The 68,064-nt window shown below is 46.1% G+C and overlaps 1 protein-coding gene across 1 annotated transcript; it reads left to right on the plus strand.

The window, feature by feature from the left end:
* The first annotated feature begins 2,523 nt into the window (after positions 1-2,523).
* Positions 2,524-54,706, plus strand: LOC140210362 (putative sodium-coupled neutral amino acid transporter 8). Its single transcript, XM_072279246.1, has 10 exons — positions 2,524-2,726; positions 14,517-14,715; positions 22,559-22,715; positions 26,672-26,770; positions 33,341-33,398; positions 37,813-37,927; positions 39,209-39,356; positions 39,931-40,127; positions 42,806-42,857; positions 54,549-54,706. Exons 1-10 carry the CDS (start codon positions 2,535-2,537, stop codon positions 54,652-54,654), a joined length of 1,323 nt encoding a protein of 440 aa, XP_072135347.1. The 5' UTR covers positions 2,524-2,534; the 3' UTR covers positions 54,655-54,706.
* Positions 54,707-68,064: the final 13,358 nt, after the last annotated feature.

The raw sequence follows: 68,064 nt of genomic DNA on the forward strand, positions 1-68,064 counted from the left end.
CCACCCTCCCTCCCTCCCTTGACCCTCTCTCCTTCCCCTCTCTCTCCCTCTCTCCCTCCTTCTCACACTCTCTCCCTCTTTCCCTCCATCTCTCTCATTTTCTGTCTCCCTCCCTCACTCCCCTATCTCTCTTACCCCCTCTCTCCCCTTCCCTCACTCTCTCTCTCTCCCAGCTCTCCCTCTCCCTCCTTCCCTCTCTCTCCCCACTCTCTCCTTCCCTCTCTTCCTCCTTCCCTCAATCTCTCTCTCCCTCTCTCTCTCCCTCACTCCCTCCCTATCTTTCCCTCCCTCTCTCTTTCCCTCTGCCTCTCTTTCCCTCTCCCTCTCACTGTCTATCTCCTTCCCCTCTCTCTCCCTCCTTGCCTCCCTCTTCATCTATCCTCCCTCTCCCTCCCTCTCTCCCTCCCTCTCTCCCTCCCTCCCTCTATCCTTCTCTGTCTTTCTCTCTCTCTCCCTCCCTCCCTTCCTCGCTCTCTCCCTCTCCCTCCCTCTCTCGCTCCCTCCCCCTTTCTCTCTCTCTCTCTCTGTCTTTCTGTCTCTCTGTCTCTCTCTCTCTTGCTACTCCCAGAGAATGGTCCTCACATTCAAATGCTATCTCTCTCTCCCTCTCTCACTACTCATGGAGGATAGTCCTCCCGTTCTAATGCTCTCTCCATCTCTGTCTCTCTCGCTCTCCCCCTTCTCTCTCCCTCCCTCCCTCTCTCCCTCCTTCCATGCCTCTCTCTCTCTCCCTCTTGCTACTCCCAGAGAATGGTCCTCCCACTCTTCCTCCCTCCTCTCTCTCTCTTACCCCCTCTCTCATACTACCTCCCTCTTCTCACTTCCTCTCTTCTCTCCCTCTTTCTCTCTCTCCCTTCCTTACTCCCTCCCTCTCTCTCTCTCTCCATCCCTCTTTCTCTCTCCCTCTCTCACCATCCCTCCCTCCCTCTCTCTCCCCTTCCCTCCGTCCTGCCACCGTCTCTCTCTCTCTCTTTCTCTCCCTCACTCCCTCCCTCTCTCTATCTCCCTCTCTCTCACCACCCTCTCTTCCTCCTTCCCTGCCTCTCTCTCCTTCTCTGTCTCTCTCAGTCTCTCTCCCTCTTGCTACTCCCAGAGAATGATCTTTCATCACTCTCTATCTCTCACCCCTCTCTCCCTCCCTCTCTCTCTCTCTCTTACCCCTCTCTCACACTCTCTCCCTCTCTCTCTCTTCCTCCCTCCCTCCCTCTCTCTCTCTCGCTCGATGCTGCTGGAGTGATGGGTCCTGGGCAAGGTGTAATCGTGCACATTGTGGATCGCAGTCTGCAGTTCACTGTACAATGTGTTTTGCTTTCTGGTGTCTTCTTTCGCTATTTTGATTGGCGCAGCCTGTGCGTAGTGATGCTAGATTGAACTGAATATGCCTGGACTCTTCTGATTTTGTGTTCTATATTCTGTGTTTTTCACGCTTTTTTTCTCTTTTTTGCTGTTGGTACAACTTGTTTGTGTTTTTTACAGGTATAAAGGGGATTGAGATTTCTCTTCGAACGGGCTCCAGGTTTTTCTTTGTTTCATGGATGTCTGTGAGAGGACGAATCACAGGTTGTTTACTTCAAACATACTTTGATAATGAATGTACTTTGAGTCTTTGAATCTTGGACCTTGAATCTTTTGAATCTTAAATGTACTTTGAACGTAGGAATCATTAATCACAATAAGTTAGTGAGCAGGTTCCACAAGACGTGAAGATACTGTGTTCGCCATCATTTCTCTATTATAAAAGTAACAGACCATTGGAAAGAAGACCATTTTAACCACAATTGTTTTGAATCCAGTGTGACTAAGATACATAATTCATGGGGAAAAGTGAAAGATTTCTTCAATGAACACAATACTTCAGTTGATTGCCAAGTAGTTGGAGGCTGTCAGCCTTCTGCAGATTCTAGTCAAAGAACTACATGCTCTGGACTGGGGTTGGCAGAAGTCCAAGTCTGAATGCTTCAGAGAGATGTCCTAATGAACAGTAAGACTGATCAATGAAATCCCATCAACCCAAGTTCCCAAAGGTTGGAATTTCACGGATCAGTGCCTGAATCTTTAATCCAGCAGTTTTTCTCACTGCAGAATTAATTGCACAATGCAACCTCAGAGAGAAAGCTGGCAATAATTATCACAACATCACTTCACGTCCACAGTAGTAAATTTAAACTGACGGAACTGGGTATCAGTAATAATAAGTAATTATGCCCCTTAAATCCGATTACATTTTCAGCTAAAGATCTGAGAAAATTTTCACAGGGATATAAGATGCTTTTGAAATTCTTCAGGTGAATGTGAGATCCCCAGTCTGGGGCCTGCTGACATTACGGGACTTAACACAGATAACTGCACCTCCTGTGGCAAGCTCCGGATGGTGAGAAACAATGTGTGTAGGGGTCAATTGGCAAGGACCCCACCCATTCATAGAATAAAGAGCTTTTTAACAGAGGAGGTCATCAAGAGCTAGGCAGCCCAAAGTTTCATGGCCATCCTGACGAATATCCAGGAATTCCGCAATATAGAGTTAATCAGGACAAATGGGGGAGCTGGCCAGAGAGAGCATCAACCTGTTGAGCAAGGCAGACAGTCTGGACAGACAGAGTCTGCGCCTGTCCTCTTCCGGAGCAGTGTTCATCCTGTTAAAATCAGCCTTGGGTGCTGGGCTCCTCAACTTCCCCTGGGCCTTCAGCAGAGCCGGGGGGTTACACACTGCCCTTACTCTGGAAGTGGTAAGTCTCATTCCACATTATATATTCTGTCGGCATCCACCAAACTGTTTCTTTGGTTTCTGTCGGAGAAAATTCTCAGTTGAGGATGTTATTGCAAGTTGCTGGAGCACTTTCTTTTGCAAGGCTTCTCGTGTACCCATCCAGCTGTTGTTGAGAATTACAATGTGGATCACACACTGGGCAAAACTTCCGGCTGTCCGCTCTCCAAATAGAGCAGCTGGGGGATGGGGTGGTAAATGAAGAATGGTACTGGAGCAGAGCGTCTACAGATCCAATCATTACTCACATTATAGATGCTATACTCTTTTAAAGCGAAATTCCCTTACCCTAGTCTTTATTCTTTATTCTGCATTATTACTGTTCTTCCTTATGCACTGCAGAATAATAACATGCAAGACAATTTTTTCTCTGTATCACTGTGATTGATGGGTTGTCCATCATCTCTGAGTTTACGATGGCGTTAATGAAGCTCAGAGACAACTTATCGACAATAAACAAACCGAAGAAAACAACTAAATACATCATTAATGTCACACTTTTTCTGGTAAACATTCATTGCAAACAATAGCCTGCAACTTCCCTTTGGGAGTTGAGCTTTTGAATACCTGTACGACCCGGCATTTTTGTGCTGTGGACTGAAGTCTGGAAGGTGTAGTGCTGATGCAGCATTACAGTCCGAATCGAGGCGGAGGGGTCAGGCTGGAGACTGGGGATAGGCTAATGCATGGTCATTGCTGGAGAGTGGGGATAGGCTAATGCACGGCCGTTACTGGAGAGTGGGGATAGGCTAATGCATGGCCGTTACTAGAGAGCGGGGGATAGGCTAATGCACGGCTGTTACTGGAGAGTGGGGATAGGCTAATGCACGGCTGTTACTGGAGAGTGGGGATAGGCTAATGCATGGCCGTTACTGGAGAGTGGGGATAGGCTAATGCACGGCCGTTACTAGAGAGCGGGGTATAGGCTAATGCATGGCCGTTACTGGAGAGTGGGGATAGGCTAATGCATGGCCGTTACTGGATAGTGGGGATAGGCTAATGCACGGCCGTTACTGGAGAGTGGGGATAGGCTGATGCATGGCCGTTACTGGAGAGTGGGGATAGGCTAATGCATGGCCGTTACTGGAGAGCGGGGGATAGGCTGATGCATGGCCGTTACTGGAGAGTGGGGTAGGGTAATGCACGGCCGTTACTGGAGACTGGGGATAGGCTAATACATGGCCGTTACTGGAGAGTGGGGATAGGCTAATGCACGACCGTTGCTGGAGAGTGGGGATAGGCTAATGCACGGCTGTTACTGGAGAGTGGGGATAGGCTAATGCATGGCCGTTGCTGGAGAGCGGGGGATAGGCTAATGTATGGCCGTTACTGGAGAGCGGGGGATAGGCTGATGCATGGCCATTACTGGAGAGTGGGGATAGGCCAATGCACGGCCGTTACTGGAGAGTGGGGATAGGCTAATGCATGGCCGTTACTGGAGAGTGGGGATAGGCTAATGCACGGCCGTTACTGGAGAGCGGGGATAGGCTAATGCATGGCCGTTACTGGAGAGCGGGGGATAGGCTAATGCACGGCCGTTACTGGAGAGTGGGAATAGGCTAATGCATGGCTGTTACTGGAGAGTGAGGATAGGCTAATGCACGGCCGTTACTGGAGAGTGGGGATAGGCTAATGCATGACCGTTGCTGGAGAGTGGGGATAGGCTAATGCACGGCTGTTACTGGAGAGTGGGGATAGGCTAATGCATGGCCGTTACTGGAGAGTGGGGATAGGCTAATGCATGGCCGTTACTGGAGAGTGGGGATAGGCTAATGCATGGCCGTTGCTGGAGAGTGGGGATAGGCTAATGCACGGCCGTTACTGGAGAGTGGGGATAGGCTAATGCATGGCCGTTACTGGGGAGCGGGGATAGGCTAATGCACGGCCGTTACTGGAGAGTGGGGATAGGCTAATGCATGGCTGTTACTAGAGAGCGGGGGATAGGCTAATGCACGGCTGTGACTGGAGAGTGGAGATAGGCTAATGCATGGCCGTTACTGGAGACTGGGGATAGGCTAATGCATGGCCGTTACTGGAGAGTGGGGATAGGCTAATGCATGGCCGTTACTGGAGAGCGGGGGATAGGCTAATGCATGGCCGTTACTGGAGAGTGGGGATAGGCTAATGCATGGCCGTTACTAGAGAGCGGGGGATAGGCTAATGCACGGCTGTTACTGGAGAGTGGGGATAGGCTAAAGCACGGCTGTTACTGGAGAGTGGGGATAGGCTAATGCATGGCCATTACTGGAGAGTGGGGATAGGCTAATGCGCGGCTGTTACTGGAGAGTGGGGATAGGCTAATGCATGGCCGTTACTGGAGAGTGGGGATAGGCTAATGCACGGCCGTTACTGGAGAGTGGGGATAGGCTAATGCATGGCCGTTACTGGAGAGTGGGGATAGGCTAATGCACGGCCGTTACTGGAGAGTGGGGATAGGCTAATGCATGGCTGTTGCTGGAGAGTGAGGATAGGCTAATGCATGGCTGTTACTGGAGAGTGGGGATAGGCTAATGCATGGCCGTTACTGGAGAGTGGGGATAGGCTAATGCATGGCAGTTACTGGAGAGTGGGGATAGGCTAATGCATGGCCGTTGCTGGAGAGTGGGGATAGGCTAATGCACGGCCGTTACTGGAGAGTGGGGATAGGCTAATGCACGGCCGTTACTGGAGAGCGGGGGATAGGCTAATGCATGGCCGTTGCTGGAGAGTGGGGATAGGCTAATGCACGGCCGTTACTGGAGAGCGGGGGATAGGCTAATGCATGGCCGTTACTGGAGAGTGGGGATAGGCTAATGCATGGCAGTTACTGGAGAGTGGGGATAGGCTAATGCATGGCCGTTGCTGGAGAGTGGGGATAGGCTAATGCACGGCCGTTACTGGAGAGCGGGGGATAGGCTAATGCATGGCTGTTACTGGAGAGCGGGGGATAGGCTAATGCATGGCCGTTACTGGAGAGCGGGGGATAGGCTAATGCACGGCTGTTACTGGAGAGTGGGGATAGGCTAATGCATGGTCATTACTGGAGAGTGGGGATAGGCTAATGCATGGCCGTTACTGGGGAGCGGGGATAGGCTAATGCACGGCCGTTACTGGAGAGTGGGGATAGGCTAATGCATGGCTGTTACTAGAGAGCGGGGGATAGGCTAATGCACGGCTGTTACTGGAGAGTGGGGATAGGCTAATGCATGGCCGTTACTGGAGACTGGGGATAGGCTAATGCATGGCCGTTACTGGAGAGCGGGGGATAGGCTAATGCATGGCCGTTACTGGAGAGTGGGGATAGGCTAATGCATGGCCGTTACTAGAGAGCGGGGGATAGGCTAATGCACGGCTGTTACTGGAGAGTGGGGATAGGCTAATGCACGGCTGTTACTGGAGAGTGGGGATAGGCTAATGCATGGCCGTTACTGGAGAGTGGGGATAGGCTAATGCACGGCCGTTACTAGAGAGCGGGGTATAGGCTAATGCATGGCCGTTACTGGAGAGTGGGGATAGGCTAATGCATGGCCGTTACTGGATAGTGGGGATAGGCTAATGCACGGCCGTTACTGGAGAGTGGGGATAGGCTGATGCATGGCCGTTACTGGAGAGTGGGGATAGGCTAATGCATGGCCGTTACTGGAGAGCGGGGGATAGGCTGATGCATGGCCGTTACTGGAGAGTGGGGTAGGGTAATGCACGGCCGTTACTGGAGACTGGGGATAGGCTAATACATGGCCGTTACTGGAGAGTGGGGATAGGCTAATGCACGACCGTTGCTGGAGAGTGGGGATAGGCTAATGCACGGCTGTTACTGGAGAGTGGGGATAGGCTAATGCATGGCCGTTGCTGGAGAGTGGGGATAGGCTAATGCATGGCCGTTCCTGGAGAGTGGGGATAGGCTAATGCACGGCCGTTACTGGAGAGTGGGGGATAGGCTAATGCATGGCCGTTGCTGGAGAGCGGGGGATAGGCTAATGCACGGCTGTTACTGGAGAGCGGGGGATAGGCTAATGCATGGCCGTTACTAGAGAGCGGGGGATAGGCTAATGCACGGCTGTTACTGGAGAGTGGGGATAGGCTAAAGCACGGCTGTTACTGGAGAGTGGGGATAGGCTAATGCATGGCCATTACTGGAGAGTGGGGATAGGCTAATGCGCGGCTGTTACTGGAGAGTGGGGATAGGCTAATGCATGGCCGTTACTGGAGAGTGGGGATAGGCTAATGCACGGCCGTTACTGGAGAGTGGGGATAGGCTAATGCATGGCTGTTGCTGGAGAGTGAGGATAGGCTAATGCATGGCTGTTACTGGAGAGTGGGGATAGGCTAATGCATGGCCGTTACTGGAGAGTGGGGATAGGCTAATGCATGGCAGTTACTGGAGAGTGGGGATAGGCTAATGCATGGCCGTTGCTGGAGAGTGGGGATAGGCTAATGCACGGCCGTTACTGGAGAGTGGGGATAGGCTAATGCACGGCCGTTACTGGAGAGCGGGGGATAGGCTAATGCATGGCCGTTGCTGGAGAGTGGGGATAGGCTAATGCACGGCCGTTACTGGAGAGCGGGGGATAGGCTAATGCATGGCCGTTACTGGAGAGTGGGGATAGGCTAATGCACGGCCGTTACTGGAGAGTGGGGATAGGCTAATGCATGGCCGTTACTGGAGAGTGGGGATAGGCTAATGCACGGCAGTTACTGGAGAGTGGGGATAGGCTAATGCATGGCCGTTGCTGGAGAGTGGGGATAGGCTAATGCACGGCCGTTACTGGAGAGCGGGGGATAGGCTAATGCATGGCTGTTACTGGAGAGCGGAGATAGGCTAATGCATGGCCGTTACTGGAGAGCGGGGGATAGGCTAATGCATGGCCGTTACTGGAGAGCGGGGGATAGGCTAATGCACGGCTGTTACTGGAGAGTGGGGATAGGCTAATGCATGGTCATTACTGGAGAGTGGGGATAGGCTAATGCATGGCCGTTACTGGGGAGCGGGGATAGGCTAATGCACGGCCGTTACTGGAGAGTGGGGATAGGCTAATGCATGGCTGTTACTAGAGAGCGGGGGATAGGCTAATGCACGGCTGTTACTGGAGAGTGGGGATAGGCTAATGCATGGCCGTTACTGGAGACTGGGGATAGGCTAATGCATGGCCGTTACTGGAGAGCGGGGGATAGGCTAATGCATGGCCGTTACTGGAGAGTGGGGATAGGCTAATGCATGGCCGTTACTAGAGAGCGGGGGATAGGCTAATGCACGGCTGTTACTGGAGAGTGGGGATAGGCTAATGCACGGCTGTTACTGGAGAGTGGGGATAGGCTAATGCATGGCCGTTACTGGAGAGTGGGGATAGGCTAATGCACGGCCGTTACTAGAGAGCGGGGTATAGGCTAATGCATGGCCGTTACTGGAGAGTGGGGATAGGCTAATGCATGGCCGTTACTGGATAGTGGGGATAGGCTAATGCACGGCCGTTACTGGAGAGTGGGGATAGGCTGATGCATGGCCGTTACTGGAGAGTGGGGATAGGCTAATGCATGGCCGTTACTGGAGAGCGGGGGATAGGCTGATGCATGGCCGTTACTGGAGAGTGGGGTAGGGTAATGCACGGCCGTTACTGGAGACTGGGGATAGGCTAATACATGGCCGTTACTGGAGAGTGGGGATAGGCTAATGCACGACCGTTGCTGGAGAGTGGGGATAGGCTAATGCACGGCTGTTACTGGAGAGTGGGGATAGGCTAATGCATGGCCGTTGCTGGAGAGTGGGGATAGGCTAATGCATGGCCGTTCCTGGAGAGTGGGGATAGGCTAATGCACGGCCGTTACTGGAGAGTGGGGGATAGGCTAATGCATGGCCGTTGCTGGAGAGCGGGGGATAGGCTAATGCACGGCTGTTACTGGAGAGCGGGGGATAGGCTCATGCATGGCCGTTACTGGAGAGCGGGGGATAGGCTGATGCATGGCCATTACTGGAGAGTGGGGATAGGCCAATGCATGGCCGTTACTGGAGAGTGGAGATAGGCTAATGCACGGCCGTTACTGGAGAGTGGGGATAGGCTAATGCATGGCCGTTACTGGAGAGTGGGGATAGGCTAATGCACGGCCGTTACTGGAGAGTGGGGATAGGCTAATGCACGACCGTTGCTGGAGAGTGGGGATAGGCTAATGCATGGCCGTTACTGGAGAGTGGGGATAGCCTAATGCATGGCCGTTACTGGAGAGCGGGGGATAGGCTGATGCATGGCCGTTACTGGAGAGTGGGGATAGGCTAATACATGGCCGTTACTGGAGAGTGGGGATAGGCTAATGCACGATCGTTGCTGGAGAGTGGGGATAGGCTAATGCATGGCCGTTACTGGAGAGCGGGGGATAGGCTGATGCACGGCCGTTACTGGAGAGTGGGGATAGGCTAATGCATGGCCGTTACTGGAGAGCGGGGGATAGGCTGATGCATGGCCGTTACTGGAGAGTGGGGTAGGGTAATGCACGGCCGTTACTGGAGACTGGGGATAGGCTAATACATGGCCGTTACTGGAGAGTGGGGATAGGCTAATGCACGACCGTTGCTGGAGAGTGGGGATAGGCTAATGCACGGCTGTTACTGGAGAGTGGGGATAGGCTAATGCATGGCCGTTGCTGGAGAGTGGGGATAGGCTAATGCATGGCCGTTACTGGAGAGTGGGGATAGGCTAATGCACGGCCGTTACTGGAGAGTGGGGGATAGGCTAATGCATGGCCGTTGCTGGAGAGCGGGGGATAGGCTAATGCACAGCTGTTACTGGAGAGCGGGGGATAGGCTAATGCATGGCCGTTGCTGGAGAGCGGGGGATAGGCTAATGCATGGCTGTTACTGGAGAGTGGGGATAGGCTAATGCATGGCCGTTACTGGAGAGTGGGGATAGGCTAATGCACGGCCGTTACTGGAGAGTGGGGATAGGCTAATGCACGGCCGTTACTGGAGAGTGGGGATAGGCTAATGCATGGCCGTTACTGGAGAGTGGGGATAGGCTAATGCATGGCCGTTACTGGAAACTGGAAATAGGCTAATGCATGGCCGTTACTGGGGAGTGGGGATAGGCTAATGCATGGCTGTTACTGGAGAGTGGGGATAGGCTAATGTACGGCCGTTGCTGGTGCGGACCTTGTGGCACAGAACCAAGGCGAGTCAGAGACTAGTCTGGGCCCGAAAGTAAGGACTTGAGGTTTGATTGACTTATGCACCAGGCAGAATTGAAGGGGTCAGGCATAGAATGAATCAAGGTAGGGTCCCTGGCCAAAGAGCATTTCAAAGTGGCAGGGTACAGTCCGAGAACACGGCGCGAACTGATGTTTGGGTGATTTCAACACTGGGCCAGATTGAAAAGGTCGGGGTGTCGGGGACGAAGTTGAGGAATGGGTCGGTTCAGCTCATCGCTCTGTAACGTTTACTCAGCTCTGTGATCTGCTCATAAATCTGCCGCGGTCATGCCTGGCTTCGTGTCTGTGGATGGACTCACTTTCATAAACTTCAGTTCTGAACACTGTTTGTTTTTTTTTCTCTGCACGGTGGGTGTTTCATGGTCTTCTTTTCTCAATGTGTTCTGTCGGGTTTCTTTGTTGTGTGGCTCTCTTTAAGGAGATAACCCTCAAGGTTGTATAAAGTATAAATACTTCGATAATAAATGTACCTAGAAATTTGAATTTTGAGCTGTTGCACTGGGGCCCCTCTCGGCCTCAGAAGTCCGGCTCCAGTTGTATACGTAGTCATTACAACTGGGGTTTTCCTTGTTTGCAGTAGAAGATCATGATTCCTCTGCCTGGTCACCTCATTCCCTTTCCACAAAGGGTTGCTGAGCCATCTTCCTGGCCATGGAGCCTCATTCGCACAGTGCACCAGAGCAGGCTTTGCATGCTTGGATAAGCATGTCCGGATCTCGCTGGGGGATGAGGCCCACCAACTGCCTCACCTGCTTTAACCAGTCTGTCAGCATCTCAGCACATGTGACAGTAATTCCAGTTTCTCTCAGAACGGGGATGAATGCGGAGTGAAGGTCTATCAGCACTGTTCCAGCCAACACTCCCTGGCAGGATGGCTGCGATTAGTTAGGGGTTTGCAGGTTTACTGAGTGCTTGCAATTTGGTTCTTGCTGCTGAAGGAGGGGTCGCAACAAGAGCTAAGAAGAACATTGGCAAGCACTCATCATCCTTGGCTTAGAATGTTGCTAAGCAAGTGCTGTAAATGTTAGTTATTTGTACAGGGCTGAAGGATCTGTTTCTAGGCTGCATTTTTCTATGAGCGGATTGATTAGATAACGTCAGAAACCCTAACTGGTACGACATTCTGTGCTCATCCCCTGCAGCATCCTGGCCACTGTTGTCTCATGAGGATAGCCAAGGTTTCAACGGGATTCTGGCCAGACTCAACGATAGTCTTTCCTTAACGGAAGTTTATTCATGTATCTACAAAGTTCTTGATTTGTATTTAATGTATTTACATCAAATAAGTACATCCTCAATCTCGTCCGGTGTGCACTGCAGCCCCTGTGGTCTCCACTTCTCCCAGGAGGCCTCCAGCAACCCAGAGGACATTGTCTGCTCCCTTTCCAGGGACAGTCAGGCATGGACATAACTTTGTAGTAACACACACGAAATTCTGGAGGAACTCAACAGGTCAAGCAGCATCCACGTAAAGGAATAAAGAACCAACTTTTCAGGCTGAGACCCTTGACTCAAGACATCGACTCTTGACCTGCTGCCTTGCCTGCTGAGCTTGTGCAGCATTTTTATTTGTGTCTATTTATACAGTGCTACCATGCGGTGTAGGCCATGCCACCCCAGCTACCCTGACAAACGGATTAAAACCTTACCTAATCATGGAAGAATTGACAATAACCAATTAATCTATCTGTTACGTCTTTGGACTGTGGGGAAATCCAGAGGACCCAGAGAAAACTGACAGATTCCGCGAGGAGGGTGGACAGAGACTCCTTAAAGACTGGCACCAGACTTGAATTCCGACTCCGGAACACCCTGGCTGTAATGCTGCGGTGCTAACTGCTACAGTACTGTGTGACTTACTCTGTATTTCCAGCGTCTGCAGAATCTCTTGTCCTTATCTTATTTTCATAAGAGTGGCAGGCAGCTGCTTGCTGGAATCCCTGACCTAGACCTGTGAATGACCCCTTGGCCAAGCCCAGGAGTAGTCTGACGTAGCTTCTCCATACCGGGCACCCCACTATCAGAAGTGTAGATAGAATGGGAGGGGGAGCCTCTTCAAATGCTCAAACACTCTGATGTCGGTGGTACATGGACTTCTGCTGATAGCCATTCTACGAGTCCATGAACCATGACCATCGCTGCAGGAGTTCTGGCATTAATTTTGTTTAATCAACGTGTGGCTGGGCAGTGGGGTATCGGATCTAGCAGGTCATGGCATGAGACTGACCACAGCTCTACACTGCATTGATCAGAATTCTCCCCACACGGCATATCTCAGACCACACTACTCCACTGCCCACGTGCATGTGTGTGTGTGTGACTGTGTGTGTGTGTGTGTGTGTGTGTGTGTGTGTGTGAGAGAGTGTGTGTGTGTGTGTGTGAGAGAGTGTGTGAGAGAGTGTGTGACTGTGTGTGTGTGTGTGTGTGTGTGTGACTGTGTGTGTATGTGTGTGTGACTGTGCATGTGTGTGTGTGTGTGTGTGTGTGTGTGTGCGTGTGTGTGTCTGTGTGTGTGTGTGTGAGAGAGTGTGTGTGTGTGTGTGTGTGAGAGAGTGTGTGTGTGTGTGTGTGTGTGTGACTGTGTGTGTGTGTGTGACTGTGTGCATGTGTGTGTGTGTGAGAGAGTGTGTGTGTGTGTGTGTGTGAGAGAGTGTGTGTGTGTGTGACTGTGTGCGTGTGTTTGTGAATGTGTATGACTGTGTGTGTGTGTGTGTGTGTGTGTGTGTGTGTGTGTGTGTGTGTGTGTGTGTGTGTGACTAAAGGCGATATGGCGATATGACTGATAAGGTCTCAGAGAGGAATTTGAGCAATGTGTGTCACAGATGCAGGATTAACATACAGAACCATTCTGGGATTCCCCGTATACGCCGTTCCCCATTGACACAGCCCCGTCAGCAGCTGCAGGCTCCTATCACAGTGCGCTACTGCCCCCTGCTGTCCCTTGCTGTCCCTGCACCCTCCTCGGCTACCTCACTGAGTCTGGACGCCTGCCAGCAGTTTCCAAACTCTTGAAACGTGGCCAAGACTGTATCCTAGAATATCTCCAGGGTACATGATGTAGGACAATGGGAATAAATTGTATTTCCCTGGGTGAACTATCTCCAGGTGTTTCTCCCAACCTCACTTACGTTGATCCACATCCAGTAATTCATGTGCCACAGTTATGCTGATGCTGACTTATTCCAGAAACGTTAAACCTATCCCACCACAGCTGTCACTGTAACACAATTCTGATATATTCTTCAAATTCCCTCATCAGCCCCACAGACTATTTTCCCTGGCTTACTATTCCACCCCCTCATCCTTCTCCCTTACCCCTATCTCTACCAACTGCCCCGGCATCCTCCAAGACAACCCTGCGTCTCTGGAGTAAATCCACAGGTTCCACCCCCTCCATTTTACCTTGCCATATCCCGAACCATCGATCCACATTTCCTAATGCCACCTGCTCACAGACCACCTCCTGAAAACTGTCAGTACACCCACCCAGACCCTCGGCATAATTCCCATTGACTTCACTGACTCCAAGAGCCAGCACAGGCTCAGCAGGCTGAGTGACCTCCTTCTGTGAAATACTGAGACGTGACTCATTGCTCATCTGCTCTCTGCATCACTTATTTCAACTGTCAGAATATGGCTGTGAACAACATGGCCAATGGTGATGCGCTGTCGAAAGAAACAAAACTACTTCTTTTATTTCTTTGAACTGTGGTTCTACCATGAAGCTGCGTGTGATTAGAACATCTAATGGTGTGCTTTTGGGCCGATTGAGCAACTTGGCACTCTGCAGTCTCCGAGGGAGTTTGGTGAGGTTGGGAGCAGAGTGGGCGACCTGGAGGCCTGGGCACAGGTTGCAAGCCAATAGTCAATTCGGTTGCTTCTCCCTGATTGAGGTGCCAAGCGAGGTTGAAGTCGATGAAGGTGAGAGAGGAGTGCGGACTGCTTTTGGCGCTGTCTGCTTGTGTTTGGCTGGCCTTCCTCTCCCTCTCACTAGCTGCCGTTGGAGGCAAGTGCAGGAGTTGTGTTCCACATTGACCAGCGAGGCTCCTGGCTACGGAATCATTTTGGGGGATCTTGAGGTTCACATTGCATGTATTTCTGTATTCTAGTTGCTCTTTTTGAGCAGTTTGATCAGGGCAATTGGTGTGAGCTGGGGCACCTCGGCAAAGACTGGCGTTGTGACCTGCTGTTGCTGAGTGGTGCTGAGTTGAACCGAACTAGTGAATGCTCCTGGTTTGATGCTCGATATTCGTTGTGTTGTTCACCCACTTCCTGCTGTTTGCACAGTTTGGTCTTTTTCATATGTTGGGGATTTGATGTTCTCTTCGAAAGGGTTCCATGGTGTATCTTTGTTTAACGGCTGCCTGTGGGAGAACAAATCTGAGAATTGGATTCTGTATACATACTTTGATAATATATGTACCTTCAATCTTTGAATCATCATGCCCTATCCGCCTAAAGTAACAATCCTTGCCACCCACTCTTGGTCTAACCCTCCTTGTGCTGCTCCCCACCCCCAGTTCAGCTCCTCTCACCCTGCGGATCTGGCCGTATTAACCGCTGTGGTTCTGTCCTGCAGGTGTCCCTGGTCTTTCTGATCAGTGGGATGGTGATTCTCGGCTACTGCTCCTCCATCAGCCAGTGCTCGACCTATCAGGGAGTGGTGAAGGCCATCTGTGGCCCCACCATTGGGAGGCTCTGTGCAGTCTGCTTTCTCTTCAATGTCTTCATGATCTGCATCGCGTTCCTTGTTGTGGTGGAAGACCAGCTCAGTAAATGTAAGTATGAGCTGGGAGTCTTGTCTTTTGCTAACTGTGCCAATCAGTAACTGTGTCAGTAAATGTAACTGTCAGTTCCTGTATCAATCAGTCAGCAACAAGGAGAAGAGAACATGTGCCAGGGTGGCTGGGGTCAGTGATTATGCTGAGGCAGCAGGAAGTGTAGACAGAGTCCATGGGGAGGAGGCTGCAATGACTCTTCTCCCTCTCGCACATTCAGGTGGACGATACAACTATCTGAAAGCACGTACCACCAGGCTCAAGCACAGCTTCCTTCTCATTGTTATAAAAAGGGGCAGAGTCCCCCAGTTTGATAGGATGAACTTCTAGCCACACAATCTCCCACATTATGTCCTTGTTCCTTACCGTTTGCTTGCACTCTGTAACCATTAGCATTCTGCGCGTGGCCTGTCTTCTAGTCCAAGTGAAGGGCTCAGTCCACTTCCTCCACTGATGCTGCCTGACCCACTGAGTGCCTCCCGCTTCCAGTTTCTACACGCTTGTCTTTCCCAAGCGTTTGTTGAATCCACATTGGAGTGGTTGTGCTCTCAGATCGGCAACATTCGGTTATGTTATTGTTACCTGCTCTGCACTGTGCCACGAAAACAACAAATTTCATGACATATGCCAGTGATAATGAACCTGATTCTGATTCTGACATGGGGCAGTTAGGAATGTAATATCAACTCTGGATTACCAAATACAGAGAGTGCGAGACACTGGCAGACTGCCCATTACCCAGGAACAGCCCCCACCCCCCTTTTACTGATCCCTGATCCACGACCCACCACTGTCTTGGAACAGTGAACACTGTCCTCTCCACAACATGAGAAAACAAATCCAATGCTCACTGATTCCTGCGCTCCAACACATCCTTCCCTTGCACTTCTGGTCTCACTCAGAGCAGCCTCGAGCACCCTGTGCTCACTGTTCAACTCTCAAGCCATGGGTCCCACTGCAAGGTTGGTCCTCCCGATATGTACATCCCAGGACTGAATGGATCATGCTAGGTGTCCCTTTGGGTGAAGAGTGGGTCCCCTACATCTTGCCTGCTTCACCAAGGACATGTCCCACGTCTGCTTCCAGTGCTGACTGGCAGAGCGAAGCCATTGTTCGGTGCACTGTGACCGGTACCCTTTGCTGTGACTGTGAACAAGGTCACCAGACAGACATTGAAGCTCATGGATATAGAAGTCTTTCCTCAGCAAAGTCAAGCAGCAGGCATCATATTCACGACACTCTTGGAAGAAGAGGCCTGCCTGACCCAATATTACATGACATTAGATATAGAAACATAGAAACACAGAAAACATACAACAGAATACAGGCTCTTCAGCCCACAAAACTGTGCCGAACATGTCCCTACCTTAGAACTACCCAGGCTTTACCATAGCCCTCTGTTCTTCTAAGCTCCATGTAGCCATCCAGGAGTCTCTTAAAAGACCCTATCGTTTCCACCTCCACCACCGTGGCCGGCTAAAGATCAAAGGTAACAGCAGGACAATCTTATAGTTACAATGTTCTGCAATGCTTCATTTGAATTACCTATAATTTTCAAACACTTTCAACACTCCAGGCACCCAAAATGAATGTTAATCCCAATCGTCTCTCTCCTGCTGCGTTCATGCATATGCAGACATCTCAGGTGATCAATTCCAGTCTGCAGCTCCTGGAAATCCACTGTTCTGAGCAGCATTTTAAATTCAATCTGCAATCTACATTCCGGTCTGAAGACTACTTGCCACTGAAATTAAAATGTATATATACCCTAAGTCCAAAATATGCCCTAAGACTCTTGTTAGTGGTTCCCTGTTGGTCACATTCATATGATTTTTTACAGATATTCACTCTCCATTCTGAAGACTAGTTGCTGCTGAAATTAATATTTGTTATATACCCCAGTTCCATAATATACCCTCACAGTCCCTTCTCTTGGCCCTCCTGGACAAAGATAATTTTGTTCCAGGAAAGGCCAAACTTTACAGAGGGTCTAATCAAATAGGACAGCAAAAATGCCCTTTGTCCCAGTTACCTAAATCTCTATGTGCATCTACATCTATACTATCACCCCTAATGGCTACCCACTAGACTCTAAGTATAGATTATTCCAGAAATTTGACCAACAGTCTTTTAAATGTGGCTTTGTCATTCATATGCCCGTTGCCTCCCTCTCTGTTGGCTGATTGCAGTTGAGTCCCATTCGTTATCTTCACCCCTTCATTTTCTGCTAGGTAAACAGTGGCTGTCAGCTGGTACTGCCTGGTCAGGGACTCCAGCATAACAGGTTCTCAGCTAACAATTCACACTCCCTGACGTGATGAAAGGTTTTCAGAATCTTGTCGACTAGTCTCTCAGACCCTCTCATCGACGTAGAGGAGGGGTTGGGCTCGTCTCTATTTGAGTGACTGCAAGCACCTCTCCCCAGTAGCACTCCCTTACGGACTGTCCAGTCGATCGCTGGCCCAAGTACTGAAAGGGCCCAGCTCATTTGTATTCACTTCCCATTCAGACTGCCTTCAGACACTGTGTGTAATTTCTTATCTTTCTCAGTCTGCCATGCTATGGAAGTTGTGGAACCTGGTGTCTCTGTTGTTACTCAGATCCCTTCCCATCTACTTTTCCCAATTTTTTTTTATTCTGACCTATACAACTAATCATCTACCTTCAGCAACCAGCCTTCATTCCAGAGTACAGGTACTGTTATACTTTAACATGCTATTCATTGCTTGTTGTCACAATGTCTTAGGGTTCTCTGCCGTTGTGTTTGCTGTGAGACTACTCCCATCAGGGATAGTCAGAACTGTTGCTGAAGGCTGATATCCAACCCTAAAGTTCTGCAATGATACTCTTACCGGGTATGCTTGATCTCTCACTCTGACTGTGGAGGCGTCAAGAAGGTGTGTTGTAAAACTTAACCTGAGTGCAGTGTTTCCACTGGCTGCCCTTTCATGACTGTACACCAACACAGGTATCGTTCATCCAGAGCACCACCTGTGCTTCTATCCACCTGGGAGTGAAACCTGTCTTTTCAGCCAGCTCCCTCACCATAACCTGGTCACCTGGCTGAGAGAGGACTATTTTCTCTCCCTCTGGCTCTCTCTGATCCACAATATGTTGCTGCTGCTTTCCGTAATCCCTCAAAGCGTTACCATGATTACAGAGGACTAAACTTGTAAACTTGTCTCCCTAAACTTGTAAACTTGTCAGTTCTGTTGCTTCTTGTTCATCCATTGGCCTCTTCATACCGATGGCTGCCCACTCATTCCTTTTCTTCTCCTAACTATCCTTTTCTGGTGAGCATGTACTTTATACACTCCTACTCCTCAACAGTGGCACTGCTTCTAACAGCTCCTGACTCTGCTTGGCCAAAACCTTGGACTTCCTGACACTGCCCTGTCTCTCCTCCCTGCTTGGGGCTGCTTTCTCTCTGGGCCATGTTAGCTGCTCTGTGGGTCACACTTATTCACGGTACCCAGGATAGTACCATCATTGTATCTATCCCCAGGATAGTATCTTCACTGTGTCTATCCTCAGGACAGTATCTTCACTGTGTCTATCCCCAGGATAGTACTCTCATTGGGTCTATCCCCCTAGATAGTACTGTCATTGGGTCTATCCCCAAGATAGTATCTTCATTGTGTCTATCCCCAGTACAGTGCCTTCATGGTGTCCAGCCCCAGGATAGTACCATCATTGTGTCTATCCCCAGGATAGTATCTTCATTGTGTCTATCCTCAGGATAGTACCGTCATTGTGTCTATCCCCAGGATAGTACATTGTGTCTATCCTCAGGATAGTACCGTCATTGTGTCTATCCCAGATAGTACTGTCATTGTGTCTATCTCCAGAATAGTACCATCATTGTTTGCAAACACCAAAAAATCTACAACTTTCACTCCCTCATTTTGAAGTACCAGGGAATGATTTCTCTGCACTCTCATTGTTTCAGCTGCTGCATTGATAGTGCAGGTCACCTCTCCAGTCACGGGCAAGGGTGGATCAGTGACTGCTACTGATGATTCCATGTGACATTGACCGCCCCCTAGTAAACCTCTTGTGTACATCCGTGGATGGCCACCACTGGTGGTAGAGGTTTTCATCAGCCACTTGTCTGACCTCACCAGTCCTCTAACCTGGTCAGCAGTCCAATTGGAAAGAGGGGGCGCTGCTGTGGGTTTGGGCTGCTTTATTGAGGGATCCCCGCTCTGTGCTTCCCTTTCAGGACACTGCTCCCAACCATGTCCCGAGAAGCCACAGCTGTAACAAGCATCTCCTTTGCTCACCCACATTTATTCCAGCAATTCCTTGCTATATGCCCTGGCTACTGGCATACAAAGCAAGTTTTCTGTGATGTCACAGCAACTACATTCACTGCGGCCACTTTAGGACTTCTCTCCTCTCTTCTCTGGTCTATCTCACTCACCCATGATAATATCATAGAGCAGGTTGATCTCACCATCATCTCCAGATCTAAACTCTCGGGTGGGCAGAGCTTGGGCTTTCCTACTGCAATTTCAAGAAGACTGGGTTGTCCTTCCCTGGCTTATCTAACCCAGTAAACTCCTCATACACTTGATATTTATGTTCTACGCAATCCAAGGCAGGCTCCACATCTTTCTGAACTACTGACATTATCGCTCCCCAGTTACTCTCACCTCCCCCAACCCCTACCCCTGCCATCACTGACACACTTCTCCTTTAAAAAAGCATTTTCTCACTTCATTGCTGGTATTAAGATGTGGAAACCATAGAAAGGGTGCGGAGGAGATTTACAAGGATGTTGCCTGGATTGGGGAGCGTGCCTTATGAGAATAGGTTGAGTGAATTCGGCCTTTTCTCCTTGGAGCGACGGAGGATGAGAGGTGACTTGATAGAGGTGTATAAGATGATGAGAGGCATTGATCATGTGGATAGTCAAAGGCTTTTACCCAGGGCTGAAATTGCTAGCACAAGAGGGCACAGTTTTAAGGTACTTGGAAGTAGGTACAGAGGAGATATGAGAGGTAAGTTTTTTACGCATGGAATGGGCTGCCGGCGACAGCAGTGGAGGCAGATACAATAGGGTCTTTTAAGTGACACCTGTATAGGTACATGGAGCTTAGAAAAATATAGGGCTATGGGAAACCCTAGGTAATTTCTAAGGTAAGGACATGTTCAGCACAGCTTTGTAGGCCAAAGGGCCTGTATTGTGCTATAGGTTTTCTAAGTTTCAATGTTTCTATTCCCGATTGTTGCCCATGTACCATCCGGCACCCCCTTGGCCATACTGTCCCATATATTCTTCAGGCACCGCTTTTACCAACATATAGGTATCTTTGGGGTGCATCTGATGAATTTCAGTCATTTTCTCAAGCTTGCACTAGAATTCTACATTCCCGCTGGTGGCATTAAGTGACAAAACTTTCTGCTTCTCCCCAGGGATGAAGGGCTTGTGGATGGTTGCAATCAGGGTCAAGAGCTTGCTCGGGTCATCAGGGTTCCTGACCTGACGTTTTCTGACCTCAATAGGTGCCATCTTAACAGATGTATCTGGGCATAACCTCTCCCTCCAACATCTCCACACTAATTCCCAGTTATGCAAAGTATAAATGGTAACTAGAAAGTAAACAGCACATACTCTGCAATCTGCAGCCTACGTGCATCTTAACTCATAATGCCTCCTGTATCCCATTGCATTTAAAACTGATACACCAAGGTTACAGACTTATTCTTAAAACACACAAGCACACTCACTAACACGTCTGCTACTATATTTTCCCATATCCTACTGGGGTCCCGGGCAGTCAGTTACAGCCCTGCACAAAGGTGGCCATGTCTCACCAAATTAGCACAGAACTCTGGGTCTTTTACATAGACACACCTGCACACACACATGCCACACTACTTTTATAACCACGAGTTCAGCTGTTTGCCACATTCGTGATACTTTGTGATCCCGTGGTCACTGAACCAAACAGATCCAAGTGTGAGTGTTAATTTGAAAAATACTCACCCGCTTAGACTGCTGAGATCACTGAGCACCCAATGGGATAGGAACGTATCCCGGACAAGACCCTAAGTGTGACTGTGAACAAAGTCATCAGCAAAACACTGAAGCACAGAAGTTTTTTTTGAGCAAAATCAAGCAGCAGGCATCATATTCATGACACTCTTGGAAGAAGAGGCCTGCCTGACCCAATATTACATGACATTAGATATGCTAAAGATCAAAGGTAACAGCAGGACAATCGTATAGTTACAATGTTCTGCAATGCTTCATTTGTATTACCTATAATTTTCAAACACTTCCAACACTCCGGACACCCAAAATGAATGTTAATCCCAATTGTCTCTCTCCTGCTGCATTCATGCATATGCAGATATTTCAGGTGATCAATCCCAGTCTGCAGCTCCTGGAAGACCATTGTTCTGAGCTGCATTTTAAATTCAATCTGCAATCCATATTCTGGTCTGAAGACTACTTGCTGCTGAAATTAATATTTATATATACCCCAACTTCAAAATATGCCCTAACACTCTTGTTAGTAGTTCCCCATTGGTGACATTCATATGATTGTTACAGATATTCACTCTCAAAAAATATTATTGGTTAGAAAATTGCATTTATTAGTTTAGTTTAAAACAAATCGCACAAACCTGAATCACCGTGCACTTATCCATTAGATTTCTCTGATGCTTCCTGAAGTGTGGAGGAATAATAAGGGTTACTACATGGGAATAGGAATTCCCGACAGCTAAGTTCTCCTCTTGATACCAATCTAAGATAGGTGATGACTCTTTGCATGCAGCTCTGATGGGCATCATCAAATATTCCTGTTTAGGTCCACTACAGCTGAAATCCACAGTCACAGCCATGTGTACTTCAGAAAGCAACATCATTTTAAGATGTTTGAAAGATCTATCAATACTCAAATCTAGTGATATCAATGGGTTCCAGACTGCAGATTCGGGTTGTGAGTGCATTTCCTCTTTAAGAAAAGGGAAGCAGGGAAGGCAGGTTGGGCTACATATGACTGAAACATAGAGGTTTTAGATCTCCACTCTCTACTATCCAGTAACGAATGCACCATCTCTGGAAAGTAAAACTGAAGACCTCAGAGCAAACAACAGGAATTCTGCAGATGCTGGAAATTCAAGCAACACACATCAAAGTTGCTGGTGAACGCAGCAGGCCAGGCAGCATCTGTAGGAAGAGGTGCAGTCGACGTTTCAGGCCGAGACCCTTTGTCAGGACTAACTGAAGGAAGAGTGAGTAAGGGATTTGGAATGATAGCAAAATGGTGGGCTATGTAAGAGGAAAGGGTTAGTTTGATCTTAAATTTGGTTAGAAGATCAGCAAAACAGTGAGGGACAAAGATCCTGTACTGTGTTGTAATGTTCTCTGTTCAATTAAATGACTCCTCATTTGGAAATTATCTCTGGTTTTGCAGATGACCAGCTGGAACATCACTGTGTGCACTATCGATTGCTCTGGTCAAAACCATTCCTGAGCAACAACCATTTCAAGAACAGTTGATGATCATAAAAACAGCCTCACAAAATGGCAGCCTCCATTTCTTCAACCACACAGCAATATTTGTTTTGGCTACTGCCACTGTCCACGGCTCATTGTACTTAGATATTTATCACATTTAATTCCCTTATGGCCAACATGATCAATGTCCTGTGATTAGTGGCCTGTATGCTGTGCTCTATGATTGGTGTCCTGTGACCAATGCCATGATTGGCTTCCTGTGATTGACATCAAATGGATAGTTGCTTGCCATTGGTGCCCAGCGAACTCTGTGCTGTGATGCTCACTGTGAGACAAATGTTCCCATTCGACCTGTTCTTTGTGTTATAGTGTATGACTCGATGGCCAGCAATGCCACCTCGCCAGGTGGTGAGGGATCAGCACAATTATGGTACATGAACCGTCGTCTGGGGCTGACTGCCATCTGCCTGTTCATCATCCTTCCCCTGTCTGTTCCCGAGGAGCTTAGTTTCCAGAAGTACATCAGGTACAGGCACCTGGCAACTCAATGAGAGGGGCAGAAGTGTCCTGACTGAGACCGTGTCCTGGGTGTAGGTCACAGAGCCAAAGTGTGTGGGATGGTGACTGGTACATGTGACCCTGACAGTGCCAAGGCAGAGAGTCACCTTTGAGCACTCAACAACTGCTGTCATTGCTTCACATTAAACATTGAACTTCACTAACCTTCTTGCCCATTCACGTACACACATAATCTCAGTTCTAAGACTACTGAATGAGCCCCAGTACAATAAGATGGTCTTTTAACCTCATGATCTGCTTTGTTATGATCTTGTACCCTATTGTCTTCCTGCACTGTACCTTCTCTGCAGCTGTTACTTTTTATTCTGCATTCTGTTATTGTTTTACCTCAATGCATTATGTAATGAATTGATCCATAGAAACAGAATGCAAGAGAAGCTGATCATTGTTTCTCAGTACATCAGTCATAAACCAATTTCAATTCCATTTCGAATCACCTGCTCAGTATATCTGTGCACACGTTCCCTCCCACCTTGACATCACCAACTAACTTGAATTCAATACACTTGGTTCTCACTTCGAAATCCATAATATTTATCCTAATTAACAGATCCTGGACTCAGATCTTTGCAATAATCTAAAGATGCAGGCTGTCAAACTAAAAATGTTCTTTTGTTCAGGCTGTCTGCTTTGCCCAGTAACAATATCAATTCAGGCCAATATATAATAGTCAGTCCAATGTGTCATGAGGTCATTAATCCAGACAAAAGGGAATCAGCAGGCAGCCAGCAATGGAGTTCACTAGTTGCAGGCTTTTAATGAACTTTTGATGTTTGTGATGCAGAGGTTATTACACAAAGTTATATGGGATTAAATATCCATGGGATACAGAGGGATGTGATGTCTCTAGAGAAGGTGCAGATGAGATTCTCCAAGATGCTGACTAGGATGGAATATTTCAGTAAGGAGGAGAGAATGAGAGGGTGAGTCCGTTCTCCCGAGAGTGGGGGAGGTTAGCAGGTGAGACCATGTCACAGTAAACTCTGGGTCAGCCCTGCAGAGATCTCCCTACCCTCCCCACCTCCTACCCTCCCTTTCCTGGAGCAGAAAGTTTACATCAGTCCCAAAGTGTATCTTTGGTTTCCATTATCATGTTCATACACTCTCTCCTCTCTCTTACCTCTTTCCTATTGTTAGCTTTATTTGCAATGTATTTTACTTTCTGTAATAGCTTAGTCAGAGGGTCATACAGCACAGAGATGATCACATACCCATCTAAACCATTCCTACAATAACCCCATTCCCATCTAAACCATTCCTACAATAGCCCCATTCCTATCTAAACTGATCCTACAATAACCCCATTCCCATCTAAACCAATCTTACAATAGCCCCATTCCCATCTAAACCAATCCCACAACAACCCTATTCTCATCTAAATCAATTCAACAATGATCCCATTCCCATTTAAACCAATCCTACAACAACCCTACTCTGATTTAAACCAATCCTACAATAACCCTATTCTCATCTAAACCAATCCTACAATAACCCTATTCCCATCTAAACCAATCCTACAACAACCCCATTCCCATCTAAACCATTCCTACAATAGCCCCATTCCCATCTAAACCAATCGTACAATAGCCCCATTCCCATCTAAACCAATCTTACAATAGCCCCATTCCCATCTAAACCGATCCTACAATAGCCCCATTCCCATCTAAACCAATCTTACAATAGCCCCATTCCCATCTAAACCGATCTTACAATAGCCCCATTCCCATCTAAACTGATCTTACAATAGCCCCATTCCCATCTAAACCGATCCTACAATAACCCCATTCCCATCTAAACCATTCCTACAATAGCCTCATTCCATTCTACACCAATCCTACAATAACCCCATTTCCATCTGAACCAATCCTACAATAATCCCGTTCCCATCTAAACTAATCCTACAACAACTCTATTCTGATTTAAACTAATCCTACAATAACCCTATTCTCATCTAAGCCAATCCTACAATAGCCCCATTCCCATCTAAACCAATCCTACAATAACCCCATTCCCATCTAAACCAATTGTACAACAATCTTATTCTGCTGTAAACTAATCCTACAATAACCCCATTCTCATGTAAACCAATCCTGAAATAAACCCATTTCCATTTAACTAATCCTACAATAACCCCATTTCCATCTAAACCCATCCTACAATAATTCCGTTCCCATCTAAACCAACCATACAGTAATGCCATACCAAGGGGGGCAACCTGAATTGTCGAATTAACTTACCCAACAGAATGTCCTATTTAATGTAATGACTGTTTCCTATAATTACATTGAAGAGTTATTTAGACTGATATTTGAATAGACAAGGTGGAGGAGCTATGGTCCTAATGTAGGTAAATCAGGAAATGTCAGTACGGGTGTGGTGGGCAGTTACCACGATATCCAGTTCTGGACTGAACAGCCTCCCTGTATCTAGTCAGTCCAGTCTGGTTAGAAATCCACGAGACCACCACTTGTTCTTCTGAACTCCCTCAACCAAACCGTCGCCCTATACTGAGAATAGTGACACCCATTTAGTTGCTACCGGTTACCCAGTAAATGGCCCATTAATCCGAATTCTGGACCCTGCCTACTTAAACTCCACACCAGAATGTTATTCCCCATGCCTTAGGATTTGCTTTTGTGCACTGACTAGTTTTGTGTATTTTTATCAGAATCCTTTTAAAAATGGAAATACACCATATTGACTGGTCTCCATGATTAATTGTACATCTTCAACATCACAGCCCCAGTTGTTCAGCATGATTTTCCTTCGACAAACCCACACTGACTTTCCCCAATCACATTAATATTTTGGGGTAATCTCGGACCAGAGGGCACAGCCTCAGAATAGAAGGACATTCCTTCAGAACAGAGATGAGAAGGAATTTGCTTAGTCAGAGGGCACTGAACCTACAGAATTCATTGCTACAGGCAGCTGTGGAAGTAACGACACAGGGGGTATTTAAAGCGGGGGTTGATAGGTTCTTGATTAGTGAAAGCATCCTGTGGAGAAGGCAGGGAAGCCATGGAAAGCCAGGAAGAGTCAATCAGCCAAATGGCCTGATTCTGCTCCTATCTCTTATAGTCTTTATGGTCTGACACTTTCCAAGTGTTCTGTTAACATTCCTCTGTAATGGTCAGAGAGTTACAGTGTCACAGAGTCAAACAGCACAGAAACAGTCCCCTCATCTCAATTCATCCACGCTGACCTTTTTAAAGCTCTACGCCATCCTATTTGTGCAAATTAGGAGCATATCCTTCTGCAGCTTGCCAAATTAATTGTCTATCTAAACACAGTGATTGTTTCTCACTTCACCAACACCTCTAGCAGCAAGTTCCAGATAGAGTAGCAAACACTCACATTTGTGCCATAATCACAGAGTCATAGAACACTACAGCACAGAAATAGACCCTTTGGCCCAGCTAGTCCATGCTAAACTATTAATCTGCCTAGTCCCATTGACCTGTATCGAGACCATAAACCTGCCGCAGTGTGCAACGCTATGTATGTGTGTTTGAGACTGTGTAAGCCAGTGGTGTGTGTGTGCGTGTGTGTGTGTGTGTGTGTGTGTGTGTGTGTGTGTGTGTGTGTGTGTGTGCGTGTGTGTGTGTGTGTGTGTGTGTGTGTGTGTGTGTGTGTGCGGACCCGTTGTTTGTGGTTTGTGCGTGGGATACTTTTGTGTGTAGGTTCAGTGTGAGTGTGTATATGTGTGTGTGCGTATGTGTGTATGTGTGGAGTATGTCTTTATGTGCTGCACATGATGTGTTTGTGTGTGTGTGTCTGCGGGAGGTGTGAGTGTGCGTAGGATGTGTGTGTGGAATGTTTGTGCATGTGTGGTAGTTGGCAACCTCAGAATCGAAGGAATCGTGTCTCAGCTTATCCTCACCTGTCCTTTCACTCTCTCAGCATGCTGGGGACCTGTGCTGCCACTTATTTAACAATCATGGTCGTCATCAAATTCTACATGGAGGACTCAGATTCCATCTCAGTACATCCTGACTCCAGGTGAGTCAGGACCGCGGTACAGACAGGTGAGGAGGTAAGGGAGGGAAGGGGGTAAAGCTCACAGTCGTGTCCTCACTGAAGAAACATCTTCAAGTTTTGCACTGTCAACAGTCCAGGCTCTCTGATCCTGCCTGGAAATGTTCTGTAACAATCAGTTAATGTCGGAGGCTATTACAAATTACTCCACAAAAAATAAAACACTTCCTCTGGCATGTAGCCCATTCACTCCCACTATGGTGCATGGTTTAGGTAGCAGCTTTATTCCTGGGCTGGACATGGAGAGATAAATTAAAGCGATTTCCTTGAGTCTCCATTGTCTTAACGGAGAGGACCTTGTCAAGTGACGTCAAGTCAAGTCGCTTTTTATTGTCATTTCGACCATAATCTGCTGGTACAGTACACAGTAAAACCGAAACATCATTCCTCCAGGACCCTGGTGCTACATGAAACAACACAAAACTATACTAGACTGTGTGAGACAGCACAAGGCTACACTAGACTGCGTAAAACAACATAAAAACTGCACTAGACTACAGACCTGCACAGGACTACATAAAGTGCACAAAACAGTGCAGGACAGTACAATAAATAATAAACAAGACAATAGGCACAGTAGAGGACAAACTACAATATAATAATACATGATGTAGATGTCAGTCTAGACTCTGGGTATTGAGGAGTCTGATGGCTTGGGGGAAGAAACCGTTGGACAGTCTGGTCGTGAGAGCCCGAATGCTTCGGTACCTTTTGCCAGATGGCAGGAGGGAGAAGAGTTTTTATGAGGGGTGCATGGGGTCCTTCACAATACTGTTAGCTTTGCGGGTGCAGCGTGTGTGTAAGTGTCTGTAATAGCGGGAAGAGAGACCCCAATGATCTTCTCAGCTGACCTCACTATCCGCTGCAAGATCTTGTGATCCCAGACAGTGCAATTCCCATGATCCAAGACTATGGGACAGTCATAAAATAATTGAGGAGTGTAGGAACCTCTGAAATTCTACATGCTGTGTAGTTGTGGGGGATTGACCACTGGAGGGACTTGAAGAGAAGGCAGGTATGTTTTTGGAAATGGGAGTTACGGGGAACTGGGATAGTTAGAATCTGATGCTGAAATCGATCAGCCATGATCACAGTGAATGGTGGGGTAGGTTGAGGGGGTGGGTCTCCTAATCCTACGCTGTGTTTGTGATCTCCAATATCTGCATGTACTCTATCTCCCTCCAATGCAACTGTAATTATTAGCATCCAGCTGTAACAAAAACTGACCAATTAATTTCCACTGCCTGTTCGCATCAGACAATCTCACAGCCATGGAGTTGTATCGCCCAGAAACAGGGTCTTTGCTCCACTGTGTCAATTCCAAACAGTTCGCTCAGCCACACTGAGCCCAGTTGCATGTACTTAAGGTTCATCTTGCAGACAAGTGCAAGTACTTGCTCTTGTATCACATTCAAAGTTGTCCCCAAAATGCTTATCTGTATCCTCAGTGGCAGAGGTCAGCCATACCTGAATATGCACTGCAGAACTGCATAACATCCATGTGTTCCAGAAATACAACTAGCTAACTTTCACATGGACGGGGCATTTGCCAGTTGTGCTTTTGTTCATAAAGAGCACAGAATTTCCCTGCCATAAGTTAGATAAGAAGACCATAAGCTATAGCAGCAGAATTAGGCCATTTGTCCCATTGGGTCTGCACCACCATTTCATCATGGCTGATCCAATTTTCTCCTCAACCCCAATCTCCTGCCTTCTCCCTGTACCCTTTCAAGCCCTGACCAGTCAAGAAACTATCAACCTCTACCTTAAATATACATAAACATTTGGCCTCCACAGTTGCCTGTAGCAAAGAATTCCACAGATTCACCACTCTCTGGCTAAAGAAGTTCCTCCTCACCTCCATTTTAAAAAGATGCCCCTCTATTCTGAGGCTGCATCCTCTAATCTTAGTCTCTCCCACCATAGGAAACATCCACACCCATGTCCGCTTTATCAAAGTCTCTCACCATTTGACGAGATCACCCCTCATTCTTCTGAATTCCAGGGAATACAGGCCACGACCCAACAAACACTCTTCATATGACAAGCCATTCAATCCTGGAATCATTTTTTGAACCTCCTTTGAACCCTCTCCAGTCTCAGCATACCCTTTCTAAGATAAGGGTTCCAAAACTGCTCACAATACTCCAAGTGAGGCCTCAGCAGTGCTTTATAAAGTTTCAACATTACATCCATGCTTTTATGTTCTAGTCCTCTTCAAATGAATGTTAACATTGCATTGGTGTTCCTCACCGCAGACTCGACCTGCAGATTAACCTTTAGGGAATCCTGCACAAGGTCTCCTAAGTCCCTTTGCACCTCAGTTTTTTTTTTGTATTTTCCCTCCATTTAGAAAATAGTCAAACCTTTCACTTCTTCTAACAAATTTCATGACCATACACTTCCCAACACTGTATTCCATCTGCCATTTCTTTGCCCATTCTCTTAATTTGTCTAAGTCCTTCTGTAGCCTCTCTATTTCTTCAAAACTATCTGCCCCTCTACCTATCTTCATATTGTCTGCAAAAAGCCATCAATTCCAACATCCAAATCATTGACATATACCATAAAAAGAATCGGTTCCAGCACAGACCACCGTGGAACACCACTAGTAACTGGCAGCCAGCAAGAAAAGGCTCTCTTTATTCCCACTCTTTATCTCCTGCCAATCAGCCACTATTTTATCTATGCTAGAATATTTTCTGTAATATCATGAGCTCGCAGCTTGCTAAGCAGCCTCATGTTTGACACCTTGTCAAAGGCCTTCTGAAAATCCAAAAACACAACATCCACCAATTCTCCTTTGTCTATCCTGCTTGTTATTTCTTCAAAGAATTCCAACAGATTTGTTCCCTTGATATTTTCCCTTGAGGAAAACATGCAGACCACAGCCTACTTTGTCATGTGGCTCCACGTACCTTGAGACCTCATCCTTAATAATCGACACCAACATCTTTCCAACCACTGAGGTCAGACTAACTGGCTCGTAGTTTCCTTTTGTCTTCCTCTCTCCCTTCTCGAGTGACATTTGCAATTTTACAGTCTCCTAGAACCATTCCAGAATCTAGTGATTCTTGAAAGATCATTACTAATAGCTCCCCGATCTCTTCTGCCACCTCTTTTAGAACCCCGTGGTGTACACCATGTGGTCCACGTGACATTTCTACCTTCAGAGCTTTCAGTTTCTCAAGATCCTTCTCTCTAGTTAAGGTAATTTCACACACTTCATGACCCCTAACACCTGGAACTTCCACCATTCTGCTAGTGTCTTCCACAGTGAAGACTGATGCAAGATACTTATTCAGTTCCTCTGCCATTTTGTTGTCTCCCATTACTACCTCTCCAGCATCATTTTCCAGTGGTCTGATATCCACTTTTGCCTCTCTTTTACACATTATGTATCTGAAGAAACTTTTGGTATCCTCTTTAATATTATTGGCTGGACTCCTTTCGTATTCCATCTTTAGCTTCTTAATGATTTTTTGGTTGCCTTCTATTGATTTTTAAAAGTTTTCCAATTCTCTAACTTCCCACTAATTTTTGCTCCATTATATGACCTTTCTTTGTCTTTTATGTTGGTGTTGACATCTCTTGTTAGCCACGGCTGTGTCATCTTTCCTTTAAAATACTTCTTCCGCTTTGCGATGTACATGTCCTGTGCCTTCCGAGTTGCTTGCTGGAGCCATTCTGCTCTGCCATCATCCCTGCCAGTGTTCTTTTCCATTCAATTCTGGCCAACTCCTCTCTTATACCTCTGTAATTCCTTTCACTCCAATGTATCAGTGATACATTTGAATTTAGCTTCTCCTTCTCAAATGCCAGGGAGAATTTGATCGTATATGATCACTTGTCCCCCAACGGTTCTTTTCCCTTAACCTTTTGATTCAATTCTGGAGCATTACACAGCACCCAGTCCAGAATAGCTAATTCCCTAGTGGGCTCAGCCATGAACTGCTCTAAAAAGCCATCTCATAGGCACTCCAAGAATTCCCCCTCCTGGAATCCAGCACCAACCTGATTTTCCTAATCTACCTGCATATTGAAGACCACCATGACTCTTGTAATATTGCCTTTTTGGAATGCATCTTCTATCTCCCATTGTAACTCGTAGACCACATCCTTACTACAGTTTGGGGATCTGCATATAACTACTGTTATGTAGCCCGTAACTGGGTTGCCAAACCAGCAGAAATGGATCACTCAGTTGGAGTCTGGATTACTAGAACTAAGAAAGTTTTATTAAAGAAACAAGCAACACAGTAATTGAAAGGATAATAAATGCAACAGTTCAGCAATGATAAACCTACATGTGCACAGAATTAAGATAACAGGATCAATCAAGCTCTATCGTTGTCTAGGGGTAAATGACCAATTTCAAAGTGACAGAAAGTCCAGTTCAATTTAGTTCAGTTCGCAGTAATCGTTGCCATGGCGATGGACAACGTGGGGGGAGGGAGAGAGGGAGAACGAGAACGACTGATCATTCAGACACGGCTTCCACTCACAGACCGGCGATATTGCTCACAAGCAGCTTTCGGGCAGGTCCTTTGTGATGTCACCTGGGGTCACCGACTGTGACCCCTCCTCCAGATGCGGTCGATCCTCTGCAGTGAACCCGGCACCCAAGCGAGGGTGGACACACACCGGGTTCCCGCTGATCGTACCTTTCCACCCTGTGCGTTTGTGGCCCGGTACTTCCCACCGACTCGTGAGAGGCGCACTGCTTCCAGGGTCTCGTTACCTCGGGTGTCGTGTGTGTCCTGCCTTAGCGAACCTGTCTCTTTTTATCCCCCTGCTGGGGTATCGCCTGTCCATCACTTCAAACAGTTCAGGGTTCAAAGGGGAAGCCGATCTTGACAATACCCAGACTGATGGCTCCTTCATTAACATCTCCAAATGCTGCTTCATTGTGTGCCTTATCTCTCCCTCCCCTGAGGACAGGTGGCAGACCAACTGCTGATGCCACTGATGCTAGCCCAGGCCAGCAAACATCTTAATTTATGTGTATTCTCATCACACTACCATTAGGGACTTTTTACCCTTACATTTCCTTAGCTCTATTAACAATGATTCAAACCCTTACAACCCTACGTCTTCTCTTTCTAATGATCTAATTTCATTTTTTACCAACACTGCCCCCTCTGCCTTCTTGCCTGTCCTTTCTATACAATGTGTATCCTTGGACATTAAGCTCCCAGCTATAACCTTCTTTCAGCCATGATTCAGTAATGCCTACAATAATATACTTGCCGATCTGTAACTGTGCTGCGAATTCATCTACCTTATTCCATATACTGGATCTCCAGTCCATTCCCCTAACTAGCAAATCCCCTGTCACCACAGTATACATCTTCTCCCCCTTTTCCTTGTGAGTCACAGATGTAGGCTCAGTGCCAGAGACACGACCTCTGCAACTTTCCTCTGTACCGTCATGCCCTGAACAATATCCAAACTGATATACCTGTTGTTGAGGGGAATGGCCACAGGGGTACTCTGCACTGACTCCTTACCCTCTTTCCCCTTCCTGACTGTTACCCTGTCTCCCGTGTCCTGCACCGTGGGCGTAACTACCTCACCATGTAGACACATAGAAACAGAGAAAACCTACAGCTCAATACAGGCCCTTTGGCCCATAATGCTGTGCCGAACATGTACTTACTTTAGGAATTACCTAGGGTTACCCATAGCCTCCTATTTTTCTAAGCTCCATGTACCTATCCAGGAGTCCCCTAAAAGACCCTGTCGTATCCGCCTCCACCATCGTCGCTGGCAGCCCATCCCACGTATTCACCACTCTCTGCGTAAAAAACTTATCCCTGACCTCTCCCCTGTACCTACTTCCAAGCACCTGAAAACTGTGCTCTCTCTTGTTAGCCATTTCAGCCCTGGGTAAAAGCCTCTGACTATCCGCACAATCAATGCCTTTCATCATCTTATACATCTCTATCAGGTCACCTCTCATCCTCTGTTCCTCAAAGGAGAAAAGGCTGAGTTCATTCAACCTATTCTCATAAGGCATGCTCCCCAATCCAGGCAACATCTTTGTAAATCTCCTCAGCACCCTTTCTATAGTTTCCATACCCTTCCTGTAAGGAGGTGACCAGAACTGAGCACCGTTCTCCAAGTGGGGTCTGACCTGGATCCTATATAGCTGTAACATTACCTCTCGGCTCTTAAGCTCAATCCCACAGTTGATGAAGGCCGATGCATCGTATGTCTTCTTAACCACTGAGACAATTTTAAGCTGATTGAAGGAAGTCTGGGGGTGGGGTGGGGAAATCAGAGGCAAGTGTTTCACACAGAGAGTGGTGGAGCCATGGAGTGCCCTGCTAGTGGAGATGATAGAAAGAGATACATTAGAGAAGCCCCAAATTCACATCCTCAGGCTACTGTTTGGAGTGATTGTGGCTCACTAGTCAGTCTCGCACCAGGGAACAGCCTTTCTTTCAGGGGCTGGGGAGGAAGTATGATTGTACTCCTGTTAGGCCCTGCCTCCTTCCCTGGTCTAAGCACCTTTCCCTCTGTCTTCCACAGCATCACCTCTTGGACGGCAATATTTACTGTGCTTCCAACCATCTGTTTTGGATTCCAGGTAAGAAGGATGAGTGGGGGAGGCAGGGACAATTATAATATTCAAAGGACATCTGGACAGGTGCCTAGATGGGAAAAGTTCAGAGCTATATGGATAGGTGGGACGATCTCAGGTAGACACTATGAAGTTCAGAGCAATATGGGTGGGTGGGACTATCTCAGGTAGACACCATGGCCGGCATGAATGAATTGGGCTGAATGGCTTGTTTCCTTGCAGTACGTCTCTGAATCCATTTGTTTGTGCCTGTCATGTTCATTAAAAAAGAGGATGTGCTGGTAGTTTTGAAAGGGATAATTCACCAGGACTGGATAAGATATACCCCAGGCTGCTGTGGGAAGCGAGGGAGGAGACTGCTAAGCATCTGGCTATCATTTTTGCATTATCAATAGGGACAGGAGAAGTACCAGAAGATTGGAAGGTTGCAAATGTTGGTCCCTTGTTCTAGAAAGGGCGTAGAGATAACCCAGGAAATTATAGACCAATGAGTCTTACTTCAGTGGTGGGTAAGTTGTTGAAGATGATCCTGAAAGGCAGGCTTTATGTACATTTGGAGATACGTAGTCTGATTAGGGATAGTCAGCATTGCTTTGTGAAGGGCAGGTCATGCCTAATGAACCTGACTGAATTATTTGAGAATGTAACAAAGCACATTGATGAAGGTAGAGCAGTGGATATAGTGTATATGGAGTTCAGGAAGGTGTTTGATAAGGTACCCCATTCAAGGCTTATTCAGACAGTAAGGAAGCATGGGATCCAAGGAGACCTTGCTTTGTGGATCCAGAATTGGCTTGCCCACAGAAGGCAAAGAGTGGTTGTAGATGGTTCGTATTCTACATGGAGGACAGTAACCAGTGGTGTTCCGCAGGAATCCATTCTGGGACCCCTCCTTTTTGTGATTTTTATAAATGACCTGGATGAGGTAGTTGAAGAGTGGGTTAGTAAGTTTTCTGATGACACAAAGGCTGGGGGTATTGTGGATAGTCAGGAAGGTTGTCAGAGGTTACAACGGGACATTGATAGCAAGCAGAACTGGGCTGAGAAGTGGCAGGTGGTGTTCAACGCAGGTAAGTGTGAAGTGTGGTAGGTGAAATTTGAAGACAGAGTATAATATCAATGATAAGAGTCTTGGCGGTGTGGAGGATCAGTGAGATATTGGGGTCAATGTCCATAGGATATTCAAAGCTGCTGTGCAGCTTGACAATGTTGTTAAGAAGGTATATGGTGTGTTGACATTCATCAACCATGATATAGTATTGAGATCAGGAGCCGTGAGGTAATGTTACAGCTATATGAGACTTTAGTTAGACCTCACTTGGAGTACTGTGCTCAGTTTTGGTCACCTTACTGCAGGAAGGATGTGGATAGTGTAGAGGAGATTTACAAAAATATTGCCTAGATTGGAGAGCATGCCTTATGAGAATAGATTAAGTAAACTTGATCTTTTCTCTTTGGAGCGATAGAGGATGAGAGCTGACCTGATAGAGTTGTATAAGATGATGAGAGGCATTGATCACGTAGATAGCCAAAGGCTTTTTCCCAGGGCTGAAATGGCTAACCTGAGGGGGCATAGTTTTAAGGTGCTTGGAAGTAAGTACAAGGCGGATGTCAGAAGTAAGTTTTTCACACAGTGGTGGTGGTAGAGGTGGAACCTATAGGGTATTTTAAGAGACTGCTAGATACATATGTGGAGCTTAAAAAAATAGAGGGCCATGCGGTGGGGAAATTCTAGGCAGATTCTAGAGTAGGTTACGTGGTTGGCACAATATTATGTGTCGAAGGGCCTGTAATGTGCTGTAGATTTCTGTGTTCTGTGGGCTATGTTCTATTATCGAATGCCTTCCTTAGTTCACTTTCAGGTGACTCTATTGCAGGCGATATTGCATGCAAATTGTGGATCGATCTCAATCAATTTGTGGCCGTCACAGCCACTCACATCACCACAATGCTGATCCTTCTGTTTTTAACACACACAAGCTCAATGTGGCTTGTGATTGCTGAATTTCATTGATACCAATGTCCACAAGACCATCAGATACAGGAGCAGAATTAGGCCATTCGGCCCATCGATTTCATCATGGCTGCTCCATTTTCACTACTTTTCAATTAGCTCAATATACATATTCCAGTTATCATTTGTGTAATCAAACATGCCAATTTTTCCATGTAGCCAGCCATTTCTGTGTGTTTTATGATTATTGTCACTTGCTACGTACTGTTTATATACCTGTGAATTCTTCTGTTTCCTGCTTTTTTTTAACTTGACAGTCTCTACATGTGCTGGGCTGTGATTTTTACTCACCATTCCTCCTTGCACTTATTTCAGTTTGATTGTCTCTCTACACTTCAATAAGTTGATAGCCATGTCAGGTTCATTTTCAAAATACCTTGTCACCACTGTTATGTATCTTCAAACCATGAAACTAATTCAAAGGAAGACATGGGAGTCCAAAATGTTAGACACTTGTCTAAGTTAAACTCCATTTTCCACTTTTCACCCCATTCAGCCTGCTGATAAAAATCACACATAAGTGGCCATTTTGACACATGCTCCCAATGGGTGTACAATTCAGATGCAAAGATCAACATTACCCAGGCTAGGCAGCATGGAGAGAGGTGGGTCTCGGGAACCAGTCATTCACCCTCTGTGGACAGTAAAACTCCTACACAACATGCTACATAAATGCAAGTTCCTTCTCAGAAACCAACCATCATCCCTCCCTTCCCTCAACAGGCAGGCAAGTCTCATTACCTGCGGGAGAGGTGGGTTGGGGAGAGGAGTTAGGAAGAGGGAACTTGGTACAAGTTTCAAGGTATAGACTGTTGGAAGAATTTGTGTGTTACATCTGTGCCCTGAATCTGACTTTCTTATGTGAATTGGCTGCTCTCTTAATTATGGCTGAAATCAAACAACACACTAGGAAAACCTCTAACACAGAACGTATGGAGTGTCTTGGAGGCATCGGTTCATTTAGGCCTGTGACCGTGTACACGAGGGTGCATTTTGAGCCAGAGCTCAAAGGTACCCCACAAACTCAACTAATTTCCAGCAACCTATGACATTTGTGATGTATATCTGCATTTGGTTTCCACGACTTCATCCATAACCCACATATTGTTATAGTATTTGGTCTTTGTTTCATCTATGCAGGGTTGCCCTAATTGCCTGACTAGTTAATCCCTCTCTTCACCCTGTGTCTCCTCCCCTTCCCATCTTTCTTCTATGCTCCCTCTTGCACCCTCTCTTCCCCTTCTAGTTCCTCCTCTTTCACCTCTCCTCATTTCTTTCCTTCCCCCTCTCCTTTCATTCCGCTTTCTCCCTCTTCCTCTTTTTCCATATGTCCCCTCCTCCTCTCCCCATTCCTTCCCCCTTTACCCCTCCTTCTTCCACTTCCTCTCCCCTTCCCTTTCCCTGTTCCTTCTCCTCCTCTTCCTTGCCTCCCTTCTCCCTCTCCTCCTCTTCTCCCTTGTAAGAGCCCCCTCCTGGCCTCCTTCCAGGAGTCGTGATCTATCAGTAGTGTCTCCCTATCAGCCAGTTCTCCTCACATGCCTTCTTTCACTGTCTGAGTGTCCCTGCTCCCTCTCTGAGGCAGCCTATCGGCTGTGTAGGAGAAGCCATTTACCAGAGCCTTATCCAGCACTCTCCCTGCAGCTGTTCTAATTCATGGTCATGTCCATCTGCTTTGCCAGCAATCACCTCTCCTGCACTTTGCATACATCCCAAACTCTGTTTCTTTATCTCAGCTCCAACTAACTGTGCCTTGGAATCTAAACACCTCCCTGAACAAAGTAGCACCCTGTTTTCTCTAGCGTGACCTTTAAACTACCTCCACTATTGACCTGTTTCCCATCAACCCTTCCCAGCAGTTTGACACTTAAGATGACCTTAGAACATACAGCAGAACATCACAACATCATACAGGCACCTCAGCCCACAATGTTATGCTGGCCTTTTAACCTATTCTAGGACAGATAAAACTCTTCCCTCCTCCATAGCCCTCCATTTTTCTGTCATCAATGCCTATACTGAAAGGAGTCTTTTAAAAGTCCCTGAAGCATTTGCCTCTACCCCTGATAGAGTGGTGTCTGCACTCACCTTTCTCTGACTAAATAGTTTACCTTCAACAACCCTATTATACTTCCTTCCTATCACTTGAAATTATACCATTTACAGTATTGCAGTTTTGCATTGTGAAAAAGGCTCTGGCTGTCCACTAGATCTTTCCCTCATCATCTTGTGTACCTTTATCAAGTCACCTCTTGTCCTCCGCTCCGGAGTGAAAAGACCTTGCTCACTCAACCTTTCCTGACATTGTGTCATCATGTCATCTATCATCAACCAGGTAACAAACTTTCCCAGCTTTCTTTTAACCCTCGAGGTCCCTCCTGTAATGATCTCTTTCTGTCTCTGTTTCAGTGCCACGAGGCCAGTGTGGCCGTCTACAGCAGCATGCGGAACAAGTCGCTCTCACACTGGGTCCTCATCTCCATCCTTTCCATGCTCGCTTGTCTTCTCATTTATTCCGTTACAGGTAAACTGCCAGCCATGGCTCCAGGGACCCACATCTCCTCACAACCTGCAGGCTTCATCGTGCCCCAGCTCCCTTGATAGGTGGATGTGCCACACAGACTAACAGAAACTTGCCCACGTCATCCACCGACCAACAACAGTGGTCACAGAATTAAAGTGCAGGGCCCGCTCACCTCCTGATTTCCCGCATTCAAAAGAATCAGACCCTGAGTTAGTTATTACTACAAAACTCCATTCATCCTGCTAGTTATTACAATGAAACCTCTATTTCCTATTTTTATTTTGTTCTTTGATATTCAGTGCGGAATGGGCCACCCCGGCCTTTAGAGGCATGCTGTCCAGTAATCACCTGATTTAATCCTTGTCCAATTACAGGAAATTTACAATGACCAATTGACCTACCAATTGCACATCTTTGGACTGTGGGAGGAAACCAGAGTGACCCTGAGGAAATCTGCACTGTCAAGAGGAGGACGTACAATCGCTTTACATGCAGTGACAGGAATTGAAGCAGGGTTTCCTGTACTGGAAAGTGTTGTGCTAACCACTACACTACACCACCGTGCCATCACATCATGTATCTGCTATATCCCAGGGAGTGGTCCCATCGGTCCAATAACTACTCTTTACTTTCCTGAAGCCCTGCTACCTATTCATCAAGTTCCTGGGAATTAACATATCTGATGACTTGCCCTGAGTCATGCATCTAGTTGCAGTCACAAAGAAGGCATGCCAGCTTTTTACTGGTTAAGGGGTTTGCCTTTTCACTGAGCACACTCACAAAGTCTTATAGCTGCACTGTCAAAGGTATTCTGGCTGCTTACACTGATCCAGCATGGCAATTAAAATATGAGAAAGTGCTGAGAGTAGTGGAATTCGCCCAATACATCACCGACACGTCCCTCCTCACCATTGGTACTATCTACACAAGGCACTGTCTCAGAGATGCCCACTATCTGCTCCATGCCATCTTCTTACTGCTACCACTGGATAGAAGATACTGAATCCTAAAGTTTCAAACCATTAGGTCATGAACAGTTACATCTCCTCAACCATTAACTTCTTGTGCCAGCCTGCACAAACCAAAATACTACCCACTATAGAAAACATTGTGGTCAGGTGAACACTTACAGTACAACAGGCTTCGACTTCCAGTCACAGGGAGAACATGCAAAGCCCACAAGGGCAGCACCTGATGTGAGGGTTGTACCCAGGTCTCTGTGAGCTGCTATTATGAGAGTCGACATCTCCATAACCTTGTAATGGTCGTGGTATGTTTCAGGGATGTATGGATACTGGACGTTTGGTACAGACGTGGCAGCAGATATTTTGATGTCATACCCAGATGATGATGTTCTTGTTATCATTGGGAGGATGCTCTTTGGTGTCTCTATTATCACTATCTATCCCATAGTACTGCACTTGGGGAGGTAGGTGAAATTCTTCTAATCTCTTACCATTCATGCTTCTCATAGAGGGTTTCAGCAGGGGCTGGGGGAGATGATGTGAGGGCAGTGATCACTGATCACAACGCAAGAGTGAGCAGTGATACCCTCGCCAGAACTGCACTCCCCTCCCGTTACACCCCCCTCCTGTTACATTCCCCCACCGTTACTGAAGCTGCACAAGGTGAGGTTTGATGGATAGCTGTCAGCACCTGCTTCCATCTCCTTATAATTAAAGAGCTAACAGAATGCTTGCACTCGGTACTCAGAGTGCTGACAATTTGAGAGGGGTCGCATTGTTATGATTTGAGGGCTGAGGGTTGGTTTTTGGTGTTATATTGCAGGCGAGTGTAAAGCCAGCTGGGATATTTCCACTAGCCAAGATTTTCTGATTGGGTTTGTTACCAAAGGAGTTGCTCTTCTGGGAATGACTAAAAGTTAAAGTTGTATTAACCACTGGTCAGGCTGCACTGTGTCCTGTCCCCACACTCCTGCTGAGTTGCTGGAACAGGTGGCTGTGGAGGCAAAACTTACTTGCCTGCCTTCTTTGTTCACCCAGGTCTGTGGTTCAGGAGCTGTGCGTGACATACTGGAGCAGCTCTGTAGTGTTGACAGCTTGCAGAAGGAGACAGAGGGTGCTGCTGACCAGCGGCTGGGTCCTGTTGAGCTTGGGGGCCTCCCTCTTTGTCCCAGACATCTCCAAGATCATCAGCCTCATCGGGGGAGTCAGTGCCTTCTTCATCTTCCTCTTCCCAGGTAGGACAGTCACACAGCTCGATCCAGAAGGGTGAAGATGACGACCTCACATTACCCACGCCCTGCTCACCCTGCGATTCCCTAATCCACCCCAGTGGAATATTCTCTCTAAGCAACAATCCCGTCCACCTGCTTCTCCCCACCTTCCAACCATCACCTTATGCTGAACATAGGAGATAGGAGCAGGACAGGGCCTCGGTCTTGTGGGCTCAGCTCTACCTACCAGCCTTTTCACCATAACATTTAATTCTTCTGTAAATCGAAAATCTAATTAACTATTTCTTAAATATATTTCATGAGGTAGTCTCCAGGGCTTCTCCAGGTAAACAATTCTACAGATTCCCTACTCTCTGGGGAAAGTAGATTCTCCTCATTTCCAAACGAAATCTACTTCCCTGAATCATGAGACTCATCATAGTGCAATTCTTACATACCACTGTATCCGCCGTTCGTCTCTCAGGGCCCTTCTCTCCAAGTTCTGTGCTGGGCTGGGTAGGGGGTGGACAGATTACAGATTTGTCACATGTACATCCAGACAGACAGTGAAACGTCTTGTTTCCATCAATGGCCAACACAGCCCAAGGAAGTTCCAGAGGCAGCCTGCAAATGTTGCCAAGCTTCTGGTGCCAACATGGCATGCTCACACCTGCTACAGGCAAAGCACATGGCTCTGGAATGTGGGAGGAAACTGGAGCACATGGAGGAAAGCCACGTGCTCACAGGGAGAATGTACAAACTCCTTGGAGACAGCGTAGGAAATGGAATGAAGACCATTGTAAAAATGGCACTTCAAAGCATTACAATAACTGTTATGATATTGTGCCGCCACTACCAATTGTTATATTACCGTGATACCCCCAGACCGCTGTGTTACCATGCCCATACCAGACCATAATGTTACTGTGATTCCCCAAACCGAGGAGTTACAGTGAACTCCAACACTGTTGCTACCGTAGCCCCCAAACTATTATGTTACTGTGACCCCCCGACCGTTATGTTACTGTGACACCCCAAGCTGTTATTATACTGTGAAACCCAAAACCATTGTTACTGTGAACCCCTAAAATGTTATTATACAGTGACCACAAGAACCATTGTTACTGTGAACCCCTAAAACGCTATTATATTGTGACTACCAAAACCATTGTTACTGTGAACCCCTAAAACATTATTATACTGTGACCACAATAACCATTGTTACTGTGAACCCCCAAACCGTTATTATACAGTGACCTCCAAAACCGTTGTTACTGTGAATCCCCAAACTGTTATTATACTGTGACCACCGAAACCATTGTTACTGTGAACCCCAGACCATTTTTATACAGTGACCCCCCAAAACCATCATTACCATGACCCCCCACAAACTGTTATGATACCGAGACCCCCCAAACCGTTATGACATCGTGATCCCCCAAACCATTATGTTACCGTGACCCCAAAACCATTATGTTACAGTGACCCCCACAAACTGTTATGTCATCATGACCCCCCAACCGTTATGTCATCGTGACCCCCCAAACCGTTATGTCATGGTGACCCCACCAAACTGTTATGTCATGGTGACCCCCAAACCATTATGTCATGGTGACCCCCCAAACCATTATGTTACCGTGACCCCACAAACCGTTATGTCATCGTGACCCCACCAAACCGTTACATTACCATGACCTCCAAACCATTATGTTACCATGACCCCCACAAACTGTTGTCACCATGACCCCCAAACCGTTACATTACCATGACCCCCAAACTGTTACATTACCATGATCCCCAAACCGTTATGATATCATGACCCCAGATTGTTATGTTACCGTGACACCGCAGACCCTTATGTTACCTTGACCCCCCGAACCGTTACGTTGCCGTGACACCCCAGACATTATGTTACCGTAACCCTTCCCAGACCGTTATGTCATTGTGACCCCCCCAAACTGTTAAGTTATCGTCATCTCCCAAACTGTAATGTTACTGTGAACCCTCCCAAACTGTGAAGTTACCGTCATTCCCTAAACTGTTGTTACCATCTACCCCCAGACCACTACGTTACCATGACCCCTCCAAACGATTATGTTGCCGTGGCCTCCCAAACTGTTATGTTGCCATGAACCCAACAAACCGTTATGTCATCGTGACCCCCTCCCAAACCGTTGTGTTGCCATGAACCCCAGACAGTTTTTGTCCATCTCCCAACCCTTACACTTCCTTGCAGCAGACAAAGAAGATTCAACAATCTCTTCCTCTTTGTCCCCTTCCTTTCTTCCTCCTCCTCTTTCTCCCGTCTCCCACTCCTTTTCCTTCACATCAGCCATCTTCACCCTCTCCTTTATCTCTCTCCTGTACCACACTTCCTGCTCCTCTCTCTCCTCCTCTTTCCCCCTTCCACTGTTCCTTCCTTCCACCTCCCTTGCCCCAATTCCTTCTCCCGCCTCTTCTTCCTCGTTCAACTCCTCCTCTCACTGTTCTTTTTTTCCTGTCCCACACTCCTTCCTCATCCAGCTGCTCATCCCTCCACTCCTCCCTACCCTCTTAGGAGCACTGCGACCCCTCCCTCCTACATCCTGATCCACCGGCGGTGCCTCCCTCTCCCCCACAGCTTTGCTTTGCTGTCTGCGGGTCCCTGTTGCTGTCTGGGGCAGACGCTCAGCTGTGTAACTGGATGTGTCTTCTTCCCACAGGCCTGTGTCTGCTGAGTGTGGTACGGGGGGAGAGTGTCGCTGTCAGAGCAAGGTAAGGAGGAACACATCTGTTGCCCTCTGGCAGCACGGTCAGATGGAGTGAGGCCCGCTTCTGGGAAGTGTGTACCAGTGGGGTTAGCAGCAAAAGCCCGGAGGTGCATAAACCCACATTCAGGCTCAGCACAAGCCTGTTACTTGGGACAGGTGTGAACCATCACTCTGCAAGTCACTAATTATAAATGCGCAAATCTTGGATTAGGCTGTATTTGGAGAGTTGTGTGCAGTTGTGTTTACTCCAGTTCAGGCTTTGGAGAGGATACAAAGTGATGTACCAGAATGCTGTCTGGATTGGAGAGTGTGAGCTACAATGAGAGGCTGGACAAGCTTGGATTGTTTTCTCTAGAGCACTGGAGGTTGAGGGACGACCTGATAGGGGTTTTTAAAATAAAGGAACGCATAGATAGACTTTCTTTCCCAGGGTAGAAATGTCAAATACTAGAGGCCATAACTTTAAGTGAGAGGAAAGAGTTTAAAAGAGATGTGTGGGGTAAGATTTTTACTCAGACAGCAGTAGATCCAATCAGACCAGGACTCTCCCCCCATCTTCTTCCCAACAGCTTCTCCATGCCCCAGGGCCAGTGGGGATGTCCAGCCTTGCCAGAGGGGAAATAGCAACGCTCTCCTTGGGAGAGTGCGGACTTCCATTCACACAACACGGGGCTACTATCGGACCACTCCCCACCCCACTTCGCAATCATTCCCGCAGCTGTATCAATGTTGATCCTCTGTATGGCAGCAATGTTGCCAGGACTCGAGGATCTGAGGTTTAGGGAGAGGCTTGGCATCATTGGAATCCAGGAGACTGGGGGAAGAATTGATAGCGGAGTGTAAAGTTAATAAGGGCCAGAGACAGTGTTAATGCAGTCTTTTTCCCAGGGAAAGTGAATCAAAATCTAAAGAGTATACTTGAACGGGAAACTTCTTCACACAGACAGTGGAGGGTGTGTGGAACCAGTGTCCATATGGTGTGCTTGAGGGAGGTACAATAATGACATTTATACAGGTACGTACACAGAAGTAGTTTTATATGGGCTAAATGCAGACAAATGGGACTAGCTTTCTGGCGTCTTATAGATATAGAATAGTACAGCACAGTACAGGCCCTTCGGCCCAAAATGTTGTGCCGACTCTCAAACCCTGCCTCCCATATAAGCCCCCAAATTAAATTCCTCCACATACCTGTCCAGTAGTCTCTTAAACTTCACCAGTGTATCTGCTTCCACAACTGACTCAGGCAGTGCATTCCATGTACCAACCACTCTCTGAGTAAAAAACCTTCCTCTAATATCCCCCTTGAACTTCCCACCCCTTACCTTAAAGCCATGTCCTCTTGTATTGAGCAGTGGTGCCCTGGGGAAGAGGCGCTGGCTATCCACTCTATCTATTCCTCTTATTATCTTGTACACCTCTATCATGTCTCCTCTCATCCTCCTTCTCTCCAAAGAGTAAAGCCCTAGCTCCCTTAATCTCTGATCATAATGTATACTCTTTAAACCAGGCAGCATCCTGGTAAATCTCCTCTGTACCCTTTCCAATGCTTCCACATCCTTCCTATAGAGAGGTGACCAGAACTGGACACAATACTCCAAGTGTGGCCTAACCAGAGTTTGATAGAGCTGCATCATTACATCGCCACTCTTAAACTCTATCCCTCGACTTATGAAAGCTAACACCCCATAAGCTTTCTTAAGTACCCTATCCACCTGTGAGGCAATTTTCAGGGATCTGTGGACATGTACCCCCAGATCCCTCTGCGCTTCCACACTACCAAGTATTCTGCCATTTACTTTGTACTCTGCCTTCGAGTTTGTCCTTCCAAAGTGTACCACCTCACACTTCTCCAGGTTGAACTCCATCTGCCACTTCTCAGCCCACTTCTGCATCCTATCAATGTCTCTCTGCAATCTTTAACAACCCTCTACACTATCTACAACACCACCAACCTTTGTGTAGTCTGCAAACTTGCCAACCCACCCTTCTACCCCCACATCCAGGTCGTTGATAAAAATCACGAAAAGTAGAGGTCCCAGAACAGATCCTTGTGGGACACCACTAGTCACAATCCTCCAATCTGAACGTACTCCCTCCACCACGACCCTCTGCCTTCTGCAGGCAAGCCAATTCGGAATCCACCTGGCCAAACTTCCCTGGATCCCATGCCTTCTGACTTTCTGAATAAGCCTATCGTGTGGAACCTTGTCAAATGCCTTACTAAAATCCATATAGATCACATCCACTGCACTACCCTCATCTATATGCCTAGTCACCTCCTCAAAGGACTCTATCAGGCTTGTTAGACACGATATGCCTTTCACAAAGCCATGCTGACTGTCCCTGATCAGACCATGATTCCTTAAATGCCCACAGATCCTATCTCTAAGAATCTTTACCAAAAGTTTTCCCACCACAGACGTAAGGCTCACTGGTCTATAATTACCCGGACTATCCCTACTACCTTTTTTGAACGAGGGGACAACATTCACCTCCCTCCAATCCTCCGGTACCATTCCCGTGGACAACGAGGACATAAAGATCCTAGCCAGAGGCTCAGCAATCTTTTCCCTCGCCTCGTGGAGCAGCTTCCTTCCTTTTTCCAGTTGTGAAGAAGGGTCTTGACCCATAAGATCGACTGTTTGTTCATTTCTACAGATGCTGCCTAACCTGCTGAGTTTCTACCATGCATGATTGGGCCAAAGGGCCTGTTGCCTGCTGTATCTCTATACGACTCTTCCCACACACAGGAGAACACCATTCAAGACCAAGCCTGTGCTATCTTGTTCCTTCAGCTTTGCCCCAGTCTACCTTTCTATCTGAGAGACAATCTGCTCCAACACCCTACCCCATCACAGTAATAAACAGTGATGCTCTTTCAACCTGCAGTAATGCTTCTGCCCTGTGCTCATCATCCAGCTTTACTGCTGCTCTTACACCTGTAACCATCATCATTGTGAGGAGAAAGAGCCCAGCCCCCAAGCCCCACACTACAGTTTTCAGAGGCTCCTAATCCACACACCATCCCAACATGCTTCCCAAAACGTTGAGGTTCCTGAGTGCCACACCCCTCTCTCACACTGGAGAAAACCAAACTAGCAGACAGAGTCACTTTATTTGTAAGGCAGCTTCTCCCATCGGGATTTCTCTACAGAGACAGGTGCCTCTGCAAAACCCACAGTGAAAGAACTGTGACAATATAGTACAGTTTGTAAAGCATGACATGCCCCCTTCCCTTATCCTCAGGTTGCCTAAACCACAAACACAACATCTAAGATTCGTACAGGGACTGCTTTAGTGCAACTGCCCAGAAGTTAAACTTCCTCTTTCTTGTGTCTGCTATGCCAACTTGGCATTGTAGCTATTCAGAGCACTCTACAAAGAAAGTCCTGAAACTGGCCAAAGAGAGATTTGAAATAGTGGTCATAGAACCCACTTACTTATATCCCTCTAAACCTTTCCTACCCACGTACCCATCCTTTTGGTTACTTCCTCTCTGACATCTCATCCCATACACCCGCTAGTCTCTGTGTGAAAACACTTGCCCAGAACCATGCGCTGTCAATGTTCAGGTCAGCCAGATACTGGCTCTGCTCTGCCAGGAATCTGTGGCTCAGCTCTCGAAGGCGCAAAGCCCAGGGAAGCCTGGCACGAGAAAGCGCACACTCCAGCTGCAGGGGAGAGGCAGATACGGTGCATGGAAAACCTCATCACTGGGAGACTGGCAGGAGGGAGGTGTCCTCCCATGAGAAGAGCCTAGAGGGGCTGTCATAGTGTCACAACACAACACTGAAACAAGACCGAAGGGCCTGTAATGCCTAAACCCATTTGCCTGTGCTTGGACAGTATCCTTTCATATCCACATACACATCTCAATGTTTGCTAAACATTCTATTTGTACCCACCTCCGCCATCCCTCTGTAAAGTTCACTCCATTTCCCGGCCACCCTCTATGTGGAAAACATGCCCTTCAGATCTCTTACCTGCACAGCTGTGGCCTTCTCAACTTTCTCATTGAATAATTCTTACAAGTTCTTCCCTCCACCACCTTCTCCAGAAGAAGATTCCTGCTCACACCTCCTTTTAACCTTTGTTACTGTAAACCTGAGCCTTCTAGTTTTAGACACCTCTGCAATGAGAATGCATTTCTTACCCCTATCCCAGCTTTTCTTAACCTTTTTTCCCTTCATAAAAATATTATATCTACATTAGCATGATCAGTAAATTGTTAGTTTCCTTTTAAATCCAGGAATCTCGTCACTTGAAATCAAACCATTTTCCCCAGGGCCTTGCAGAGACTTGTTCAACTGGTTCATATGATGAAAAATGTCTGCTAAGTAGTCTAGTTTCTGCAACCATTCTTCATCTTCAAAGTACTCAGCAAAATGTGGCCTACCATTTTCTCCTGCAATTCTGCAATTACTCCTATAATTCACCTTTCAGCTCAAACACCCTGTTGAGGATTCTTCCCCTCAGCCACTGGATTTCTGTATGGAGCAGGAGATTGGTGTGCTCTCTGTCCAGGTTTTCACACAGTTTTTTCAACATTCTCGAGTGAACTGGTCTTTGTTTAATAAAGTTACCATTTTTGTGGCATCATTTAGAACTCTTTTTCATTTCACCTCCAAGAGATTTTGACATCAGCACCTCTCTGTGAAGAAAGCAGTGTGTTGTGAGTAACATCAGGGTTCTTTACTAGAGAAGACAACCTCTCACGGAGCCAACCATTGATGGGGCACCATCAGTATAACTACCAACAGTTCCTCCAAGACAGACCTTTTGTTTCCAGATATGAAGATTTGGCCTTTGCTTGTTTCAGGCAGTTCGTTACAACAGAAAAAGTTTTCTTGAATTTCACCAACATTTACAAATCTTACAAATGCAAGAACTTGACTCTTATTGGCAAAATCTTTTGACTCATCAACCTGGATAAGACCAAAAGACTATAAAGCCATTAGACCAGAAGACATAGGACCAGAATTAGGCCATTTGGCCCATCGCATCTGCTCCACTGTTCAATCATATCTGATCCTTTCTTTTCCTCCTCCTCAACCCCATTTCATAGCTTTCAGCCCGTAACCTTTGATGCCATGTCCAATCAAGAACCTATCAATCTCTGCCTTAAATACACCCAATGACCTGGCCTCCACAGCTGCACATAGCAACTGTTACATACCCCATAACTGAGTTGCCAAACCAGCAGAAATGGATCACTCAGTTGGAGTCTGGATTACTAGAACTAAGAAAGTTTTATTAAAGAAACAAGCAACACAGTAATCGAAAGGATAATAAATGCAACAGTTCAGCAATGATAAACCTACATGTGCACAGAATTAAGATAACAGGATCAATCAAGCTCTATCGTTGTCTAGGGGTAAATGACCAATTTCAAAGTGACAGAAAGTCCAGTTCAATTTAGTTCAGTTCACAATAATCGTTGCCATGGCGATGGACAACGTGGCGGGGAGGGAGAGAGGGAGAACGAGAACGACTGATCATTCAGACACGGCTTCCACTCACAGACCGGCGATATTGCTCACAAGCAGCTTTCAGGCGAGTCCTTTGTGATGTCACCTGGGGTCACCGACTGTGATCCCTCCTCCAGATGCGGTCGATCCTCTGCAGTGAACCTGGCACCCAAGCGAGGGTGGACACACACCGGGTTCCCGCTGATCGTCACTTGAAAGGTTTTATTGAGATCCCCCTCATCCTTCTAAATTCCAGTGAGTACAGACCCAGAACCATCAAACATTCCTCGTATAATAACTCTTTCATTCCTGGAATCATCCTTGTGAACCTCCTCTGAACCCTCTCCAATGCCAGCACATCTTTTCTAAGATGAGGAGACCAAAACTGTTCATAATACTCAAGGTGAGGCCTCACCAGTACCTTATAAAGCCTCAGTATCACATCCCTCTTCTTGTATTCTAGACCTCTTGAAATGAATGCTAACATTGCAATTGCCTTCCCCACCACCGACTCAACTCACAAGTTAACCTTTAGGCTGTTCTGCACAAGGACTCCCAAGTCCTTTTGCTTCTTAGATTCCTGGATTTTCTCCCCATTTAGGAAATAGTCCACACAGTTATTTCTACTACCAAAGTGCATAACCATGCATTTTCCAGTGTTGTATTTCATTTGCCACTTTCTTGCCCATTATCTTAACCTGTCTAAATCCTTCTGCATCCTACCTGTTCCCTCAACACTACCTGTCCCTTCACCAATCTTTGTATCATCTGCAATCTTGGCAACAAAGCCAACTATTCCATCATCTAAATCATTTATATACAGCAAAAAAAGAAGTGGTCCCAACACCAACCCCTGTGGAACACCACTAGTCACTGGCAGCCAACCATATAAGGATCCTTTTATTCCTACTTGCTGCATTCTACCAATCAGCCAATACTCTAACCATGTTAGTAACTTTCCTGTAATACCATGGGCTCCTAACTTGGTAAGCAGCCTCATATGTGGCACCTTGTTAAAGGCCTTCGTAAAGTCCAAATATACAACATCCACTGCATCACTTACATATATAGAGAAGCTGCTGTTTTTCATTTTATCACACTAAACATCTTCAGCATCTCGTAACATGTCATCAATGTATCGTACAGTTCGAGGGTGAAACCTTGTCAATTTCTCATACTGCATCTTGTCCTAGCATTTTACTCACTATAATTTCACATGCTGACATTATTAGGTTCTCATCAACTGTGTGACTTTTCCTTTTCTGGGTAATAATTTCTGCTGAGTCTCTGCACATAAAAATTCCTTCTTTAGAATGAACACTTTCTCCTACTGTCCCCCCCTCAGTGCAATACAGTGCTCACCCTAGCCCTACCATTCTCCTCACCGTGCAATAAGCGATCACCAATTATCAGCGAACCATCCTCCACTCCCTGCAATACAATGCTCACAATCAGACTACCGTCCTCCCCTTTGTGCAATACAACACTCCTCATCAGCCGACCATCCTCCACTCTGTGCAATACAGTGGTCACCGACAGCCTACCATCTACCCCTCCATGCAATACATTTTTGTCTGTACAATAAAGTGATCACCAATTATCAGCCTACTGTCCTCCCCTCCGTGCAAAACAGTGCTCACAAGTTATCTACAGCGTCTCCCATCTCACGCTAAAAACTGAGAATGGACTCAACCAAATAAACAGGGTCCTGTTATGTACTTGCCAAACTGGTCTGAGAGAACGCTAACGAGCTTGCACAGAGGAGATGTCAGGAGCAAGTTCTTTATGCAGAGAGTGGTGAGTGCGTGGAATGGGTTGCCAGCAACGGCGGTGGAGATGAAAACGATAGGGTCTTTTAAGAGTCTCCTGGATAGGTACATGGAAGTTAGAAAAATAGAGGGCGATGCGGAACCCTAGGTAATTTCTAAGGTAAGGACATGTTCGGCACAGTTTTGTGGGCTGAAGGGCCTGTATTGTGCTGTAGGCTTTCTGTTCCCATGTTTCTATTGCTAATGGGTCTGCTCAATCACTGCCCACCATTGCGAGTGTTAGCACCGTGTGTCACACGTAGTTCGAAAACTATGTTTATAGTTTAAATCGTGGAGCCCCGGTTGAGAAACCTTGCCCTAACTTATCAACACACAATTTCATGTACTGTAGTTCTATCGGGCCCCTCCTCAAACCTCCCCACTCCCAGGAAGTACACCCGACTTCTTCTCCGTAGGCTGCCTCATTATTATTTGAGATTAGGCTAGTATTCCCCAGTGTCGGGGAATCAGTCCTGCGTCCTTTACAGTGCATCATGTCCTGCCTGTAGTGTGGAACTGAAGTAATATCCCAGCTGTGGCAGAACCAATGCTTTATAGTCTTTGATCGAGACCTGTCTGCGCAAAGCATTGACTGTCCATTCAGCTGCCTGAACCATTCAGTTCCTCCAGCTCCTGTGTGTTACTTGGCCCTGCCTTCATTCATTTCCTGTTGAAACAAAGTAGAGAGTTTGCTGCAAATTGTTGCAGATTTTGCTGAGATCACCGTGTGCAGATTTAGTCTCTATATTGAAGGAAGGACTTACTTTTCCCGGAGCTGTGTAGTGTAGGTACACTCTGGGGCCGCTTTATTAGGTACAGGAGTGGAACCTGGAATGGTCTTCTGTTGCCATAGCCCATCCACTTCGAGGTTTGAGGTGTTGTGTGTTCAAAGATGCTCGTCTGCACAGCACTGTTGCAAGGCATGGTTATTTGAGGTACTGTGGCCTTCCTGTCAGCTTGAACCAGTCTGGCCATTCTCTTTGGACCTTTCTCACTAACTAGACATTTTTTGCCCACAGAACTATCACTCACTGGATGTTTTTCTTTAGTTTTTCACATCATTCTCTGTAAACACTAGAGAATGTTATGCATGAAAATTCTAGATCAACAGTTTCTGAGATACTCAAGCCACCCTGTCTGGCAATTTTTCAGCAGTCAAAGTAACTTAGATCGTATTTCTTCCCCATTCCGATGTTTGGTTTGAACAACAACTGAACCTCTTAGCCATGTCTGCATTGAGCCACTGTCACATGATTGGCTGATTAGATATTTGCATTAACAAGCAGGTGTACTGAGTGTATCTGTGGATATTCTGTGACCAGGTGAACAGAGAGGACCAAAAGATACAATCCATAGCAGGGTTAAACAATGCTTTTCAGGAAAATAAACAAGGTAAGGGAATATACCATTGCCCGAGTGTACAGGAACAGGGGGTTTGGACATATCTGAGATACTGTCATGTTTCAGAAAGATGGATGAGAGGTGACTGAATTCCTGGAGCATAAAATAAAATATGCATAATATACAGACATCTGCCAAAACTGCATGAAAAGCAAGTCCAACAAGAACTGTGTGTATGGAGGGTGTTACCCCTGGTCCAGGTTGTTGGGACAAGGCAGAATAAAAATTTGGCATGGACTCTCTGCTGTAGTGTTCTGTAACTCCATGACTTATATCACATCCCTGGCTCATGCAGGAATGACTAATGTGTGTTGTATTTGTTGTCTTACTTACTTGTGGTGCTACCTTCAAGGATGCTTTTCCCTGTCCTGTACACCAAGCTGCATCTGCTCCTCATGATCTCCCCAGGAAAAAGTTTCTGCCCCTCTATGCTGTCTGTGAACCTCATTATTTTATAATGTCGTGTCATAGGTTCAAATGTATGTTCGACACTGCTTAAAGTGGCCTCACCAAACCAGACGGTGATAGAACCAGTTAGTATGCTGTCCATAGTGCATAGAGTCATTGAAAAGTACAGCACAGAGACAAGTATTTTGGCCCATCTACTCCATGCCAATCCATTTAAACTGCCTACTCACATCGACCTGCACTGGTACCATAGCCCTCCGTACCCCTACCATCCATGTACCTATTCAAACTTCTCTTAAACGTTGAAATCAAGCTTGCATGTACCACTTGTGCTGCCAGCTAGTTCCACATTCTCACGACTCTGTGAGTGAGGAAGTTTCCCCTCATGTTCACCTTAACTTTTTACATTTCACCCTTAACCCATGACCTCTCATTGTAGTCCTACCAACCTCAGCAGAAAAAAACCTGCTTGCATTTACCCTAGCTATACCCCTCATAATTTTGTATACCTCTATCAAATCTCCTCTCAATCTTCTACGTTCCAAGGAACAAAGTCCTGATCTATTCAATCTTTCCTTATATCTCAGGTCTTCTGGACCCAGCAGCATCCTTGTGAAATTTCTCCACACTCTTTCAGCCTTGCAATCTTTCCTCTTTCAATCTTTCCTGTAGGTAGGTGACCAAAACTGCACACAATACTCTAAACTAAGCTTCACCAATGTCTTATAAAACTTCAGCTTTCTTAATGAGCCTATCTACCTGTGACACCACTTTCTGTGAATTAAGGACCTGTGTTCCCAGATCACTTTGTCTGACCCCACTCCTCAGCGCCCAACCATTCAGTGTATAAGACTCACCCTGGTCAGTCCTACCAAAGTGCAACACCCCCACACTTGGCTGCATTAAACTCCATCTGCCATTTTTCAGCCTATTTTCCAGCTGGCCCAGATCCTGCTGCAAGCTATGATAGCCTTCCTTGCTGTCCACTCCACCCCTAATCTTGGTGGCATCCATGAATCTGCTGATCCTATTAACTACATTATCATCCAGATCATTAATATAGGTGACAAACACCAACTGACCCAGCACCAGTCCCTGTGGCACTCCACTAGTCACAGGCCTCCAGACAGAGAGGCAACCATCCACTAGCAGTCTCTGGCTTCTCCCTGAAAGCCAATGTCTAATCCACAATCTGTCTCACTCCTGTATGCCTCCTTGTCACTATCCGAAATTCACAATTATTTTCCATCTGAGCCACTTCTGATTTTATACATCCACGTGGCCAAAGAACTGAACATATGAAATTGGAGCAGCAATAGATCTATCAGCCCCTCAGACCTGCCCTGCTGGTCAGTAAGACCATGGCTATCTGGCGTAGCTTTGATTCTACATCGCATCTGGTACTGGTGACCTTTTCACCCCACCCCATTTATTCCCTCTCCTTTAAAAGTATTCAAAGACTCTTGTTCCAGTGTGCTTTGAGGAATAGACACCCCCAAGGGTTAATGTTACCCCAGGAAAGGGATGCATTCTCAAATGTCCATCTGTACCATGATTTTTCATACCACAAAGCTATGTTGTCCATGCATGTGTCAAGAAATGTGAGTTGAAAAAAAATGGACGCATAAGTTGCGTGAGAGTGAATGTCATTCTGTATCTCAGGTTTTTGGGTAGTGATTTGTGAATTTCTTCACAAATAATTTCCATTACCCGAACTGCTCTAACGCAGGGGGTTGCCTGTACATCCATGGCTCCTCTTTAGCCACGGGATAGGCTGCTTCTTCATAGCATATTGTCTCCACTCAGCTCCTCAAAAAAAACCATCCCAACTTATCCAATCTTACCCACTGCAGTACGTTTCCATTCCTAGCAACACTCTCTTTTTACCTTCACCGCAAACTCTCCCATGCAGTCACACGTTTCTTGTAACAGGAACCCTTGCAAACAACCCAAACTATAGCCCCTCTGTTTGTACTCTGTGGCTTGGCTAATGTGGGCCATTTTAGTCACATCATTGACTTGATTAAAGATCTGTGGATCCGTCTATGATCACTCTGCCTTGCTTTACTCACAATACACCATATTGTGTCATTTATCATGGATTACTTGCTATATTGCACCCCCCAGTTTGCAGCATTAAGTTCAGAGTTACGTTAATAAGGGGAGAACAATGGCGTTACCTGTTTATTACATACTGTATGATCTGATGTGAAATGCACCTCCTGTATTATCTGACTCAGATTAAATTACTTTTATAATATTGACATAAATCCTTGGAAGGGTGCCATTGCTTTTAGATGCTGCACAGCCAAACAGCCTGATGCTCGAGAGGTCACGCCTGTGATTCAAGCTCCCCGTGGGTGTGCCATATTCTTTCCGCTGAGATATAGCACAGAGCATCTCCTGCCCTCTCACAAAGACTCCATGGCACCATTGAGTGGTGAGTCGTCTACTCTTCACCACTCAGCCAGATCAGCGACCCAGCCTGCACTCCGTGCACACTGCCAGCTTATGAGCAGGTGGCACAGTTTCTCCTCTAGCTGATGGGCTGGCATGGTGCCGTGACCTTGGCAGGTTCTGTTCACTCAGCTTCTGTCCAATCCTCAGGTGGGGCTGGACTCTGTGGGCAGCGGTGACAATCCTGTGCGGAGTCTTCACCTTTGGACAGAGCTCGGCCACTGCAGTCTTGGAGCTACTGGAACAACTGGGATGAACTGCAGCTGTACTGCAGTCAGCGTGTGCACAATACGTGCCGATGTTGAAACGTGGACACCGTTTTTCATTAAACACAGTTCACCTCTGCATCCGTGTCCATGTATTCATTTATATATCCTGTATCTTCTGAATGTTCCATTCTTCAGCAAATCGAATTAAAGCACAGGTCCATGGAGTTAATAGAACAGAGAACAGTACAGCACAGAACCTATTCTAAGATCAATCTAATCCTTCCCTGCTACATAACTGCTTCTTGTTACTGAAACAGGTGTATTTATTATGGGGAACAAGGTAATGGCAGACGAGTTGAACAGTACTTTAGATCTGTCTTCACTAGGGGAGACACAAACAATCTCCCAGATATAATAGTGGCCGGAGGACCGAGGGTAATGGATGAACTGAAGGAGATTCACATTAGGCAGAAAATGATGTTGGATAGACTGATGGGACTGAAGGCTGATAAATTCCCAGGACCTGATGGTCTACATCCCAGGGTACTTAAGGAGGTGGGTCTAGAAATCGTGGACGCATTGGTAATTATTTTCCAATGTTCTATAGATTCAGGATCAGTTCCTGAGGGCTGGAGGGTAGCTGATGTTATCCCACTTTTTAAGAAAGGAGTGAGAGAGAAAACAGGGAATTATAGACCAGTTAGCCTGACATAAGTGGTGGGGAAGATGCTGGAGTCAATTATAAAGGATGAAATTACGACACATTTGGATAGCAGTAACAGGATCGGTCCGAGTCAGCATGGATTTACGAAGGGGAAATCGTGCTTGACTAATCTTCTGGAATTTTTTGAGGATGTAACTATGAAAATGGACAAGGGAGAGCCAGTGAATGTAGTGTACCTGGACTTTCAGAAAGCCTTTGATAAAGTCCCACATAGAAGATTAGTGGGCAAAATTAGAGCACATGGTATTGGGGGTAGGGTACTGACATGGGTAGAAAATTGGTTGGCAAACAGGAAATGAAGAGTAGGGATTAATGGGTCCCTTTCAGAATGGCAGGCGGTGACCAGTGGGGTACCGCAGGGTTCAGTGCTGGGACCACAGCTATTTACAATATACATTAATGATTTAGATGAAGGGATTAAGAGTAACATTAGTAAATTTGCAGATGACACAAAGCTGGGTGGCAGTGTGAAATGTGCGGAGGATGTTGAGATAATGCAGGATGACTTGGACAGGTTGGGTGTGTGGGCAGATGCAGTTTAATGTGGATAAATGTGAGGTTATCCACTTTGGTGGCAAGAACAGGAAGGCAGATTACTATTTGAATGGTGTCAAGTTAGGAAAAGGGGAAGTACAATGAGATCTAGGTGTTCTTGTACAGCGGTCACTGAAAGCAAGCATGCAAGTACAGCAGGCAGTGAAGAAAGTTAATGGCACGTTGGCCTCCATAACAAGAGGAGTTGAGTATGGGAGCAAAGAGGTCCTTCTGCAGTTGTACAGGGCCCTGGTGAGACCACACCTGGAGTATTGTGTTCAGTTTTGGTCTCCAAATTTGAGGAAGGACATTCTTGCTATTGAGGGAGTGCAGTGGAGGTTCACGAGGTTAATTCCCGGGATGGCGGGACTGTCATATGTTGAAAGATTAGAGCGACTGGGCTTGTATACACTTGAATTTAGAAGGATGAGAGGGGATATGATTGAAATGTATAAGGTTATTAAGGGATTGGACATGCTAGAGGCAGGAAGCATGTCCCCAATGTTGAGGGACTCCAGAACCAGAGGCCACGATTTGAGAATAAAGGGTAGGCCATTTAGAATGGAGTTGAGGAAAAACTTTTTCACCCAGAGAGTTGTGGATCGGTGGACTGCTCTGCCTCAGAAGGCAGTGGAGGCCAATTCTCTGGATGCTTTCAAGAAAGAGTTAAATAGAGCTCTTGATGATAGTGGAGTCAAGGGATATGCGGAGAAGACAGGAACTGGATATTGATTGTGGATGATCAGCCATGATCACAGTGAATGGCGGTGCTGGCTCGAGGGGCCGAATAGCCTACTCCTGCACCTATTGTCTATTGTCTATTGTCTATAGTTCTCCATTTTCTATCATCCATGTGACTATCTATCTACAAGTTCTTAAATTGCTCCCAATATATCTGCCTTGACCACCACCCCATCAAAACTTGTCTTAAACATTGAGACTGAGCTTGCATGGACCACTCAATCCACACTGTCATGACCCTCTGAGTGAAGAAGGACCCTCATTTTTCCCCTCAAACTTCTCACCTTTCCCCCTTAAACCATGACCTCTAGTTGTAGTCCCACCCAGCCTGCTTGCATTTACCTTATCTACACCCCCCATAAGTTTGTATCTATCAAATATCCTCTTAATCTTCTAGGTTCCAAGGAATAAAATCCTAACCTGTTCAATCTTCCCTTATAACTCAGGTCCTCCAGACTGGGCAACATCCTTGTAGGTTATCTCTGTGCTCTTTCAACCTTGTTTACATCTTTCCTGTAGGTAGGTGACCAAAACGTCACACAATACTCCAAGTTAGGCCTCACCAATGTCTACTACAAGTTCAACATAACATCCTAACTCCTGTACTTTGATTTATGAAGGCCAATGTACCAAAAGCTTTCAAAGAACATAGAAAACCTACAGCACAATACAGGCCCTTCAGCCCACTATTCTGTGCCAAACATGTACTTACTTTAGAAATTACCTAGGGTTACCTATAGCCCTCTATTTTTCTAAGCTCCATGTACCTATCCAGGAGCCTCTTAAAAGATCCTCCACCATCGTTGCCAGCAACCCATTCCACACACTAACCACTTTCTGCATAGAAAACTTACCTCTGACATCTCCTCTGCACCTACTACAAAGCACCTTAAAACTGTGCCCTCTCATGCTAGCCATTTCAGCCCTGGGAAAAAGCCTCTGATGACCAATACCCCTTATCATCTTATACACCTCCATTAGGTTGCCTCTCATCCTCCATCACTCCAAGGAGAAAAGGCCAAGTTCACTTCACCTGTTCTCATTAGGCATGCTCCCCAATCCAGGCAATATCCTTGTAAATCTCCTCTGCACCCATTCTATAGTTTCCATCCTTTCTTTATGACCTTATCCACTGGTGAGGCCACTTTCAATGAATTATGGACCTGTATTCCCAGATCCCTTTGTACTACCACACTCCTCAGTGCCCTGCCGTTCACCCTGGTTGGTCCTACCAAAATACAAAACCTTGCACATCTCTGCATGAAATTCCATCTGCCATTTATCAGCCCATTTTCCAGCTGCTGCAAACCCCTCGGCATGCCATGATGGTCTTCCTCACTGTTCACTGCATCTCCAGTCTTGGTGTCACCTGCTAAGTTGCTGATCCAGTTAAGCACATTATCATCCAAATCATTGATATTGAAGACAAACAACAGCGGACCCAGCACTGATCCCTGCGGCACACCACTCGTCACAGGCCTCCACTCAGAGATGCAGTCCTCTACTACCACTCTCTGGCTTCTTCCATAAATCCAAAGTCTGATCCAACTTACAACCTCATCCTGAATGCCGAATGACCACCTCCCATGTGGGACCTTGTCAAGTGCCTTGGTAAAGTCCAGGGAGACAACATCCACCGCCTTGCTTTCATCTACATTCCTTGTAAGTTGCTCAAAAACTCTAGATTGATTGGACATGACCATGAAGCCATGCTGACTATCCTTAATCAGTGCATGTCTATACAAATACTTATAAACCCAGTCACTTAGAATACCTTCCAAACTGGTGTCAGGCTCACAGGCCTATAATTTCATGCTTAATTTTTGGAACCTTTGTAAACAGAGGAAGAACGTTGGCTCTCCTCAAATCCTCTGGTACCTCCCTGTCACTAAGGACGATTTAAATCTCTTTGGTAGGTTCCAGCAATTTCTACTCTTGTCCATAAGGTCTGAGGGAACACCTTATCAGTCCCTGGGGATTTATCCACCCAGATTTGTCTTAGGACAGCAAAAAGCTGCTCCTCAGTAATCTGTATACGGCCAATGAATTTGTTGCTATTTTGCCTCACCTTTATATACTCTGTGCACTCTGTGTACTCGTCTTCTGTTGTAAATATGTGTTCCATAAAAAATTTAGGACCATAAGACCATAAGACATAGGAGCAGAATTAGGCCATTTGGCCCATCAAGTCAGCTCTGCCATTCAATCTTGGCTGATCCTTTTTTTCCCCTCCTCAATCCCACTCCCCAGCATTTCCCCCCTAACCTTTGATGCCATGGCCATTCAAGAACCTGTCAATCTCTGCCTTAAATACACCCAATGACCTGTCCTGCCTGTGGTAACAAATTCCACAGATTCACCACCCTCTGGCTAAATAAATTTCTCCACATCTCTGTTTTAAATGGACGCCCCTCTATCCTGAGGCTGTGCCCTCTTGTCCTGGACTCTCCCACCATGGGAAACATCCTTTCCACATCTACTCTGACTAGGCCTTTCAATATTCAAAAGGTGTCAGTGAGATCCCCCCTCATCTTCTAAATTCCAGCGAATACAGACCCAGGGCTATCAAAAGTTCCTCATATGATAACCCTTTCATTTCTGGAATCATCTTTGTGAACCTCCTATGAACCCCCTCCAATACCAGCACATCCTTTCTCAGATAAGGAGCCCAAAACTGTTCACAGTACTCAAGGTGAGGCCTCACCAGTGCCTCATAAAGCCTCCACACAACATCCCTGCTGTTATATTCTAGATCTCTTGAAATGACTGCTAACATGGCATTTACCTTCCTCACCACCAACTCAACCTGCAAGTTAACCTTTGGGGTCTTCTGCACAATGACTCCCAAGTCCCTCTGCATCTCAGATTCCTAGATTTTCTCCCCATTTAGAAAATAGTCCGCACATTTATTTCTACTACCAAAGTGCATGACCATGCATTTTCCAACATTGTATTTCATTTGCCACTTTCTTGCCCATTCTCCTAATCTGTCTAAGTCCTTCTGCATTTTACCTGTTTCCTCAACACTACTGCCCCTCCACTAATCTTTGTATAATCTGCAAACTTGGCAACAAAGCTATCATCTAAATTATTGAAATGCAGCATAAAAAGAAGTGGTCCCAATACTGACCCCCAGCGGAACACCACTAGTCACTGGCAGCCAGTAAGAAAATAATCCTTTTATTCCTACTTGCTGCCTCCTACCAATCAGCCAATGTTCTAACCATGACAGTAACTTTTGTGTAATACCCTGGGCTCTTAATTTGCTAAACAGCCTCGTGTGTGGTACCTTGGCGAATGCCTTCTGAAGGTCCAAATATACAACATCCACTTTCTCTTTCCTACTTGAAATCTCCTCAAAGAATTCCAACAGGTTTTTCAGGCAAGATTTTCCCTTGAGGAACTCATATTGACTTTCTCCTATCTTGTCCTGTGTCACCAAGTACTCCATAACCTCATCCTTAATAATTGATGCCATCATCTTCTCAACGAATGAGGTCAGGCTAACTGGTCTTTAATTTACTTTTTGCTGCCTTCCTCCTTTCTTCAAGAGTAGTGTAACATTTGCAATTTTTCAGTCCTTCAGAACCATGCCATAGTCTAATGATTTTGAAAGATCATTACTAATGCCTCTCCCCCATCTCTTTTGGCTCCACACAAGGGATCACCTTTCTGGTCTTCCAGGAGACCAATTTTGTCCTTTGTTCTTCACATATCTGTGGAAACTTTAGGAGTTTCCTTTTGTCACAACACGGATTTGGCAGCACAGCAGATTCGGCAATTGCGCTCATGAATATGCACATGTCAGCTAATTATTATTTCATTGTGATAATGTTTAACTCCATTCATTCCATCTTAGTATTTGTCGAGACTTGGACATAGCTACGTTTCCTTTTCTCCATTCCACCTTGCCTGAGAAACTGGACTGTCGAGTCAACTGACTGTGAAGACTAGTGGTATTCGTCTTATTCTTGGTTGATCTTTTCAGCCGTAGTGTAGGCTTCGTTTTCCATTTGAGTGTTTTAGTTAACAGCCCTGTTTTGGCCTAGCATTTATTGTTTTCTTTTTTTCCCTTTAACACTGTTCGCACTAAAGTCTGTGAACTATTGACCTGCCTCAGAGTCTCTCACTCTGCACTTGGGCCATCTCCGAACCTGGTGACACCTTTACCTTGTATGGCAGGGCAAGTTCACTCCTTCTTTCAGTCCTCCTGATTTCTTTCTTAAGTGTTACTCCATAAGCACCTCATTTGTTCCTTCCCACCTTCAGACAAACTCCTCCCTTACCATTGACTCAACATCAGCAGTGGCAAGAGGAGCAACGACTGGGCTGCCAACTTTGGATTCAGTACCGATGGCAAACCCCCACACTCTTCCCCTCCCACCACATGAGGTTGGGGAAAACAATCTTCCTCCACCAGCTGGCAGAGAATGCAAAAGGTGTTTTATTTCGAAAGCATCTTCTCCTACACTCCACACAGTTAATGACAGCTTACCACCACTGCAGTTACTTCTGTGATGAAGAGAAATTTATACACAGCATGATCTGACTTTTAATGCAGAGACAATAGATAGGGCCATCTGAATATATGATAACAGGATATATTGTCCAAGAGGTTGTATGGCATTCACCTGCTTTCTTTTAAGGAGCAACTTGGATCAATTTGAACAAGTCCACAGGTCCTGGTGGTGTAACAGTTCCATAGTAGGTGCCATCTCATGGATTCTTCACTCAACCCCGGAACATCTGGTCTGCAAAGGTGTATACATCAGGATGCTTTTTATCGAGTGCAGTCAGCATTCTATACGATCATCCCCTCAAAACAAATCAATAAGTTTCAAGACCTTGGCCTCACTACCTCCTTGTGCAATTAGATCCTAGATTTCCTCACTTGCAGACACTAATCACTTGGCAACATCTCCTCCACGATCCCCATCAGCACAGGTGCACCACAAGGCTGTGTGCTTAGCCCCCTGCGGGACTCGCTTTACACCCATGACTGTGTAGTTAAGCACATATTCAAGTTTGCTGACAACACCACTGTTGTTGGTAGAATCAAAGGTGGTGATGAATCAGCATATAGGAGATGATTGAAAATCTGGCTGAGTGGTACCACAACAACAACCTCTCACTCAATGACAGTAAGACTAGGGAGCTGGTTATTGACTTCAGAAGGAGGAAACCAGAGGTCCATCAGCCAGTCTTCATTGGAGGATCAGAGGTGAAGAGCATCAGCAACTCTAAATTCCTTGGTGTTATTATTTTGGAGAACCAGTTCTGAACCCAGCACATAATTGCAATTATGAGCAAAGCACAGCAGTGCCTCTATTTCTTTAAGAGTTTGCAGAGAATTGGCATGACACCTGAAACGTTGACAAACGTTGTCAAACGTTGACATGTGTGGTGGAGAGTATATTGACTGACTGCATCATGGCCTGGTATGGAAATACCAATGCCCTTGAATGGAAAATCTGACAAAAAGTAATGGATATTCCCAAGTCCATCATTGGTAATTGAGCACATCTACATGAACAGTTGCCACAGGAAAGCAGTACCAATATCAGGGACTCCAACCACCCAGGACATGCTCTCTTCTCACTGCTGCCATCAAGAAGAAGGTACAAGAGCATCCAGAGCTTAAAACCCCCAGGTTCAGGAACAGTTATTAACCCTGAACCATCAGGCTCCTGAACCAAAGGGAACAACTTCACTCAACTGCACTTGCCCTATTGTTGAGATGTTCCCACAACCAACGAACTCTTCTTCAGCGAGTCTTTATCTCATGTCCTCAATACTTATAGTTTATTTATATTTTTATTATGGTTTCTTTCTTTTTGTATTTGCACGGATTGTTTTCTTTAGCACAACAGTTGAAAATCTAAGCTGGTGTGGTCTTTCATCAATTCTATTATGGTTATTCTTCTATTCTGGATTTATTGAGTATGCCTGTGAGAAAATAAATCTCGGGGTTGTATAATGTGACACATAATAAATAAATTTACTTTGAACTTTGAATTAGTTACTAACTTCCTCTAATTCCCATGGACGTGTAAGCAGGGCTTCGCTGATGTCTCCTTTGAAAGGCTGAACCTACTTGAGATGCTCATGAACGTCAGCACAGCTCATACACGGTACAATAATATCCACCACTTCCCGGCAGAGGCCAGACTCCCAGAGTTGCTTCAAGTCAGAATCAGAATCATATTTATTATCCCTGACTTAAATGACGTGAATGTTAAAATTTCATAGTAGCAGTGCAGTAGAAAGACATAACATTACTGAAAGTTACAAACCAAAAGGAAAAAGAAATACTGTTCATGAGTTCATGGACCAATTAGAAATCTGATAGTGGAGGGGAAAAAACTGTTTCTGGGTAGCTGAGTGTGTGTCTTCAGACTCCTGTACCTCCTCCATGATAATAGTGTCTATGCTGATTAACAGAAGTCTGTAAACTTGCACTTTACTCAGACATAAGGAGAACAGCAGGGCCCCTGTCACCACACTGTTCGAAAGTCTGAACGGAAATATTCCATTTTTATACAGAATTGACTGGCAGTTACAGATGTTGATCATTTGGTAAACTGTGTAGTTTGAATTCCTTACTTGCAAGATCAATCGCCATTGACAATGCAGATGTTAAAAGTCAATAGAAACCACAAGCTAGCAACTGATGATACTTTGAAGTTAGTAAGGTAATTGTCCTTTAGTTAGTGCGTGTTCCTTGAATCACATAATTCACCTCCATAAGCAAAATGATGCCACCTGCTATGCAAAGGGAAGCCATGTTCTTCAGAGAGCTTTCTTGCCTGGGCGGTCTGCACTCTCTCTGCACTCTATCCTTAACCCTGGTCCTGCTGCAACTTTCACACTCCCTCCGGTTGTCTTGTAGAAGACAATGCCAATCTTACTAAATGTCAACAGCACGGAACGTGTGAAACTCTGTGACACTTTCATCGGGGCGATTGGTTGTTGTATCATGACGAGGCACCAGGGTTGTGCAGGCCAGTGCTTCGCTGAGCAATCGCAGGCAAGAGATTAAAGTGAATGTTACAAATTACAACCACTAGTAAAGAGTGAAGCCAGCGAAAGGGTCTGTATGGCAATGATAGATTGCTGTGTATTTCCTTCGCAATCGCTCTAACCTTATCAGCTGCTACCCGGATACGCACAGTTAAATTAATGATATTCTCAGGCACATTAAAAATGTATGTGCAGCACTCCGAAGGCATAGTGACAGCTAGTCTAATTATTACAGTTGCACTGGCTGCAAGGTTGCAAACTTTTGTCAAAGCAAAATAATTTGCCTACTTGAGTGAAATAGGAGGAAGGTAGCTATGCTGCCTTAGCAGTTTTGAGATACCCACATCACATATCCGCTAAAATATTTCCCAGTGTCAGATCGGGAAGAAAAGCCAAAGGAAAATGAAATCTGGGCTTCAATCAGGCAACAACTTACAACGGGAAAACTTAAAACTTGTGCACATTCTTCAGTACAGTTTGGGAAAGGATCATTTAAAATAAACTGTAGTGGAGGCTATGTGAGCAGGTGGTGGGTGGTTGTATGAGCAGCTGGTATGTCACAAGTCCTGGTTATGTGACCACTGACACCAGGCAGACAATCTCTGAAAAGTTTTGGTAATGGATGGGGTCACCCATCTTGTAAAGACACTGCCCAGTAGAAGGCAATGACAAACCACTTCTGTAGAAAAATTTGCCAAGAACAGTCATGGTCATAAACTATGATTATCTGTATCATACGGCATGACACATAACAACGATGATCAAACAAACACAGGACACCCTACCGCCTTCTCATGGTTTAATTTCTCAGACTACAGGTATGCAAGCGTTTACTTAGCCCGTTTTCTATCCACTTCTCAAAATACTTAACACATTCTGGATCATAATGTACAAACATACACACTACAGGAGTCTTTTTACAGGGCCTGGACAGGGGACTCTCACACTAACATTCACCCACACACAATCAAGCCACTCACCCATACTTAGGAATTCCATTTTTGTACAGCATGTCATGCTCCCACGTGATCTGACCTGGTCAGATGTTCTCTCTTGTTTTCCTATTCCCATAGGATCCAATCAGATCCGGGGTAACAGATCATTCTCTTTTAATGCTCTACCCTGCTTCCTGTGGAGTGCAGGTCTAGGGAAACCTCCTTTTCCCACATCCGTGGAATGTCACCCAGTCCGGAGATTAAAATCTCCCTTTCCTTCATCTATGAGATGCCACTTACTCCGGGAAAACCTCCTTTTCCTTCACCCGTGGGATGCCATCGAGTCCGGGAAATCTCCTTTTCCTTTACCCATGGTGTGCCACCTATTCCAGGGAAACCTCCTTTTCCAGCACTTATAGGATGCCACCCAGTCCAGGAAATTTCCTTCTAGAAAATGAGTGTCAAAAGGGCAACATTACAACAGTTATGGGGGATTTCAATATGCAAGTAGATTGGGAAACTCAGGTTGGTGCTGATTTTGAATCCTAAGAAAGAGAATTTGTAGATTGCCTACAAGATTGCTTTTTGAGCCCACTAGGGGATCAGCTATTCTTGATTGGGTCTTGTGTAATCCACCAAATGTGGTCAGGGAGCTTAAGATAAAGGAACTCTTAGGAGACAGTGATCATAATATCATAGGAGAGAAAGAATGTCAAATGTATCAGTATAAGGTGGAGTAAAGGGAATTGCAGAGGCATGAGAGTGAAGCTGGTCAAAGTTGATAGGAAGGGGACACTAGCAGAGATGACAACAGAGCAGGAATGGCTGGAGTTTCTGGCAGCAATTCAGAAGGTACAGGATGGATTACACCCCAAAGAGGTGCTCTAAAGGCACGATGATGCAACCATGTTTGAAAAAGGAAGGCAAAGCCAACATAAAAGCAAAAAAGAAGTCATAGAGTCATAGAGCACTACAGCACAGAAACAGGCCCTTTGGCCCATCTAGTCTGTGCCACACCATTATTCCGCCTAGTTCCACCAATCTACACCATAAGACTGTAAGACATAGGAGCACAATTAGGCCATCTGGCCCATCGTGTCTGCTCCGCCATTCAATCATGGCTGATCCTTATTTCTATATCTTCCTCAACCCCAGTTCCTGGCCTTCTCCCTGTGACCTTTGATGCCATGTCCAATCAAGAACCTATCAATCTCTGCCTTAGATATACCCAACGACCTGGCCTGCACAGCTGCATATGGCAACAAATTCCACAAATTCACCACCCATCGTCTAAAGAAATTTCTCTACATCTCTGTATTCATAGGGTGCCCTTCTAACCTGAGACTGTGCCCCCTTGTCCTAGACTCTCTCACCATGGGAAATATCCTTCCCACATCTACTCTGTCTATGCCTTTCAACATTTGAAAGGTTTCAATGAGATCCCCCCTCATCCTTCTGAATTCCAGTGAGTACAGACCCAGAGCTATCAAACGTTCCTTGTATGATAACCCTTTCATTCCTGGAATCATCCTTGTGAACCTCCTCTGGACCGTTTCCAGTGTCAGTACATCTCTTCTAAGATGAGGGGCCCAAAACTGTCCACAATACTCAAGGTGAGGCCTCACCAGTGCCTTATAAAACCTCAGTATCACATCCGTGCTCTTGTATTCTGGATCTCTCGAAAGATATAATAAAGTCATATAATAAAGCAAAATTAGTGAATTGGGAAGCTTTTAAAACCCAACAGAAGGTAGCTAAGAAACACATAAGGAGGGAAAAGATATCATGGCAAGCTAGCTATTAATATAAAAGAGAATACCAAAAGTTTTTTTTTTCAGATATATAAAGAGTAAAAGAGAGGCGAGGGTAGATATCGGACTACTAACAAATGATGCTGAAGAAGTAGTAATGGGGAACATGGAAAGGGCAGACAAACTGAATGAATATTTTGCATCATTTACACTCGCAGTGTGCTGGAAGTTCAAGATTGGCCAAAGGCAGAAGAGAGTATAGTTCCTATTACTAGGGAGAAGGTACTTAAGGAAACTGAAGTTCAGAAGGTAGATAAGTTACCTGGACCAGATGGATTACACTCCAGGGTTCTGAAAGAGAAAGCTGAAGAGGTTGTGAAGGCACTAGTAATCATCTTTCAAAAATCAATAGATTACAGCATGGTTCCGGCGACTTGAAAATTGCAAATGTTACTCGACTCTTAAAGAAGGAAGGGAGGCAGAAGAAAGGAAATTGTAGGCCGGTTAGCTTGACCTCAGTGATTGGGAAGATGATGGAGTCAATTGCTGAGGATGATGTTTTGAGATACTTGGAGGCACATGATAAAATGGGCCAAGTCATCAAGGTTTCCTTAAGGGAAAATATTACCTGACAATTCTTTAAGGAAGTAACGTGCAAGATAGACAAAGGAGAATCATTGGATGTTGTGTACTTGGATTATCAGAAGGCCTTTGACAAGGTGCTGCACATGAAGCTACTTAACAAGATATCAGCCCATAGTATTATTGGAAAGTTACCAGCATAGATAAAGCTGTGGCTAATTGGTAGGAGGCAAAGAGTGGGAAAAAAGGGGGCCTTTTCTGGTTGGCTGCCAGTGACTAGTGATGTTCCCCAGGGGTCTGTGTTGTGATTGCTTCTTTTTACATTATATGTCAATGACTTGGATGATGGAATTGATGATTTTGTGGCCAGGTTTGTGGACAATACAAAGGTAGATGGAGAGGCAGGTAGTGTTGAGGAATCAGGGAGGCTGCAGAAGGACTGAGACAGATTAATGGAATGGGCAAAGAAGTGGCAGATGGAATACAGTGTAAGGTCATGCACTTTGGTAGGAAGAAAAAAAGTACAGTATAGACTATTTTCCAATTGGGGAGAAAATTCAAAAATCCAAGGTGCAAAAGGGACTTGGGAGTCCTTATGCAGGATTCCCTTGCAGGTTAAATTGGTGACAGGGAAAGCAAATGAAATGTTGGCATTCATTTTGAGAGGACTAGAATATAAAAGCAAGGATGTGATTCTAAGGCTTTACAAAACACTGGTGAGGCTTCACTTGGAGTATTGTGAGCAGTTTTGGGCCCCTTATCTAAGAAAGGATGAGCTGACATTGGAGAGGACTCAAATGACGCTCACAAAAATCATTCCACAATGAAAGGCTCATCACAAGAGGAGTGTTTGAAAGCTCTGAGCTGTACTCACTGGATTTTAGAAGAATGAGGGAGGATCTGTTGAAACCTATCGAGTGTTGAAAGGCCTTGATAGAATGGCTGTGGAGAGGATGTTTCCTGTGATGGGGGAGTCTAGGCCCAGAGGGGACAGCCTCATAATAGATCGACATCCATTTAGAACAGAGATGAGGAGGAATTTCTTTGGCCAGAGGGTGATGAATTTGTGGAATTCGTTGCCACAGGTAGCTGTGCAGGCCAGGTCATTGGGGTGTATTTAAGGTGGAGGTTGATAGCTTCTTGAATCTGGGAAGAAGGTAAGGGAATGGG

Source organism: Mobula birostris, chromosome 15 (genome assembly GCF_030028105.1).
Source record: "Mobula birostris isolate sMobBir1 chromosome 15, sMobBir1.hap1, whole genome shotgun sequence".
NCBI lineage: Eukaryota > Metazoa > Chordata > Chondrichthyes > Myliobatiformes > Myliobatidae > Mobula > Mobula birostris.

Bases quoted from the DNA above. Each gene is read 5' to 3' on its own strand.
- LOC140210362 (XM_072279246.1), top strand. From the start codon at position 2,535: ATGGGGGAGCTGGCCAGAGAGAGCATCAACCTGTTGAGCAAGGCAGAC. The intron at 14,716-22,558 runs GTAAGTATGAGC...TTTGTGTTATAG, and splicing joins GGAAGACCAGCTCAGTAAAT to TGTATGACTCGATGGCCAGC. The intron at 42,858-54,548 runs GTAAGGAGGAAC...TCCAATCCTCAG, and splicing joins AGTGTCGCTGTCAGAGCAAG to GTGGGGCTGGACTCTGTGGG.